This window comes from Botryllus schlosseri, chromosome 8 (genome assembly GCF_051294905.1).
Source record: "Botryllus schlosseri isolate E-star chromosome 8, Bs_hap1, whole genome shotgun sequence".
Taxonomy (NCBI): domain Eukaryota; kingdom Metazoa; phylum Chordata; class Ascidiacea; order Stolidobranchia; family Styelidae; genus Botryllus; species Botryllus schlosseri.
The window spans coordinates 19,298,048-19,370,136 of NC_137243.1; the positions used below are offsets into that span (position 1 = coordinate 19,298,048).

Here is a 72,089-nt window from a genome sequence, read left to right on the forward strand (position 1 = left end):
CTTAGTAGCAATTTGGTCGAGAGGCTGTCGCGGACCCAACGAAATCGTCTCGTGAACGTCGCTTTATCAGGGGGTGTAATATCTACGGAAGGCATTTAAACATATAGCCTACCTAGCTTGAAATCCATCAAAGAAGCATAGAACTAATTTCTACTTTACAGTTCTATACCATACAAATCTAAAAACTTTGTAAACCCAGTCTTCCGATACAATGCCAAAGCCAGATTTCCCATGAAAATATTAAGCCAGATTCCCCCCTAAAAATTTCAAGGGAATTTTCCCCTCCCCGGTTGGGAACCACTGGACTAGGAGGACATTTTCGACAACTTCTCTTAAACGAGGTCATATGGCCACCCTACATAAAAGCCCTGAGAAAGACCGGATCAAGAAAGAGTGACGAAGCTTAAAGAATAGTAAGATAAATGTCGAACAGTTCGAATACTTTTATATCGGGCAGAAGGCTGAGGTGGATGTCAGATGGCATCCTCATATCTGTTCATTACATCACACTGTGTCATATGAGTATGTAATTGTACATGTACATTGTACATCATGTGCCTTGAGTAGATAAATATTATAAAATCGCCGACTGTACCTCTGTACTCAGTGCTCCGTATTGACAACGCTTTGACTTTAGTTCGAGGTCGCTGGACCGTATCATGTCATGGGTTCATTTTCATAATATATTGTGGCTGCAGCAATCGCTATCCCGCGGTATACCGGCCGATATATATATGTCGATCCAGGTCTGTATTATGTGTGTGGGGAGCAGGGGCTTGGGCAATACATGATTACCATTATATCATTGATTTTAATGAATATTTACTGTTGCTGCACGATGTCAGCTAAAAGATTTTTTTGCGGTTTCAATTGTCGTTTTTCATAGGCGATAGGCCTATTGCGGTTATGCGGTAAGCCTTCTTAGCACTCTGGGATCCGCATTCCTAAAATATATAAACCCTAGTGCTTGAAACTTTGAAATAGGGGAAATGGAACATTTGGTAATTGTACTTGATAGACCAGGCGCACAGCAACCACGTATAGCTGTGGCTATTGTCATTGTTATTTATTTTCCGTGAAATATGCCTGGCCTCTGGGCTGTAACCGGCTGTAAGTCGCATGATGAACATACTGGGTATTATCAAACTGCGCATGAATAGGCTACTAATCTAGAAAGCTCCTCTTATATTCAAGTGATAGTGGAAACGGGGCATGATTTCAGCCAGCCAGTTAGATTGTGGTGATGTAATTAATGAATAGCTTATAGCGTTGTAGCTCACCTCACACGTCCGCTTGGTGGGTTGGTTCCATGACTAAGCTCTTATTTTATTTACGTTACTTGTGCTGAGCACATGCCAACTGTCTTTTTTCTTCTTTCGATGGTGTGATCTCATTAACATATATTAATTTACCTGTGCTCATGTCTATCAATAATGTGTCTGTTTTCGCAACACATGTGTAACACCACCGTGATTATATTAGATGTTGTTGTTTTGCTTTCCTTTTGAGAATCCAATGGAGTCTACTATTATTCAGTTGAGCAAACCTATTTTATGCAGACAGAAAGATTTCCTCTATAACCTACAAATTTCTCATTAGTGCGTGTTGTTCCGTGCGTGCGTGTAATTGTTTATTTACAAATTGTGCTGCTACTATAGTACCGTATGTCCGTATACTTCGTAGTTTGTTATTGTTGCCATTGATACGATGCGAATTTCATGGTCTGTGATTTTGATTGTTGCATCATACTTTGCCTTTTGGGTTTTGCTTTTAAATCTGTTTAAATCCCTTTAGTGTGCCGATAACTCTTGAAAAGAGGCACCCGAAAAGTCTTCGAGTTTAATAAATATACTGCTACAATGGATGTTGTATTGAAAGCTATAAAGCTAATTCCACAGTTTCTTCTCAATCGATAGCATCTCTCAATATAAGAGTCACTGTGATTGTGGCTACGTGGGATAACCGTCAAAGCGCTTGCAGGAACGCATAAAACAGCATGTCCCTTGATTTATAAGAACATGCGCATCACGCTCGTTGAACAGCTCGCCTTCGACTCATCCCCTCGAACTTGATTCTGAGCAATCAAAGGTAACAAATTCTGCCATTGGCAAACACCTGTTGGATAATCCCGCTTGTGCGAAAAATTGTTGAGACTACAGATTTCGCATCGTTGGGAGGGGCCCGTTCACACTTTAATTTGTGTGGCTTGGAGTGGACTTTTATCAAAATACACCAGGCACGGCGGTTTCAACAACATGAGTTTGTGTACCATCTAAAAATAGTACATTGAACGCTCTGTTATTCAAAATTTAATGCTGGTGACGTCATATTTTGTGATATTATTGGTTATATACAATGTTCTTTCCAATTCTCTACTAGTTGTTGACGATTACCCCTGACGAGTATCAGCACAAAATATTCGTGTTCATTTCAAGATGAATATACTATTCAATTTCTCAGTCTGTGAGGCAAATCATTTAAAAATTACTATGACCGCAAGCTATCAACTATCACCCACTATACTATGCATTGTTCCAATAGACTTTTTTTGTTTTTATATTATTATTACATCCTTATACCGATTAATTTGTGTGCTGGTCTCAAATCAATATTTACCGATTACTGTAACCATGATAATATGGATGTGCCGGCTTGAATTGGCAACGAGATGATTGTGCCAAGTATATTGCATTGTTTTTACAGTGTTCTACACTCAACGGCACTTATGCCAGAGTAGGTGCTATCTGCTGATAACTGAAAGAAGTTACTATTTGCAATGAATAGTTTAATGGTACCCATTGTTTTGTGGGGCCAAACTCCGCCGACTCACAAGATTCGTTCAATCGCCTACACAGAAGATGGAAAGAATATTATAACAGGGTGCGCCGATGGCCAAGTATGCATCTGGGATGTTGATACAGATGGATTCAACGTTAAACCAAGAGCTCTATTATTCGGACATACCAGTTCAGTTGTTAGTATTGCCACGGTTTTGGAAGATTCTGGGGACTCTAAATACTTCTTGACGGCATCATCTAGCAATGAGCTGTTTTTATGGGACTTATCTGATTGTCATTGTGTAGAGCATACTAAAATCTCGGGTTCGCCAACTAAGTTGATTCCATTGCAGTTGAATGTGAATGGAAAATTGACTTCTTGTGTTGCTTGTATCGGTCTTTTTGCTGAAGTCTTCATAATCTCGTGTATGACTCTGAACAATGTCACTACCTTGATTTCACGGATTTACCCAGACTGGATAAGCTCATGCACTGTGACGTATGACGAAACTGAGGCAAATCTCATCGGACTAACATTATCCGGGACTATTAAGGTGTGGCAACTTCCGAACACCTTGAATTCGACAACCCCGATTTTGGAAGACGAATCGAAACAGTTGAGATGTGTGAATGCGGTTGATTTATCGCACGACCCGTCAGACGGTAATATTCTACTCGCTGTTTCTCCGTATGAATGGCAACTGTATGACGCCCGTGATTTCTCATTGATTTGTAGTCATCAAGCACCCCGTCGTGCGGTTTTGACTGGGGGTGATATTTTGCATGGGTGCGATAAAGTCGCCTTGTGGGATCAATCTGGGAAAGTGTACATTTATAATTTGAACTTGACGTGTGGTGGATCATTACCGGACTCTACTGCGTTGTTGAAGGATAAGAGAATGGAGTTATTATATTCGTTTAGTTCATCAAGGTCAAATATGTTATCGCAACCACCCGTGTTTGTACTGAATTCCACATTTCCAAATGAATTTATGATATATTCTGGGAACAGTAAAGGAATAATTGATATTTGGTCGATCAGCAAAGAGAAATTGGCCAACCTATGTCTCGGTGATTTAGTTTCTTTGAAATGCTCGTATTCGCTGAGCGATCATTGGGATTGTCTGGTACGGCCTCCTTCGGGAATCGTTGACAATTTGAGCAAAAGCTCCCAAGTGTCCGTGACTACCAGTTTGTATTTGGAAAATATAGGTCAACTTGCGTGTGGTAGAGAGGATGGGAGTATTATTATAGTACCTGCAGCAAGAGCCTGCAAGTCTCAGTTGATTCGAGATGGCCCAATGACAAAACGATGCTGGGTCCCGCATAGAACTTTACGCGGTCACATTGACAGAATCACCTGTCTCTTGTACCCGCATCAGGAATCAGACCGTTACTCGTCTGAGATATTTGTGTCGGGCAGTGCCGATTTCTCAGTGATAATGTGGGAACTTTTCACGGGCACGCAGTTGCACGTTTTTAATGTTCACGGCGGTGAAATTACAGAATTGATTGTACCACCGGAAGAATGCAGCTCGCGAATACAACAGTCTGTGTGCAGCGTTGCTACTGACCATTCAGTGGCTTTGCTCAGTCTTCGCGAACGAAAATGTGTGATGCTCGCGGCCAGTCATACTTCAATGGTGATAACGATCAAGTGGAGACCGTTGGATGACTTCCTTTTGGTTTCTTGTGCCGATGGTGGGCTCTTTGTGTGGCAGATGGAGACCGGACATCTAGACCGGCATCTTACTGGCGTGACTGCCGCTGAGATTTTACACTTGTGCGATGAATCTCAAGGCGACACGATGGTTGACGTATCTCAAAACAATGTGAACATTTCACAAATGATAAGGCGTAAAAATCTCTCCGGATTCAAAGCAGCTGCTCAGCAAGGACTCAGAACCATCATTGAGAGTATCGAAGAAAAGGTACAAGACGATGAGGTGGATTCAGAAAATAGAACTAAGGTATCCTGCCCGAGAGCAATGGTAGTACAACCGATACGTGCAAGCGTGACTCACGACGATGACTCTCATGTATTCTTCTTCAACACCGAGGCGATAATCGGGACTCTATTACAAGAACAAGCAATAAGAAAGAAGATGGCCAAAACGAAACGGGTTTCAGAAAACGGTGGACATCCGAGTTCCGCTAAAAAAGTCATCAACGCGATTATTTATCAAGTTAAAAACCAATTGCTCGATTCAAGTGACCCTGGTTCGTCCGCTGGGAGCACGCCAAATCCAGCAAGGAAACGTAAGGATAAAAAAATGGAAATAGACTCGATTATTGATATTGCGCAGTTATTACTGTCTTGTCTTCACGGATGGGGGTTGGATAAAAATTTGGACGTTATTTGTAAGTCAAAATTAGGCATTTTTGAACCTGTTGCCCCGGTATCATTTGGGCTGCTGTCTAGAGACGGCCAAGTTTCGTTATTGCTTCCAACGTGGGCGAATCCAAGACAGTTGTCGGTTTCACATTCGAGCAACGAGAATCAATCTAATCACACGCTGTTTCATGTAAGCTATCAGGAAGCTGCTAATGGTCACGTGGGGAAGTGTTCGCACAGAAGCCATTGGGAGATATCTAGTGCCGTCACGACGAATCATCTTCTTAGTGTAATCGCAGTTTCCAACACACTGATGGAGCTTTCAAACGTTAAATTCACAGATAACAAAGCGCCCAGACGCACTGACAGCAACGGCAATGAAGACTCGACTTCAGAAGCAGTTTCTGAATCGTATTTTCCTGACCCGGTTGACAATTCCCAAATTAAACAAGGTTGGGCATTGTTAGCTACTCTCCACTGCGTTTTGCTGCAAGAATTGCTGGCGTCCGAGCATTACAAGCCGCCTCAATTGGAGCTGCTCGCGAGACGATGGCAAGATCGTTGCTTGGAAGTGCGCGAGGCTGCCCAGGCGTTGCTGCTCGCGAAATTACGACACATCGAATCGAACGGGCGACGTGAAATAGTGAAGGAATGGTCCAGATACATGCCAGATTACATACACCAACAACATATCGATCTAGTACCAAACACAAGGTCCGACGAGTCAACGCCGTCCAACAGTAACTCCATGATAGAGGATAGAATGGATAGGTCAAGTGTATCAAGTGTGGAGCTTGTTTCAGAGGTATCGCCTTCCTCTGCGAGGTCTAATCTTCAAAAAATGTCATACGAAGCTAGGCGGCGTCAAGCTACTGCTGTTATTATCTTGGGTGTCATTGGAGCTGAGTTTGGTCAGGAAATGGGAACTCCGCAATCGAATCCGTCTAGCCCCATTAAGCCAGCAATGAAAGACGATGTGCCTGATGGATTCAAGCTCACCAATTATTCTCTCGCCAGGAATACGTGCAAAGCTCTCGTTTACCTATTACTGCACCCTGCTTCTACGAGATTGCCAGCCCATGCGCCGATACGGCGTGCGGCCATTGATCTGTTAGGACGTGGATTCACGGTTTGGGAACCGTACATCGAAGTGTCTGCGGTTTTGCTGGGACTTTTGGAGCTTTGCGCCGACTATGAGGCTCACAAGGCTAGCATACACAGCGGTTTGCCTCTTTCGGCAAGAGCAGATTCGTGTCGTTCGTCCCATCATGCTCTGTGTCTCATTGCGACTGCCAGACCGCAGACTTTCATTACGACGATAGCGCGGGAAGTGGCACGACATAACGCGGCCTCCGCAAATCCTCAGCATCAAGCCCTTCTCGCGACTTCGATCATTTTGCGATCGAGAGGCGAAATACTGCGGATAATTGAACTTTTGGCTGAAAAATCGACTCACGACGTGTCTGGATTGTTGGTGGAAGTGATGGATATCGTAATATTCTGTATCGACACTAATAATCTTCGAACGTCAAACAGTCTTGTAGAAGCAGTGCCAGCGTTGTCACGGTTCCATTGTATATCGTACGACCCTCGTTCTCGACGAATTGCTGTAGGAACCAAACAAGGAGCAATATATTTATACGATTTGCGATCCAATAAGAATCAAAGGGTATTCAAGGGCCGTCACACTATCACTACAGTGGCGTTTTCTCCCGATGGCAAATATCTCTCTGCGTATAGCGTTCAAGACAATCACTTGAGCTTCTGGACAACATCATCTTCATTGTTCGGCATGTTGCAATCCCAAGTGAAATGTGTCAAAACGTTACGTCTGTTACCCGCCACAGTCAGTCAGCGGCTCGCTGCTGCGCCAGACTTGAATAGAGATTCGATGAAGAACTTTATGAAACTCGCTTGGGTTAGTAATCGCACTACTGTTCTTTTGCTGTCTGACGGGAATGAATATCGTTCTCACGTGTAACCTTGGATTAACATTGTTCGTTGTGGCTGGTGCAATATTGTAACTGCTTGTCAAAACCACCATGTTATATTTAAAGCTGTTAACGATCATACTTTATCTCTGGGCGAAGGCTTGCGTGCATATTTCATTTCCAAAGTTTATGGACTATTATTATATTTCTCGTTAACGTCTTGTCTTCATATTGCTCATCTTGGCATGTCACGGTGTTTTCTTGCGTCTTCTCATCCCATGAAATTTTGACCATCCAACTCTTTTGTCATGACAACGGCCTGCCCGAGGACAGGTGATTTGTTCCAGATAAGTCTTCATATTTTGGTTTGACTTATGCAAGATATCCGGTGTCCTATTCAGCGTTCAGTCTCTCGAAATGAATTACTGTCGTGTTGTGAACTTTCTGCATATTATTATGTGCATTATTGTGCAATTATAGTATACATTTCGTCGAATGCTATCAATTTGGTATGTTGTTTCACTGAGTGTATTGAAATATGGTGAAAGATGTAGAATGGAATTACCAGGTCAGACAGTGAGGACATGCGAAAACTGACAGGTTTTTAATAGTTAAGACACTCTATCTATTCTTGAAGAAGTAGCCTACTTCTATCCATTTCTTGTATTCAAGCACACTACTAGCAACATTGACTTTCAATCTACTGCTGCAATTGCTTTTAAGTCAGTGTCCAACCTTAGAAACTTATCATGCGCTTGAGTATAAATGAAACAACGGACAATAAAGCGGATCAAAGTAACGATGGCCACAACTGAAGATAGTAGATGCGAAATATAGTCAAACTAATAGGTTTGGGTTCATTTTTGTCGTTTTAACATTGAAGTTCATAAGGCATTGAGCAAGAAGATGATCCTCCAGGCAATATCAAAAGCCATCTGCGCGAGTTGCAGGAGACCGTCGCACAAGAGGCTTCGTCTCCAACATCATTTTTCGGCATTGCTACTTCGAGTAGCAGCCTATCTGCGATCGTCTCTGTACCTCTGACAGAAGTGACTAAAGTATTCATCGTTGTTACACAGGTAGAAGTAACAACGTAAATTCCTACTTAATTACAAGCAGAAGTAGTAAGTAAAATGTAACGTTGTGACGTTGAAGTAGAGGCACTCTAAAATCCTAACCGACTTGAGTAGCCTACTCCAAAAAATTAGAAGAACTTCGTTACTGACCGCCTACTTCTGAGATCGACTGGAAAATACGTCAAGGACTAGCTGTTGACCACTAGAGCGAAGGGTCTGGGAAGTAGGCTACTCAAGTAAGTAAATGGAAGAAGTGTAGGTAGGTGTAACAAGACGGAGCAGTCTTTCGTCAATCAATCACTGGTTGTTCTTCAAATAGCATAAGCATGTATTTTGAAAATTTCATATGAGCGCAATACTTCGTGGCAATGGAAGCAACAATCGGCGTGAGCTTCATTTTATATAGGCTGTGACGAGAATGATGATCACTGTGGTACGACGACCAAACAAGACTGTTTACAATACAATCGTTGAGTTATATTTTTCATCTGAACAAGTCACACACAAATGTACAATGCGATAAGACACAGTGCGATGTAATGGACGGATAGGAGGATGTTGTAGAGAACGTAGCGTTGTCGGATAACCTGCTAGAGCCGTAAGCCTGAGTCCAACGTAGGTTGTGACTTACGTACTTAACTAGCAGTGGCGAACGCCTGGCCCTGCGTTAGTCCTTGATCTGACAGCTCAACGATGCATGCGACGACAATTGCCTCAGATAGATGTATTGGTCGAATGAATATGAACAGTAGTAGCGTATGAGTCCCATGTGGGATATCTGAATGTGCGCGTTTATATATGGCGCGATACAAGAAGAAGGGCGTGGTCACGTGATATACAGCGTGGTACAATGTGATATAATGGCGTGTTTTATATTACAGGCAGGGCCGTAACAGCACTTCGTCAGGCCCCCCCCCAAAACGTTGGTCTTGGGCCCCCCATACGGTGATAACCGAACTTCTGGGAGGCTTCGCCCCCCAGACTTCCCTTTGGCAATCCGATCTTTGCCGCTACTTGTCATCTACATTGGATGTCCGTTTAGTAAGTCGGATATTCCCGTCTGGACGCGCGAGGCGCGAAAAATTTATATAATTCATGATTGAACCGGTCAATATTATCGGGCGTACACCCGTTGGCAGGAATGAAACAGCACTTCGTCAGCCCCCCCCCAAAAAAATTGGGTCTTTGGCTCCGGTAGGGTGATAACCCGCCCTCTCCCCCATCACGTTGTTCGCTTTTGTCACGAAATTAGTCGTACTGTCTACTGAGCCAGCGCTAAGCGCGAAAATTTTCGAAAATTCATGATTAGGGCTGGGCAAAATCGAGTACCTGAGTGATTCGATTCTGAATCACGTAATATGCTTCGAGTCGAGTCGAGCAATCGAGTATCACCCATTATGACGCCATGACATAATATAATACGTCAAAGTTCAAATATTTAAATCTTATGTCACCACAAATAATTTAATGCCTGTTATCCGTCTCATAAATGATACTTTGGTATTTTTTTCGACCATACGGATTTCATTTCACTTGGTGATGATGTTGTGGGATAATCATGACTTCGAAAATGTGCTACATCCAGTAACCTTCGTAGCTTTGTAGCCTACCATATGTTTCGTATGCTACGATACAGCCAATCAAGGTTCCAAGGCTTCTACAGTGAGAATGAGTATCGAAACTATTATTCTCGTTGATAAATTAACATTCAGTGGCGAGAAGAGTACAATTTCAGTACTCGAAAAAATCGTGCTTTACTACTCAACTCGAATCATTAAAATTAATACTTGATTCTGATTCGAGTACTCGAATCATTGTGCCCAGCCCTATTCATGATAAAGGCAGCCAATAAGATCTGGAATTGCATATATATTGCTATCAATTTCTTGTCCTCTCTGCTCACGTTATCAGATTTACCGGAAACTGTAGGGTCCGTAAATAATAATTAAACATCTTCGGACGGGCGGACCCGTTGGTATGACTTCGTTACATGATGTGACGTGACGTGACCTCCTGTCTGCTATATCAAAAAATATAGAATAGCCCAAACGTACTAAACTAAAAGACGCAGACGATTTCAAATTGATATTTCTTCACTGGCATATAATTTTTCCCTGCGGGATGGTATTTGTCTTCTGAGGTTCAGATTGCCAAGACAGGAACATTTGGCGCCAGTCATTTAGGCGCCTATTGACAATTAAACCTATATGTATTTTGCATATATAACGAAGTTTTCGGACTGCGTAAGGGCGGTCCTTTTCGGCCAAAGTTTTCGCACTGCCGATCGTTCTGGAACACTTCCTGAAGTCGCATATAATATGTCCTAAATCGTTCTATGTCTTGGTGCGGTAATGGCCAACGCCGATATGTCTATTTCTATAAATCTTGCGTGTTTTTTCTTGGAGGAAGAGTAGGCTACAAATATTGAACATGTTTGGTAGCTTGACATCGCGCGCAGCGCGAAAAATTTTTTAAAAAGTTGCATAAATTTAAAAAAAATGCTCTTTAATTTATGCTAATTCACGAAATAATTTTGGGCCCCCTTCGAGCTCGGCCCCCCCCCCCAATTGGGGGGTTTGGGGTGCGGCAGTTACGGTGCTGATTACAGGGTGTATGAACCGTAAGAGGGCGCAGGGCGTTCCACAATGTCGAACGACACGCAGTTACGATCCTTTTAATCTAACATCAACCCGGCCTCGGCATTGAGTGCCCGATGTCACAGTTCTTTTCGATGTTGATCTTTATTGAAGCGGCGGCCCTTTCTACTAGTTCTTTCCATTCCTTGTGAGTGCTTTCTTTCGTCGGGTCTTTTTCTGAACTTTTTGTCACCGTAAGAACGGCGACGGCGGGGGAAGAGGGGCCCAGATACATCCGTGAAGCCCGCTCGATTGGGGATGGGGAAGAATAATCGGCGGTTCTATCATTTTTATCCGGTCACACAACGTACAATGCAATGTAATGAACAGATAAAAGGGCTGATAATATTTTTCGCCCGCATCATCGAGATGCTTTGACGACAGAGATGCGATACGACCGTAAGGTCATCCAGTCTGCACCCCGTTTTTTTTTCTTTTCCATGCGCCTAGCAGCATAACCGCGGATACCAGTTTTCGAGACTTTGGTCTGACCCGGCCGGGGATCGAACCCACGACATGCCGATCAAGAAGCCGGACGTATCATCATTAGGCCTACGCTATCTCGCTGGTAAAACCACAATAGGTACGGCCTCTTAAGCATCCTTTTCGGCCTAATGTTCGATGTAACAGTGTTCGACCTTTTGATCTCTTCGGCCGGTCTGTTTCCTTCACGGCGTTTTTCTGGACGCTTTTGTTACGTCGCGGTAAGGATTCCGACGTAGGGAGGAGGAGCGCAGGGAGCATACCTCCAAGACTCGCAAAACCCTTCGCTGCGTCTTAACTTGTGTTTTGCGAATAGGTCTGGGTCTGATGACGAGACCCTGCAACTTCCAGGAAACTAGTGTATCAATTGACAATGCTAGCACAAGCTTAGGTCATTCTCGATGGATCGCTACAATAATTAGAATCCGGCCCTCATTTCCGTAACAGCTAGTGACCGATAATGACGATTATGCCATTGCTCTGAGGTGGCAGTTACAATATAAGATTAGTATATTTTAATAAATACCGCTTTACAGCCTTGTTGTTTAGTGTTCATATAAGTAGCTGACGAAATATTTATCTCAGTTCCGTAATTTTTTCGTTTGTAATTCAGCGCTTCAGTGGATCGTGTTTGCGTAGCCCAGGCATCTGCTGTCAGCTGATCCATTTCTCAGGACGACTCGGTGGTAGCCGTAGTGGTCGTTCTTGGGCGCAACTTGGTGGTTGATAGGAGATTTGGAATTCACCAATTTGGGTTGTGTATTCGCTGCATTTATATACAATGAAGAAGTTATTTGCACAGACAGCCGGCAGCGATTATGTCGGAAAAGTCATTAAGGTCAATAGATTCCAGGTGACTGTAGAAGAAATTATTGCAGAAGGTGGGATATATATACTTTCGTTGATTCCTTTGAGCGTTATGGTGGAACTTGAGAAAGTAGCTTATATATTTCAGCTATCTAATCAGTATTCAAGCTGGAAATGCGATGATGACTCATGAACAACAATCATTCAATAGTTTTTTATATTAACAATTGTACCCCATAATCTGGGTTGAAATCCCGGTCGAGGTACGTTCCAGACTGGAATCGGTGGTTGTTTTCGACAACATGTTGTGCGTGACAGACAGATTTTTCGCGTGATTGGAAAATTTAATCCGCGTGACGGAAATATTTTTCGCTCTGATTCAATACTGAATTACTTATTAAACGACACAATGTGCTAAAATAGACCTGGTATACGCCGGACTAGGGCTACGCCGTGTATTCGCTGTTACGCAAATGCCACGCTTGCTTGAGTTCATTGTAAAGCGCAACCGCCTTATTCTGGATCTGGACTCTGTTATCGCTTTGTGACGTCATGATAATTGATTAGTCGGCGTGATCAGATATAAATGCTCGCGTGACGTTGCGCGTGCCGTTGCCACCGATTCCACTCTGGGGTACGTTTAGCGTAATATATTTGACTTGCCAATACGGTTCTCAGCGTCTGCGTCACACCTGTGTGTAGTCAGTAGAATCTTTGGTGTGCACGAGACACCGATGCCATATTGGCCTATAACTATAACAATTACAATTACTTTATCTAACAGTGATTCACATGAAAATCAATCGATCCGCTTCGCTATGGTGTTTGGGCAGCGATGTCCAACTCAGGGTCGAACCAGTAAAATGATGCTGAAATGTGACCTCCAAATGTCAAATCCATAAAAGTAAATTTGTTTGTAAGTGGAGTGCTTCATTCTAAACCCCATAAATGATATTATTTCGGAATATAGGGACTATTCCAGCCCAGAGTGGAATCGGTGGCAATGGCACGCGCAACGTCACGCGAGCATTTATATCTGATCACGCTGATTAATGAATTATGATGACGTCACAAAGCGATACCAGAGTCCTGATCCAGAATAAGGCGCTTGCGCTTCACAATAATCGCAAGCAAGCGTGGCATTTGCGCAGCAGCGAATATTCGGCGTAACCCTAGTCCGGCGTATACCAGGTCTATTTTAGCACATTGTGTCGTTTGATAAGTAATTCAGTATCGAATCAGAACGAAAAAATTTCCGAAATTTTCCAATCATGCGAGAAATCCGTCTGTCACGCACAACATGTTGTCGAAAACAGCCACCGATTCCAGTCTGGATTCCAGCAACCTCTTTATTTGCAAACAAGACAATATTTGCTGATAGAATACAGTAATAAGTGGGTCGTAATAAAATAAGTCGTCGTATTTCTATGATCCCTTGATTTTCGTCGTGATGCGGTGTAGTACGTATTGTGGTTAAAGAAGTTACAACTGTAAACATGGACCGGCAGACACATCGAATTCGCTTCATTATTATAAAATCACAATCCACTTCTGCTCTGCCGGATCCCTCGAGAAAGAAGCGAGAAGCGGTCACGGCATTATCTGCTCCTAATTTCTTCCTCACCAATATTTCTTTCCATTTTTTTATGATGGAAATACTATGAATATTAAAAGCAACGTAGGGAATGATCTATATTCTATAATTCCTTTACGATCACGCTGAAACTAACATCGTACATGTGGTAAACGATTTTTTACTGAATGAAACGGCAAATGCTTAAATTACGTCTGAGATACGATGTGAAAGCAACCAAGATCTGAAATATAGTAAGAGGTTTAATGTGAGACACTTCGTACGGAAGTTAGACGTCATCAAGTTTAATTGGCAAAAATTGATAATAAATCACCTGTAAGTCTAATTTATTTCGTGACAAAATGAATGCAAACATCTATGCCGTTGAATGCTTTTATAAAATAATGTCGCGGGCTACATGAAAATGGGAAGCTAATCTTCCCCACCCCTGCTTTATGAACTTGCTATAAACTTCAAGGTCACAGCTGTGAATTTCCCATGACCTACTGTTCACTGCTTTTGTTGTTATATCAGTCATGCACCTGTTCAGAGATGTGTGCACTTAAGTAGCCTACTTGGAAACAATTGTTATAACTCCGTAATCAATACATCAAACACTGCACATATTTGTTGTAACATTTTATGAAACAGGTACACTACTCCCAAACGTTGGTTGAAGCCATATTTTTGATTACTGAATCCCATAATGCAGATGTGTGTTATGAATGGATGATTATGGCTACACTTATATTATACTAATATGGCATTGATGGCAAGATAATCGCATGAGAATGAAAATCTTGGTAAAAGCTTAGTGAATGCATTTGTTCGTGATTCTGTTATTCTCTATCAATAAGTTCAGTGAAGACACAAATACTGGTATTGGAAATTCCAGTATTAACCCTAACAAGATACATGAACAATCGGTCGGTTAAAATATATTAATGTAATGTAATAGCACATCAACAGTAACTTGTATCAAGCTCATGGAAATGTTGATAGATTTATTAATCATAAAATGATGTGAAAAATTGTGCGATGAAGAATGAATAAATGCAATGATTTGCATAAACACCTCACTTGTGTGAGGATAGCCTATATGTCACTGAACTGATAGACAGTGTGTGACTATGTTATTTTTAGTAGGAAAAACTGGAATATGTGTGTGTGGTAAATGTAGCTTGTCTCATACATTAGCCTATAACAGTACTTTCATGCAACACTGACATAGTTGAAATGACAATCAAGTAAATTAGACAAAGAATCGTAGACATCTGGTAATATTATGATATTTATTATAAAATTGTGTTGAGCCCTGTATTTTTTTTATCTAGGTTGACTAATATATCGCTGTTTGGTTTCTTTGAATTTTATTTGTACGTTTCTTCTAAAAATGAAATTTTTCAGGTGGGTTTTCCATGGTATTTTTATGCAAGCTGCCGTCCGGTCAGAAGGTAGCTTTGAAGCGCATGTTCGTTAACAGCGACGCAAATTTGGAAGTTTGCAAGCAGGAAATAAGGATATGGGTATGTAGGATTACGGCTTGTGTAGGTGTGTAACATGTCTGGATTTTGATGTAATGAATCATTCAAGGAGGGCAATGTATTTCAAGAATGAAGGGAGGTGTCTATCTTATTTTACAACACTTCCTAATACACTTACAGGAACTTTCATTTTCGAAGTATATTCCCTAAGTAGATAGGCTTATCGGTTTTCATTTTACTGTAGAAGCGATATCGTTTGAAATGCATATTGGCTTATTGATTACAATTACCCCATGTCCATATACGGTTCTCTCTCCTCACTCTATTGTCAAGTATACTTAAATTATATTGATTTCTACTGTTGCAGTCATGATAAATCAGGCTTAAAGCACTTAGAGCAGTTCCATCACGGTCTGTTCCTAGGCCACAACACTAATCTTATGAGGATACTGCTTTGCTACAGGGCAGTCGTCTTGTGACAGTATGTCTCGTTATATTCTTTGATATTTGATTCCGTCACTATCATGAATTCATCATTTTGATTCAAGGTCCAGTGAATCTTATATATTTACGAGTACTGAGTCCATTGTATGGAACATACATTTAAATGAAGCTATCGTGATCCCCCATGCAGATTCACATTTCAATTTATGCCTCTTTACCCTAAACCAGCCTGATATTGCCCTACTTTCGAAGATTTAACTAGGCCCTGAATAAAGTAGCCTACATACCGTATTTAAGTAGTTCTGTTTGGTGTGGTGTTTTTCGGTCTTGCTTGAGGTTATCTCAAACTAAGCTTAATTGAGAACCTATTTTGCAGGCATCGTATCATTCAAAATTGGCATTACTTCGCAGGCAGCAGAATTTTTATCTATGGGCTGTTGTTAAAACACCCCCGATATATGTACAACAGTGTAACGGCTACATATCATAAAAACAAAATTCGTTCTCTATTTCGAAGTTGACTCATCATATTTACCGACGTTTGCTCAGGATTTGATTCTGTCGAAATCGAAACACTTCAAGTGGAACAATTCTGGCAATGTGAACAGTCTGAACGCATTCCTGTTGGAATAATAAGACAGACAAACAAACTATACTTTTCAGCAACTTGATGTTGATGACTGTCTAAATAGCATGCGGTGGCCCAATGTTATTCTGTGGCCCACCGGGTAGAACTACTGTCCAACGTTAATTGAACCTGCAATAATAAAAGTACTAGAGAACTCTTTCCAATATACTATCAATTTGAAAATTTTTCAAAAACTACTTCTTTGAGTGTATTTCAGCTGTTTTCTCCTTCCCTTTTTACTTGTACCTGATCATAGATGTACTACGTTTTAATACTATTTGAGTAGTTTCAATGACTATTTGCACCACCACTGATGGTAATCAATAAATCATACCTTGCTAATTATTAGGCTAGGTGCAGTATTTTTATTTTGACTTCTGGTTCATTCAAACCAAGCAACTTCCTACATCATTTTGTTTCAAGGCTGGGCTCGGCAGTAACGCGAATGTTGTGCATTTGATCGATTCCAATATATCGAGGTCCGGCAATAATGACGGAGTCTATGAGGTTCTTATGCTGATGGAATATTGCAAAGGTTGGTTTGTGGTATGTTCTAAGATTTTGCATACAAATTGCAACTGCTCTGTCATTTGGTATGCTGACTGGTAACTAGGTCGCTAACTACTGGTGCAAAACTTAAAAGACTCTGTAAGTAATACCGGTTGTGAAAGGGGTGTGGTCCTAGTTTTGTGTCACACTTTGTGATGTTAGATCTTCATCAAGATATTCTGCTTTCCTTTTGCCTTGTGCAAACAACTCGTGGAAGTCTTGTGATTGATTAAATAGCCTATATCTGCAAAGAACAAATAGCATACTGAACAGAATATAGTTTTGACAGCAGTTGGTCATCTAAAAGCTCACCTATAAGTCACATATTATTATGTAAATTAAAGAGACTAGTGATGAGTACTACAATTCCATTTTTCAGTATTCGGCAATAGATTCAGAAACCGAAGCATGTCATATACCAATGTGGTGATTGGTAAATCTGATTTGTAAACTTTTCAGTTGTGAAGTCTGGTAAATAAATAGTCCTATTGATTCTCATTGCGGGTAATTCTGAGATTCAATAATTAGATCATCGATTTTCAACTGTCGTCACGTGTACCCGGAAAGGTCACATGTTCTTATTCTCCAACATTAGTGACAGGAATTATCACTAATGGTAGTGACTTGCATTGCAAGCACCATGGCTACATAATGTCTTGTAGCTTGTCTTATCTATATGCTATTTGATATATCACTTCGAATGCGTTTAACAATTGAGAACTTTCAGTACGTACCAAGACATTATATGACCATCTGTAAAATGTCAAACGTTATACCTACCTGGTATTGAAATTAGTAAAGTTTTCAAGGCTTCAATTTCCATCAGTGATCATTCTCAAATATAGCCCATCCAAATCAGTTAACCTGTAACGTGTTCATGTCAAATATGTGACTTACTCAAATCTTAATAGCTTATTACTTTGTTAGAGTTCCCAATGGACAAAAACATAGAATTTTATCAAGAATTTTATCTATTAGCCTTACAGATTTCATGATTGTTATCCTTGCGGTTGCAGCCGGACATATTGTTCATTTGATGAATCAACGGCTGACCAGTCGGTTCAGAGAGCATGAAATATTGAAGATATTTTGTGACACGTTACTTGCCGTAGCCGCGTTGCATCACCTCAACCCACCTGTTATCCACCGCGATTTAAAAGTGAGCTGTTATGCAATTGAAAGTTTGTTAGGATGCTTGATTGTATTTCATCGATTCTTATTGGACTAGTACTAATGACCTTCACTGAGGCGTGGAGTTTTTGTGGCATGGTATGTTAATAGCAGGTTTGACATTCTGCACTCTGTTGAACCGAATACATTGAAGAAATAGTCATATGACTGACTCACATGATTCTACTTTTCCTGTATTGATGATTGCTGTGTTTTCGTGCTGTAACAAAGTCGTTTATTGTTGTGACAATTAGTGGCTTTGGATCCAAGTATTTCTGGCATGATATGACTTCCTGATAATCCAGGCATTGAATGCTGTATATGCCTTTCTCTGGAATGTGGTCACGCATGGGTATGAAGAAGTTGTGCTTCGTTTTCAAAACAAAGTTCAAATCAGTTACCTTTCAGGTTATAACAAAAATTAGACCCAGCAAAGTAGGCTACTGGGCGAATCAGTTTAAAGTTACCTTGTTACGGACTATTTTTAAAATCGTTGGTCCAATGACTGCAGCTAAATCACCCCCTAAGAGTGTGAAATTCTCCCACCAGGTTGGGATGCATGTCTTAATCTTATGCCTAACTGCTTTGTACTATTCAGAATCCAAATCGTACAAAAATAGCAGTTTTGCTTGAACAAATTGTTTTGAGTAAAATTGGAATTAGTCTAAAAACGTTACCACTTGAGTAAATGGCGTAAGTAGCACAAAACTACTTCAGTACTTTGAGAAAATAGAAGTACTTCTTTACTGATTATGACCACTTCTGCTGCAAACCAGAATTCCATCAGTTTGACATCACCTGCCCCGAATATTCTTGACCTATTCTGTCTGGCTACGCACGAGCCTCGCTGACACAGCTCAGTACTGTATCTAGTTTTCAAATTTGCGGCAGGTTGATATACTGTATGTGATTTCGGTAAATATCTTCGCCGCTCCAAGAGGTCTTTATTGTAACTAAATCCGTCTTAGGTGGAGAATATTCTGCGGCACGACAACGGCCACTATGTACTGTGCGATTTTGGGAGCGCGACTTTGAAGGAACTTAACCCGAAAGTTCACGGGGTTCAGGCTGTCGAGGAAGATATTTCAAAGTAACCGTCTTATAATGCTATTTAAACTACGGCAATGACAGACGTAATGCTGATTTCAGATACACAACTTTATCTTACCGCGCCCCCGAGATGGTGAATCTTTATATGGGAAAACCTATCACAACCAAGGCTGATATTTGGGTATTTGTGTGTTTGTGTCGCACTTGAAATTGATGTTAATGGGTGAAATATTCAGGCTCTTGGCTGCGTGTTGTACAAGCTATGCTTTTTCGAACTGCCGTTTGGGGAGAGCTTGTTGTCGATCCAGAACGGCGCCTTCACCATTCCGGATGATTCTTCGTACAGTAATAATCTACATTGCTTAATAAGTAAGTGCACTGCCGTGCTTGGGGCACTGTCAACATATCATGCTTTGTCTTTTCCGCAGGATATATGCTAGAGCCTGACCCTGACACGCGTCCCGATATATATCAAGTTGCTCACCACGCGTTCAAGTTGGCGCAAAAACAGAATATGGTGCTCAACCGCAATGTGAGTCGGTCATTATTTACTTCTGTAGAAATTTTGGAAAAATATGTAATCATTACCACTGAGTTGTGTCACACATTTGAGATTGCGGTAGGCATTTTTAGCTTCTTTTGCTTTCTGTTAATGGTAAATTTTGATCTATTTTTATTTGGGATTATCATAGAGCTTGGCTTCGAGTCGAGCATTCGAGTGTCACTCATTATGACGTCATAACAGAATGTAATATGTCAAAGTTCAAATATGTAGGCCTACCATTTATGCTACCGCAAAGAAATGCCTGTTATCCATCACATTAAAGATGCTTTGGTATTTTTTCAACCATACCGATTTCATTGCACTCTGTGGCAATGTTGTGGGATGATCATGACTTAGGAAATGTGGTATTTCCGGTAACGTCCGTAGCTTTGTAGGCTACTGTATGTTTCGTATTCTGGAATAAGGCCAATCAAGGTTTCTAGGATCCCGCAGTGGTAAATAGCATTGAAACTGTAATTCTCGTTGATAAATTAACTTTCAGTGGCGAGTGCGTGTAATTTCAGTACTTGAAAAAACCCTCTTTTACTACTCGACTCGAATCATTAAAATTAATACTCGATTTAATGTGCCCAGCCTTGATCATCACGCTTACCAGCTGGTCGATATGTCCATGATGTCTGTTGGCCGTGGTGCTCCTATTCTGACATGAGTCCAACAAGTAATACAATATTTGATAAAATTCGCTTAGTTTGATTAGAATATACAAGGGCTGGGTAAAATCGAGTTCCTGTATTTGAATATTACTCATGATGACGTCACAACAGTATGAACGATGTGGAAAGGTCAAAGTTAACTTTTATGTGGGCACAAAGAAAACGATATCATTTCAACATCACGTTGAAAGTGATTTGGTTATTTTCAACCATACCTATTTCCTTGCACTTTGTTATGATGCTGTGAGTTGTACTCGACTTCACGGAAATGTCATTTCCTCTTACGCGTGTAGCTTTGCACTACATGTTTCGTATGCTGCAACACCGCCAATCAAGGTTTCAAGGCCGCCGCAATGTAAATTAGTATCGAAACTATACTGCCCATTGATGAATTAACTCTTACAGGCTGTCCATCCCTAACTATAATAGACTACGTAGACTATCAAGGCTGCAAATCGACAAAGAAGACTCGGTCCGGGAAATGCCACCAGCTTGAAAGCATATAAATTCATATTTGATATATTATTTGATTTGATTTGCCGTGCAGCTCCGGGTAGCCCCCGCCCAACAATTGTAATGCGACATATGAAGCATGGCATTCATGCACGCTGTTTCACATATTGTAGCGTTGTGTATGTGTCGAAACCACTGTGTTGCGAGCTTGTTCGAAGGTTGCATGAACAATTGAACATACAGTATGAATTGTCAGTTGCACTACCTTCCTCATTGATCCGATAGTATTACTTCCTCCTTTTGATACTTGTGTCTCAAGATTTTAACGACACACAATTCTAGATGATGATATTGATATCTTTGAGATTTCTCAGTTGTGCCGATGCTTGCATTGCGCCGTGCTTTATGATCAATAAAGCGTCTAATTTTGACGCAGGTCGCAGCCTATGTGGCAAATTTTGTTGGAGTTCTTTTGACATATCGTGGCGCTCGTGATGTAATGCTCCTACTTATTTCAGAATGCACAGATTTGTGAATATCTTCCGTCCCCATTAACGCGGACTCAGGCTGAAGAACTCCGAGAGACCGCCAAAAGGTATCGCTACTAATTACACTTGCTGAGGCCATAATGTATTCTTTACTATCTCATTTTACCCGCTAAAATTGAACGAAGAGCCATCAATGTCTCGTGCTAATTATATTGTGTCACAGCAATGCGGCGATACGTAATATTCCTGTGACTTATGGCGAATTTCATAACGCAGAGGCGCTTGGAGCCAGTGTTACACCTGTCATGAATCTCAACGTCACTTTGTTAGATATACAATACACGCACTCAGCGAATCACGAACAAATTTTGGTGCATTATTGATGACTAAATGTGTGTGAGCACAATCTGCTATGATGAATGTTTAATTATCAAGATTCAGGTCGTTAAGACAATGTACAACAATGGCGTGAGTAACAATATGAACAATATGCAAATGCATTCAGAATAAGGGATAGGCAGATTACTTTCTCCTAGAGAACAATTAGGCATTTTAAAAGTGGTAGAGTTGCATAGGGGGCAGAGATCTCTCTTGTCTACTACATACCTAACTGTTTAAAGCTGAAAACAAGAATATGCCACAGTATCAATATTATTATCCATCGACCATTTCGAATGGCACCCAGTTTCAGAAACACCTTACAGAGTTACGACAATATTTCTGCTGCTACTATGCATCACTTGCAACAGCAGATTTTAGTTTTGGAGATTTCATTCATTTGTACTGTCCATTAACCATCCCCGAAGTTGTCAAGAGGATGTATCTATATGAACGGTGTTGCTGGTTGTCAGGCAATTAAGATTTAGGCATTTGGTCTTGAACTACTTTCAAGCTACATCCTTAAACACTTTTTTAAAGCTTCACTTTTCTACCGAAGTCTGCCTGCAATGGACACTTGGACAGCGTTCCGACATAGTCTACCCTAATCCAGCGATGCGGAAAAATACATTTACGCCACAAAATCTTTAATCGTTCAACAGGGAAGCGGCTGAGAGGAGTCGACTGGAAGACCAATCCGGATTGACCGAAACAAGTATAGCCCCCAGGAAAAGACCCCAGGGCATGGGGGCTGCCGGAAATCGACTACGTTATCAATCGACACCCGCTGCCTCGGCTGGTCCTACTCCTCTGGCCGTTAGGAACGTGTCACAGGTACATATGAGGTCCAATCTTAGAGAACCTTCCAACAAGAATGTCTTATATGGCATGTACTTAATGAATGTCATGGTGGCGGTTACAGCTCGGTGTTAATCATTTATCACCGAGTCGAAATTGAGCGCCTGAGAATTTTGTGACAAGTTTTGTCGATCTCACGGTCAAAGATTGACCCATGCAGTGAGGAAAATCAGCTATTAGTTCAATTTGGTAAATTTTGCTTGCATGCAAATCTGATTACCAACAGACTTCATGAAAAAAACCTATGTTTTCGAACCAACAAGTGGGATGTGCTGACATGGGTATTGTTGTATTGTTGGGTAGACTATGTATCTTGTACATTGAGCTGTTGTCGTTGTAAGGAAAACTCAACTCCCACTAAAAAAGAGCCATATGGTTAACTGCTTAAATGGTTATTTTGCTTGTATGTGTTACTTAGACCGATCAGAAAATGTGTTTGCTGCAAGTGAATTTGAATTATTTCAACCCCTACTTGTATCTAAGTTTTAAGAATCGGTAGCCCAACTGAAATCTAAAACTACTCATTTTTTGCTTCGTTTACATACTGGTATATTTGGTAATGATGATTTGATGATGCATGCAGAGAGTGCAAATTACCATTATTTTATCTGTGAGTTTAATCATCATTCACTGGAAATATTACAGTTCTTGGTGCTATCCGGTCTATACCGTACGAATAGGTGACAAATCACAGACTCACCTTGCAGATGAAGGGACTTTGTGTGTGGTGCAAAATGTGCTGATTTAGACGTATGTGATCCTAGCTCAGTCTTGAATTCTTGTGAACACGTGATCTTGAAAGTCTGTAGTCAGACTTCCGATTTAATTTCAAGTCAAGCCATTCCACAATATGATGTCGTTCTCTTCTCACTGGCACTCTGGTAGAGTATTAATCGACCAGTTTCAAATAGAATGGTAATAATTTGAGCCGCCTCTGTCTTCTATTTGTATAAACTCATATCTGATCAAGCACTCAACTGTTGGTTGTTTAACCGATTTCGCATCTCACGTCATTCAACGATGTCTGCTACAGTGGAAAGTTTGTGGGAATGCGTTTGTGATAAGGTTACATCAAAGTATCCCACAAACATGTATAGGTCAATTCGGGATAAGTGCAAGGATATTTCTTGCTTTGAATTGTTTCATTGTGGGCTGTTTTGTATTGGTGCCAAGTGTTTCCTGTGCCGAGTGTTGGCTTTTAGGAGATTGCCAGCTCTGCACACACTTTCTGCTTTTACTGGAACGAGTATGTCTACAACCTATATTTGCGTTTGATCATCTCATGTAGTTCAAGAATATATTGAGATTGTGGTTGGCGTTGTTCGATGACAATATTTGTTTCCTTCTATGCACTGTAACATGTACATGTACAGTGTAAATAAGCTGGCATTTTGCGACGGATTATGATTTACATGGTGTACACTGATAATTTTCGATAGAAACCCTGTCCTTGATGAATAATCTTCCTTTTTTTTTGTATTTCGACCTATTTTCCGTGAATGATGATGCAATGGGAGTGTTAATGTGTCATATAAACCTACCTGCATTTAACCTAGGTTGGACATTCAATTAAAGAACCAGGACCCTTGTCTGTATTTTTCAAGCCCATGTCAAAAACTGGGTTTTGTGCCGCAAGGCTTTCACTTGGCTATACAGAAATGTATTTGGCCTCACTAATTCACAGTCATTGCGTTGCAAAATGCCTTTATATGCAGAAATTTGAGATAGGTTTCAGCTTCAGTCTCATTACTAATAATTTCCGTTTCCTTTTCCTCATAATTATTCAGTAACAAGCACTGTTTATTTGACTTTCCGTGTTTGCTTTCACTAACTCTAGTAATAGTTTTCCTAAAATATAACCAACTTACTAGGACTGTATTATTACATAAATTCATTGCGAAGAATCTCCTGGTGCAGGCTAGGACGTCAGCTCTATAGTGGGCTGCCTATTATTATGTCAGCATTACACACAGATTTTATGAATGGGGCCACAGTGACTTAACTTGGCTATGATTGTGTTTCTGTCAGTCGTTGATAGATTTCTTGTCATATGAGCTACTAAGCATTTACATACCGTAGCTTACAAGATTGATTTGGAATCAACCACAGCGTCTGTTACTCAGTTTCTTAACTCCTTGGTATATTTACGGTTTCTAGAAGGTAGAAAAATGTCACTCATTGTTGTAAAATTCCTCAAAATTTGTCATTCGTGAACTTCCAGCGAAATAGCTTACCTTTGTACCGTTCAATTTGCCGTAAAATCAAAAGAGGGCCTAATTCTTGGCAAAAATTTCTTCTCGCCCTCCCACATTATGCGACCATGAATGAATTGGTTGATTCAATGTGCACTATAATATTATCATTATGAACCGTGCATTGCTACATTGCACTAGACCCTGTGCTTTGATGATTTCATTGCTCTATGCACTATTACCTGCTTGAGTGCTTGTTGATGTGTAAATATTGTGGTTTACCCTACAGGGTATTTTCAGGACATACCAGTGATCTGACTTCTCTTTCTTCCCCATTTCAAGGTCTTTTAAAATGTCTGAATGTCTCAGATGTATGTTTTGTGCTGATATTATAATATTTCCCCATATAAAGTCTCTTTTGTGTTCTCTTTTTAGACTCCGAACATTCAGAAGACTGCTCATCAGCAAGTCCCTGCACCAAGAGTTCAAACCGCTCCTGTTGTGAGGACAACTGCAAGTGAGTGATGTTTCCATCAATTGATAATGAAATATCTCGCCACCAAATATTCCGGGTCGAACATATTGTAACATAAAGAATGTTCGTTCATGAAGTATTTTCATTGTGACTTGTTAGTTCAAGTGTCGTGCATTTATATCTTGATTTCTTTGCAGTTACCATGGCAGCTGCTAACTCTAATGGGCAACAGCAACCTCAATCTAATTGGCAGCCTCCAAGACCTCCAGCAATGGTATGCTGTCTTTGTCCTGTCTTTCAACATTCATGTTTTTACCCTTACATATTGCAACTATATTCATCTGACGGTAGAATGTAATTACGTATGGAATAGGAGAATGGTTCTCTGCCGCTCAACTGCCAGATCCATTAGAATTTTATATCTTGTTTCCAAAATGCAAGTTGTTGAGCGCTTGTCCATGAATTATAGTTTTTTTTAGAAGAGTTGAACGTATTTGTGTATGGTGTTGCAATGGAGGTTGTCATATATAGGCTATAGGCTGCCATGAAATTGAGGCACCTTGAGGCTCATTAAGAATTTTTAACTGTCATGGTATGATTACCATTGTTGGACCAAGTTTGAATACCCGGCGGCAAATCATCAGGTCCTCTCTATAATTTTGTCAAAATATCTGCATAATGACAGGACATGCATCTTTTTATGTTGTAATCACCCTTTTTTAGCTCAGCTTACACATATCAACTACCAGTACCAGACCAAGCTAACTCTTTAATGTTGTTAACTGTTAAGTGCATAGCCACGTGATCATTTTATTGATTCACATGACTGACTTGATTGTCTTGTGATGTCTTGTAATATGGTCTTTGTATTGCAATAAGAACGTAGTCTTGGAGATGTCCTGATTTGTAGCGACAAAGCTCTTTGCGGCGAATGTATGCCTACCGTAATCAACAATAAGGGCGGAACTTGACCCTTCTGTAAATGGCAAACTACAGTAGAGATGGTCTTAACATGGTAACAAATCCAAGTGTCAAAACGAGTGGGTTTGTAAATGTTGTGATTGAACATAGGTCTGGCAATCAAATAGAGTAGGATTGTGGCTCCATGCTTTTACAAGTGTGACTCCAGTGTTACCATTATCGAATGTAGACATCGAACGTTCACATTCACACTGGCCAGGCTGCTGAATACTTAATGCTTAACAGTTTTTCTTCATCAATAGCATCACTCTGGTTCCGATGTGACTCAAGTCGTATAAAAAAAATGTATTAATCTAACGATCCATAAAATTTTCTTGGACTCTGCATCCATGCAACCACCCCGAAACAGTTAAGTAGCCCAGCTTAATATCCCTGCTTTAACCTCTTGTTGTGGCTCCAGCTCTAGAGCCGATTTTACAAACATTTCACTTCGCGATATTCGAGCCCTCCACTTTGTTTTGTTATGAGAGATTCATCACTCAGGAGAGATTCATTCACTCATGAGAGACCTTGGCTTATCAAATATGTAATTATATACCGTCCATCAAGACACCCTTGCCGATTATGGATTAGTTGTATGTGACTTACAGAAAGTTGACCATGGGTCAGCAATTAGAAATCGATCAATATCGTCGTGAGATATCAGTATTTGCAGAATCACCTCGGCTTCGTTTCAAAATCAACCGTAGCATCCTGCAGTCGATAACTGGCGAGATATTGATCGATATTTTTTGACCCCTACTTTTTCAATTCCTCTGAAATCTCGTGAGGAGGTTCACCCAGTGTTTCTCAATGCAATAAATGTGATAAATTGTGCGCTTCTCCATTGATTAGAGAAATGAAACGGGCAAATTTTAAATTGATGTAGAAATTTATGAAGTATATATATTTCTGCATGGTGTCGTAAGATATTGTTTACGTTGGGCTTGGCGTACGTCACAATACTATAAGTGTTGTAAAAAAATGCCTAAAAGCTAAGAACCCCTAGAATTGAGTTTAAGACTTTTGAAACGAAATTGGTTAATTTCCGACAGTACATTTGGCAGTGTAATAGCGGGTGCCAAGCAACAGTTGCATTTCTGTCAAAGAATCTGAACAATCAATATTAAGTTAGTGGTTTTTAACATAGCCTCGCTCACAGAACCTTCAATGGAGCTACATATAGCGTGTGTAGTGTGAAAAAAACAGCATTATATGAAGTCTTTAATATTTATTTTTGCGTTTCATACATTTTGAGTTGATTTTGAAGTGTCTAAAGTTCCTCAGTCAGGAACATTTGTTGGTTGAGAACCACTGAGCTAACCAATGTTATCCTGATGTGCATATGTTTGCAGGCTGCTTCACGTCCGCAAGTCCCGGCACCGCGACAGCAAGCTCCCGTCGCCGCCGTCGATCCCGCTCTTGTTTTGAAGCAGACGCAGGTCATTCAGCAGGCCACGCAACTGCAACAGCAAGCGCAGGTGTTGCAACAACGGATGGCGATGGTGCAGCACAGCATAGCGGCGCTCAACAACCAAGCTGCGCAACAGCCCGCTTTGGTCAGCCTGATTAAGGTATGGTTGTTTGGGGATAGCGGTCGAACTTGGACAACTAAAAAATTTTCAACTTTTTTAAATTAAATTATAATTTGAGCCAGTTTTTTTTTCAAAATTAGACTAGAATTAGAATTATAGCGACACACACTTCTTTTCAAATTAGATCGGAATGAGATTTACTGAATTCGCGAACACTTGGACATTGAATGAAGTTCACATCAAACCAGGGTTCACTCTCATAAGCAGGTCAAGTTTTTGCAACATTTTTTTACAGCTTGCGGCAGCTTCCTAAATACTCAGAAGTTATGTAGTATGGTGTTTTAAGCTGTTTGGGGGATTCTTATATTGCAGCGTTTTGCAACTTTTCTCCATTTTTTTCATGCAACTTTTTCGATTTTTCATGAAACTTGTGGCCACTTTTTTTGATTTTTCGTGCAAAATTTTGCAAGTTTTATTGATTTTTCATGCAACCAACTTTTTACTGGAAATATTTGGCACTATTTGTAAAATGATCGCATGAATATTTCACTTTCGTTTAAATTTGAGGTTCTTTTCTGATTTGACGTACATTCAGGCTAGACCGCCGAAAATTATATTGTCACTGGGTCAATCGCCGAAAATTTGTGTCGAGTTTGATAAGGTAGCGACGAGTCGAAAAAGGTTGGGGTACCACCGCTTCAAGAGAACTGTATAGTTAGACACCAGCCAAGCTTGGTTTACAGACATTAGTCGGCCATTTTCATGGCTTTCAGAATGACCTCCAGTTTGATATTGACTAAACTAGATTTTTGTCGTATTTCTTACTAGTTAGGAATTTGATTAGGTTCCCAAGTTTTTGCAAATGTTTCAAGTCTAATTTTAATCTAATTTGAAAAAGACTATTTAGCTATAATTGCAATTATGTAATCTAATTTGGAAACAACTCTTTCGTAGTGCTCAAGAGGTGTTGCCTACTTGCACTACCTGCTCAAGGGGTGACAATTTTAGACAACACCTACTGAACCGTTCTCATTATTTTTGGTGAGATCAGGCCTGGTGTTTATTGATAGGATATCACTGATTCTACTTGAGAAGAAATTCACTGCGTTACTTCACCATCTCATTTCAGCCCAAGATTCAACACATGCAACAGGAAGGCCAAGCCATACAGCAGCAGTACATGCAGATCATGCAACAATTGCAACACCTGCAACAATTGAACAACCAGCTGACCATGGTATGACTCGCGCTCAACTACACAGAATACTGTAGAATTTGTAGCCTAGGCTAGCGTTAACGGTGCAGTTTGCTATAACACAGGGATGGGTAAACTATTTAGCTATCAAGGACCACATTCATTTACATTTCATTTTCTGTGATGTTTAGAAATTGAAACCTTCTAAAATACATGAGCCTCGAGGCGAAATGAAAATTACTGTCTTGAGGATATAACTTATCGTTATCATATTGCAATATATCAAGAAAAAGTTTAATCAAGCACCTGTAGTAATTTGATTTTTTGTACGCATTTTATCAACTTTTTTACAACGTTTCTCGAGGTTTCCGCGCGCCGTAATTTGCCCACCTCTATAACATATCATAAACCATTACAAATATTGTGATAGCTGATGACAGATGCAGCTGTTTGCTCTGCTAGGTTACAACATTGACTGATATTATGATATGATGTTGAGGCTGGTCAGGTTAGTGTAAACTGAACAGCAGATTGCTGAGGACATTATTTGAGTAGCATTATTTTCTTGCTTTCTGAAGAAGATTTCTCATTGGAATGTGACGATTTTTGCCGAAACCAACTTCAGGGAGGCTGTTTGATATTTGCTATGCGGCAAAGCTGAAGGGAGTCTGAAATTGAATGAACTGGAAACGAAACCGTCTCTGCGTTACAAAATCTCAGACCTGACACCAATATATGTGTGTTTCCGCTCGCATTCCACTGAAAATATACTTTATCAACTCACCTATAGGCGTACGTATGCTATTTTGGTAAAATGGAATGAAAATCAATCTTACTTGCGGATTGAAACATTTTGATGTCGAGCAATTCTGTTTAGACCGAATTCACATGGGTTGCGCTAGGCACAATCGGCTGTTAATTGCAATGATTCGAGATGTGTATTGATTTAATCCGAGTACCATACGGAAATTATACCCATCTTTTCAGTAATAATTATTGTATTAGCAAGAATTATAGTTTTGATACATTTTGCCCACTTTGGATTGTGGAAGCCTTGAAACCTGGATTGGTCAAATCATCATGTCCTAAATATGCACGACAAAGCTACCCAATGCGCGTCAGCGGAAATTATATTTCTGTGATCAACCTGCAGCAGTGTCACAAAATGCTATGAAATAGGTTTGGCCGAAATAATACCAAATTATCTTTATGTGATGTAGAATATATATTTTATTGGTGGCCACATAAAAGTCACATATTGGAACTTTCTGCGTTGTCCAGTCTCTTTTGACATTATAATGAGTGATTCTCACATACTCCGTTCCAACGGTTTACCCTGGCTTGTTATCATGAACCTTGTAACGTACTTGAAAGCGTACCGCCTTTTTTTCTCAGGCTTCGCAAGGCTCGCAGGGTCAAATGCAGGCTCAGGCTCAAATGATGCAACAACAGGCTCAAATGCAAGCCCATCTGCAACTGCAAGCTCAGCAAGCGCAAGCCATGCACGTTCAACTGCACCAGTCCATGGCCCCGCAGGCTAAACCGGTGCAGAGATCGGAAAGCGCTGATGCTTTAACCGGCATCGCGGATAATGCGCCAGTGTTGGAGATCACCCCAGTGTCTCCTAACTCAGGTAAATCACCGCCCATCAACAGGTTAGGCTAGTGGGTCTACACCTTTTCTTGGTTGCGGCCCAGTTTACATTTTGAAAGTATAACCTGTTTGAACTATAAGGGGATCTATGTCTATTTGTCTTCATGACAAGAAGTAAGCAAACAGTGAAAAGTGCCCGTTAATTGAGACACAATGATTTTAAGTCGATGTTTTCATACGAAAATTGGGAAATATGGTCATGTATATAATTGCAGCAATAAAAGAGACTCTTGGTAAACTTCAATAGGCTACTATTAAAAAATGTGATCATAGTAAAATAAACCCCAATATTTTCGTCATGGGGTTTCGTCAGCTAACTAGTAATGATTTCATAAGACCTTTGGATATACAACTAGTAATGATTTCATAAGACCTTTGGATATACAACTATTGATATTAACATACTAGTGGCTGACGATTACCCCTGACGAGTGTCAGCCAAAAAAATTCGGATTTATTACAATATGAACAAATTATTCACTAGCAATAAAAGATGTAAACTTTTTACCAACTTTTTTCAATTAGTCGCCTACCTGTGGCCCATCAGCGGATTCAGATTCAAGATTCAGCGCCCCCAAATTAGGTAGAAATGCCCCGGACAGACACAGCATGAGCAAATATTGTGTGGACCAGTGTTAGTCACTGCATAACTGGCCTTTGCAAGTTACAATAGTGGGTTTAGCATGACGCCTATGAAAACTGTTCACGACGTCACATATCTCTTGCGGTAAATGACCAAGAATACTGAATTTTGATTATGAATAATGATTGTCACATTTTTCTATTCAGGTGATATGTTGGACTCAGGGATAAGGAAGCACAGAAGGGCACAGAGCGATATTACAAGTAAGTGGTTTGCTCGCGTTGCATCATAACCATTCTGGCAATTCTACTGTTTTCAAGGTATTTCAAGATCCGTACGGCAGAACGAATTCAGTACCTCAGCGGACACTAACTTTTTAGGAGCTACGGATACCCGTCATAAAAGTATGATATAGGGAGACCTTTGCTGTAGATGTAGAATACTCTGTCCGGCCATTGATAGTACGGATGACTTGGTTTGGCACACGTGAATGTTTAGTTTTATACTGCTATACGCAGTGGGCTGTATTTCAGAAACGAAGAACTTGGTGAGCACGCCAATTTCGGTTCAATTCCAGCCCGTAGAAGCATTGCTGCGTTTCTATAGGCTGGAATTAAGACAGAATTGGTGCGCAGCATTTCTTTTTAGGCAACCTAACAGTTTTATCAAGCACTGTAGCCAGTGAAATCTGAAAGCAAATATTATCTTTGAAACTATACTTGAGAGTATTTTTTAAACCTTGACATTTTCTCCTTCCATTAAAATTTTGAATGTAGAAAGTGAGCAAAATCTCAACTACTACTCGATTTGCATTAGGCACCAGCAACAACAGCCTGACCCCGGACATGGAAGTTTGGAATCCGTTCAACGGCGATGTTTTCATGAAATCCAAACCAGAGCCAGACGCCGACAAGGAATTCGACGAGTTTTTATCCACTAGGAATACAGAGCAAAGTAATTTTCATCGCCTGATTTCATTGTTCCTGGATTTTTCGCATTTTTCAACCAATGTCTCATCACAGATACCGAAGGATTCGATGACATTCAAAAGGATTTATTCGGAGCAAAGCCCTTTCAGGCAGGTGGGCTCTTAATTCTTTTGCAGGCTTTTTATCGTTTTCTCATATCCAAGGCTCTCAAAAGCTGCTGCTGATTTTCTCCGACGTCGGAACTGTAATTATTTGCGTAAAAGCTGCCCAATATAAATATATGTATAAAAGAATTTCAATTTTCCCTACCAATTTAACGTGAAGCTATAAGTAGAGACGTTTGTCTTTTTCTGTATACTTATTGACAATGACATCATCACTCCTACAACTATACCAAGTGAGAGGGCATGAGGTACTGTGGCGTTAAATTTTGACGACCATGAGAGTTCACTTACCAGTGACAATACTGGAATGCTGTTAACTAGTTTTTTGCTCAGCTTGAGTTTGGACGCAATTAAATGAGATTTATGTGGGATATCTATTTTTAGATTATCTAGTTGAGAAAACGTCCTATTTTAATGCTTGCTGAAAATATCAGCTATATTGGTAAACATACGTTTATGAGCAATATGAGCATGGGCTCGAAATTGAGATATCAGTCATGCTCTAGTTGAAATACCTCGAAGAAAACACAGTACAAGACATACTAGAAGCAGGATTCTTCTTGTACGGAAGCAGTCATTGATGATACTTGAATGCAAGTAGCAGTGAAATTAGTTAGAAACCTTTGAGAACTATTTCGTGACAAAACTTAATGGGAAGTCTGAAAAAGTACAAGGGTACAAGCTCCTTGTTGCTGACAACCTCCTGTTTTTTTCAAGATAATCGTTGACTTCATTACAAGTAGAAGTTGCAATTTTGCAGGATTTTGTTGGGTATTCCAAAGAATTTTCAAGAAAATGTCAGTGTTTAGCCGAGCATCACACACTTTTAGTACTAAATCGGAGGTTTACTTTTCAAAATGGCAATATGAATCTTCGCGTGTGATGCAAAATGACTGAAGGAAATCACTGAAAAACGATACTTTCCAGTTAGGAAATTCAAATGTTGCTTTTTTGGTCAAAATATCAGTTTTTTGGGTAAAATATCGCTTTAGTGACAACCCCACCAATTGGGTTATCTCAAAAAGTAAAACTGCATTATTACTGACCGCCTATGCAAACAACAACATTGGCGTGATCTTGTGCGCGAGTGTCTCCGGCAAAATACAGGTCACGGTTGTCCTATTTTTAGATGTGCAGACCCTTCTTCCGGAGGAACGCGGTGCGCAGACCAAAGTCTTCCCCTCAAAAACGCTTTTGGCAGGGTTTCGGAGGTGTGAATCACGCACGGGCCCGTTTTCTTTTGAACCGATTTCAGTTGTGATGCGTTACCTTGCCGCTTGTTATTTGCTAATAATCATAACCAGCGCTACTATTTTTTTCATTTGCTCAAAACACACAGTGTACAATGTTAAGCGCCAGATATGATGCAATGCAATTAACAAATAGTCTGAGGTTGTGAAAAAATCCGAGCAAGGTTCATCAACCTACTATCCATCTCGGACCACCGGTGTTACTAGCATTTTTGCTCGATGTGACAGTGTTACAACCAAGACTCCAACCATGGTCTAACGAGCCTGTGAGGGAGCCTACTGCTACTTCAAGCAGTAGTAATAGGACTTGCGAGGTTTTTGAAGATTGCGGACGATACCATATGGGATTCAATTTGTCATGTTACCATCACTCATAGCTACTGGCGCTGAAGATAGGTGCTACTTTTTTACTTTCTTCATTAATTTCGATGCAGTAGTATGTCGGTGGTTAGTTTTTAAGACTCCACTCCTGAAAATAATGCAAATCTATTGAAAAACTACGTACCACCAGACAAATTGGCTGACAAATCTGAAGTACAGGTAAATTGACAACAAAAGCACGATATTAGTGTAATAAAATGAAGCTACATTACTTGAGTGGTTGAGCACTTGCATGGCTACCTGTCGCATGTCATTTGCAGAAGGCAAGAGCTGACTGGCGCATTTGTCATGGATTGGATAGGAATCTGTGCAGCTATCTTGGGGTTGAATAAGGGCTTGGCTGAAGCGACTTCTGACAGTATTTTCCAACAATTCTCTGCGTTCCCTTATAGAAGGGTCATTGAAAGTGTGGAATAATGTGACAAAAGTCCAGTCAGGTGGATCTGGCTCGTAAAAACGCCACCTATGTTCCCCGGTTAGGACAAATAAAAGTGAAATCGAACCGTAGTCCTCCCTGGCTCCAAGTGTGGCACTATTGCATAATAATTATTGTATAACCATGGTTTCAAGGAATTCCCAATTCCTGCACTACGACTTGCTGGGAAAACTTTCAACTATTTTTTGTTTGCATCTTCAGTTATGTTGTTTTGTATGCATTCAGCTTTGTCGGTCACTTATTGCCTTGTGAGTTGATATTTTTTACTCGTATCGGGACATGAGAATTCATTGCAATGTTATTTGGCGACTCAAAATGTTGTCGATGCATGTGTCAACATACAGAATGAAGTGTGGTCATTCAAAAAGGAGTTTGAAGAAACACTAATTGAATTTATTCTGTCTTAATTTTAGTCCTAAATCCCTTCCGTCTTTTCAGGTAGCGAACAACTGCCAACACACGTCGAAGAACCACCATTAACCGGCGACGCGTGTCATTTAGAGACTAATTTTGAGCGTGATAATCATATTGTAGAAGCCACTGTGTCCGTGCGTGACGTAGAAGATGTAAATATTACCAACGAAGAAGCATTTAACCGCGTGTCGATAGAAAAAGGAACTGTAGTGCCGCAAAATAGCTTTCGCGCCGACGCGTTCGCCAGCGAGTCTGGCTTTGTCGACAATGTAGCAGAGGAAAAGTCAATACCCGTCATGTCTTCAGTTAATTCCAAGGGGTATCGGGTGTTTGGGGTGATCGGATACTCAGACGATCAAGCTTCAAGTGCAGATGGTTCGGAAAGTAAGTATGGATTGATTTCCGTGACTTAATTTGTGTTTTTACTTTCTAATAGTGATTCCAGTAATGATGTAACAGTGATGTCCCATTGCCAGAGACACTTTAGACTTCATTGATTCAATGTCAGCTTCTTTCACTGATTAGAAGGAGATGTGGTCAAATTAGTAAGCATTGGTACTTGTTGAAGTAGAATTAATGCCATAAATTTGTACTCAATATTCAAATATTTGAATTTTCATGCCTGTAATGTTATAGTTGTTGATAAGATTGTTGATATGCAATGTTCTTCTCCATTCTCTACTAGTTGCTGACGATTACCCCTTACGAGTGTCATGAAAATAGTCAGGTTTATTTCTATATGAGTACATTTTTCAATCGTATATTCAAGTTCTGTACCGCCAAGAGTGTCTTCCTAAAAACCTATGTCCCGTATTCCATATATTTGCGACAATATAAGGAATGATATCTCTCTATCCTACCTCTGCAACTCTCATCTTGTCATCGTATCTTAACGGCATTTGTCTTGTATCATTTAGAGAGAGTGCCTATCCAGGATTCCGAGTCGTCGTTTTCATCTTCCGACGAAGACACGGAACAGATGAGATTGGAGGAAAATGCCATCGGAAGCAAGCCTCTCATTATGGAGGAGGATGATGCTGTCGATACAACACTAGATGCCGCCTGTGAAGATCCAACCGGTAAAGCCTGTCTTGCCATTATATATAAAGTAGTAGGCATTGCTACTCCAATAAAAGTGACTACATTGCAAGGAGTAGGAATTTCCAAGACACATGCAAGTAGAAGTGGGAGCAAAACCTACATGAGCATTCAGAAAAAGGCAGAAGTGTTTTTCCATTGAGCACCACACCTGTGTTTAGGATTCACTTGTCATGGTTGTCAGAAATCGCGCTCCTCTGAACTGCGGAAAGTATGTGCCCCCTTAATCACATCTACTTTTTGTGACTGTCGACGTACTTCAGACCATCGTTTTCTACTACCGGTATTTTCTTCAGCTGACACTCATCAGGGGTAATCTTTGGAAACTTGTAGAGAATTCAAAACAACTTTGTATTTCGTGGTACGATTGTTGATATTTGAACAGCTTCTTGGAGGTTCAGAACTTCAACATACAATTGAATAGTATGTTCAGATTGAAATGATCCCGAATATATTTCCGGCTGACACTCGTCTGGGGTCATCGTCAGCAACTAGTAGAGAATTAAAAATATCATCGTATAGCCTATCAACAATCACAAAATATGTACCATTTAAAAGTTTTTGAATTCTCTACTAGCTGCTGACGATTACCCCTGGCGAGTGTCAGCCGAAAATATTCGGATTCATTTCAATATGAATACACTATTCGATTGTTGATATGCAAAAGTCTTTCCAATCCTCTACTAGTTGCTGATGATTACCCCCTGTCTAGTGTCAGACGAAAATATTTGTGTTTATTTCAATGTGATATATTATCCGACTTTGTACTACTCGAGTCTCATGGTGGCTACCGACCACCTCTGGTGACTATCCGGGGCTTGTTCCCTGCGAAATCTCACTTAAACCCTCTCCCTGCCTACAGACGAGTTTGGACTCACCCCGTTTAGCAAAACCCCGGTGGCCACGAGGGAATCTCGAGCCAGCTCTGCCGGGTCGGGGGTGTTTGCCAACGCGCCGTTCAGCCGCGTTGCTCAGTCGGACCCCTTTGGGGCGTCGCCTTTCAACGTGGCAGCTGTCCCGCCTGCCAACTTGACCGCAGATTTACCGGAAGAAGCGGCCCGGCAGGATAACCCGTTTGATGACGCGCCGTTTGGGGATGCTGCGATGACCGCCCCTGCTGCTGGGACAGACCCGTTTGGTGCAACACCGTTTACTGTAAGTATAAGTCTGCGCTTTCAGAATATTCATAATGTGCCTTCCAATTTACAATTTCACTCGTGTAAACAATCCAGTGGTTCCCGAGGGGATCTGACTGGGGTCGCCAGAGCTCTATCTAAACTTGAGCAATTTAGGGTCTGATGCAGTTCACCGCGGGGGTCCCTTCAAGTTTGTAGGAGGTTGCGAGTTCCGAGTACCCCTAAATATCAGAAGCCAACGACTGGAAGGGCATCACATAAAGCTCAACTCTATTTCGGCTGTTTCGCGCCTAATATAAGCTAGCTAACAAACTTGATCGGTGGATAATCCAAGAATTATCATCGAAAAACTCAAATAACTCCGCTTCTACGGGCTGGAATTGGGTCAAATTTGTTTTGCATGGTTTTTCAATACAGCGCAACAATTTCATGGGGTTGACTGAAAAATTTGGTGTGCGTCGTTTTTTAAGGCAACCTAACGATTTAATAACCTAGCCAGCAAGATTCAGGTAGAAGAGTTTTTTTGAACAGCCCTAATGTAGTACATTATCATGCAAGAGAAAGTTCCGTAACCAGCCAATCAATCAACCAACAGTATTTTTGGCCAGCGAGGTCTATTGACCTCAAGTCCTAAATACACTTTCGAAAGACTCTGTCAGGATGATGTATTTCAAGTGTGTAATGCGCTACAACGAATTACGCGGCCTTTGTAATTGTTATTTTGTTAAGCACGGTTTTATTCCTTTGTGTGTGTCTGTCCTGAAAATTGTGACTCTGACAACATTTATCGTAGTGCCTATGAAGTGGATCTCTCTAAAAAGGTTATAAGTTCCATTGCACCATACTAAATTTCCGTGGTTAGGGGGGCATTTGGTACCTGGTTTGTTTCCTATAGAGGATTTCTGTAAAAGGAGTAGAAAATATGTGCCACACACTTTAGTATTTTAGTTTGCGTACCATGGCAGCTGGTTCAAACACCCTGCCAACTAACTATCACATGTATCAACATTGAAATATCAACATTTTTTGCAGCCCGACGCCAACAACGTGCTTCGGGAATCGCAGTCCGCTCTAACCACCCCAAAACTCAATCTTCATTTCACCCATTTGCAAGAAAACCGCAAGAGCGCAGCTAAAGAAGCGGCTGCCCGGAAAAGGCTGTCACTATCCAAAGATAGTACTACTCGGGGTGAGTAACTATTTTCTTACAAACAGCCATGCGTGTCAGGTGAGGGGTTTAGTCGCAACACACAGTATTGACTTTTCGCTGCAATTTCTACTGCAAAAGCTACTTGAATATTCTGAAAAAGCAGGTGTACCTCTCAACTTACCTGACCACCTCTATCATGACTATACCTCTGTGGGCAGACTTGGACAACTAGATAATGCTAGTTAGACAAATTGGAACGAAATAATTCTTTCTATGCTCTAACATTAATTCTAAACTAATTTCCACTTTTCATGGAAATGCTACAGCCATGCGGAAACGCATGAAGCATAGTGCACAGACTGTTGCTATTACCGTGCTTACAAGAATGAACTGAAATTGTCTTTGTTGTATGTCTTTTTAATTCGGAATCTAAATCAATTTCCTACTTTTTCGATTATGATCGAATTTGGAAAATCTGAGAATTCTGTCTGTGTGCGGCCCCTGAAAGTTCACCGATTTTGCGATCACTTCCGTTAACTCGTTTCTTATTGAGTGAGGCATTTTTTTCTGAAAATGCGTTCCCGCACAGATTCCAACACAAAGTCCAGAAACCGACTGTCGCGAAGTAGCAGCAACAGCAGCAGCGGGGGGGGCACGAGAGGAACGCATCCGTACCATACCAACAGCAGCGCGAGTCCCGGTAACAGTCCAGCCGATTGCGCCGGCGATCGGAAGAAGAAATTTGTGAAAAAGCCTCTGAAGTAAGTAAACGCAAAGTCAAATGACGGAAGCGACAAGCGCGGCAATGTCACGCCTTGAAAGGCGCTGGGTTTGATTTTAGGGGGTACTTATCGCGTGAAACGGTCCTTAAAATGCAACCGTCCGACTAGAACAGGTCCGCGCAGCCGCTTTCGGTCATGTTTTTCTAGTACGGAAATTATATACTCCTTGGTACCAAGAGCTTAATTCGCGACGTGAATTATAGTGGCGAAGTTTTTTATCCGCTGTGGAATCTTTGAAACCTCGATTGGTCATATCAGACCATACCAAACATAGTTTAAAGCCACGCACGTTAGTGAAAATGACATTTTTGAGAAGCCGTGATCAACCCAAAGCATTGTCACAAACTCCAATCGAATAGGTATGGTCATAAAAATTCCAGATTACCTTTAATTGGGAAGGTACAGTTTTGTTTGGTAAAATTTGTAGTTGCTATAATTCATGAAGTAATGAAGTATAGAGTCTAGCTTTTTAAAATTTGGTCCGAAATTTTTGTCTCACAATAATTCCTTACACCCAAATTCAGGGTTGTATTGACTCGAGTCGCGATTTTTTGATGACTCGACTTGACTTGAGTCATTTTCTCAAAATACGGAAATAACTCGACTCGACTCGAGTCAATTTGTGTATTGACTCGACTTGGACTCGAGTCATTGCGCATGACTCGAACCAAGTCATATGACTCGGGATTCAGCCGGCCAAGACCGACATTTCATTGTAATTTCGAAGAACAGTAAAGTAACAACTCTATTGGGATTACGTCTATTGGTACTGGTACTTGAAAATGCGACCAGAAACTGTTAAAAGTGAGGAAAATTAGTATATTATAAATGCGAACCATTCGATATCACCAAACAGAGTTATAAGAGTGGCTTTAACAAGACTTTAACAGGAAACTGAGCCGTCAACGCAACGACTTGGACTCGGACTCGAGTCATAATACCATGACTCGGACTCGATCCTCTGCTCGATGACTTGGACTCGGACTTGACTCGGTGGTGAATTGAAAATGACTCGACTTGACTCGAGTCAAAACCGTATAAGTGAGAATGACTTGTGACTCGGAGCTTTGTGACTTAGTTACAACCCTGCCCAAATTGGGGGGTGGAGTATTTCAATCTGACGGTTGGCATGGTTGGAAACATGTCTCTTCCAGAAATTCTTGAAAATTCAAAATAACGCATCATGAAGTATCCAGAGGGCTTCTAAGCACATGGTAGACTGCTAGAAATTTACTATTATGCAGAAAAAAATCTGCTAAGATCGGGTTCGACACTAATACGATGCTGAGTTTTCGAAATTCGTTAAAATTTTATCACAGCTCGGATCATAACCAGCAAACTAAAACTTTTATTCTAAAAGCTAGAAGTCTACCAAATAGATCTGGTCTACTTCTGGAGTTACCAGTTTGCAGAGGTGGTCAAAGTAGTCACCGTCGCTACTCAAGTAGAAGTAGAAGTAACGCCGGGATTTCTACTCAAGTAGAAGAAGGAGTGCTGGTTCACAAGTAAGTAAGTAAGTAGGCATTCTACGCTTATTTTTGCCTACAAAACTGAAAACTGTCAAGTAGAAGTAGAAGTAGTCTAAAATCATAACTACTTAAAAAGTAGTTCGAGTAGGCAAAATCTACTTCAAGTACTTCAAAAAGTAGAAGTACTTCGTTACTGACCACCTCTGCCAGTTTGATCAAGATTGGTGCTCTTCTCATACCAAAATTGTCTACCGCAGTGAAACCATATTAGCGAAAACTAAATAGCTGAAAAAATGACCTTTTAATGCAATGTAGATCTTTCGGTTTTTTGATTGCTGAACTTTATCAGGTCAGGCAACCTGCAATCCAGCGCTTCCGTGGACGCCTTTGGCGACGCCCCATTCGCCCAAGCCACAACATGCCTCGCTTCCGATAACTCACAGAACACTGAAAATCTGGACCCCTTCGGAGCAGCGCCGTTTATTAATTCTGCTACTTGACGAGATTGGGACGGCTTGTTGTTCCAGACATGGTTTTCGTGGGGCCAATTTCCGCATATATACTTTCGAGAGTCGACAGTCTCTTCCTGCGCGTGACTCTACTATATTGTTCAGAATTAACTGTTATATTTTTATCATAATGTACTACTCGTGATCATTTTTCAGTATGGTGCTATTTCCGATGAAGAACGATTGTCGCGTTTTTCCTGCGATTTTTCTCGAATTTCTTGTCAAGTTTTTCTCGTTTCCGCATTTTCAAGGAGTTCTGAATGCAAGCTCGTCTTAACATTGTTAGTTCGATATACTTACGCACCGATTTCATGTTTTTGACAATACCTGTACCGAATTTTGCTATATTTTTCAGCAAATGTAATCGAGGCCCTTCAGAACGTGTCATACTCAGTGACGAATAATTTTAGCCGATTGCATACTTTAGCTAACTTCTTCAGTTATAAAAGCGGCAAAAATTCATCTTATGACTGGTTGATAGACAGAAGGAAATTCTAATATTCTTCGAATGTGCAGAAAAATCGCAATTCAAGTGAACTGCTAAAATTCCAGAAGTTGGGTTTGTTCCAATTTCGATCGCATTCTGCCTCATATTATGGAAATTGATCGTTCTTACTCTCCAGTGTTCAGTTACTGCATATAATAAACGCATCTTAATCAGAATGACGACGCTATCTTGAACGATGTACATGTTGGCACAGTGATATGATACAAGTTGAGGTCCGTCCAGTTGTTTGAAGTGATAGGTGTACCTAGTGTGGTGGAATATTGGTTGATATACCCTCGTAGAAATCGTTGCGTGGGGTGTGATATTCAGGTGTGTGGTTGTGCACGTATTCGCAAGCGAACCTTCGTAGGTTCTTCCCTGTGAACCTTTTTCATATTATAACAATTTTTCACAGCACTGCTAAACGAAAATGCACCTCGTCCTCTGCTCGAAATATTCAGCTTTCCGTTATAGGATCGCTCAAAGTGTAGGCCTATATATTTTGATATTACGAGACCTATAATTTTTGGAAGACGCTTGCTTGATTGCAATTGCGTGAGGATAGCAACTGTTTTGCATGCCCATATGGTGAGCGTCTAAAGATATCAGTTTGATATCACGCTGTCGGTGGTGCAATCACTCGGAATCTGTTGTAAAACTGACATCTTGTGTCGTTTTGATTTTCGAATTACGATCAGTGTTGGAGCCTTGAGTCATAAGTAAATTCAAGTCATTGTATATTTTGATTCGAGTCAAGTCAAGTCGGGCAAGTCACGAGTGAAGTCATAAAGTCAAGTCAAATTTCGGAAGTTCGGATCATGATTCAAGCCATTGCATTTCGCAGAATGATTGAAGTACAGTTTGATTCAATATTAATTGATAGGCGAGTCCCGAATATTAATGCGGCTCACTATGGGCCACGTCGACAACGGTCGTTCAAATAGATGATGGAATATAAAGCCTGAGAAAGTTGAAAAAATGATATAATGCAATGCACAATACGCCTGCACATCTATACGATACAGTTAAAGCCTGTGCCGATTGCTGACGAGTAAAATAAATGCATAAATATATCAGCCCGTTTCGAATTCTGAAAGAGTTGCGTTAACATTACCACTAAACAGTAAGACACTGCTACCCAGCAAACACGGTGATATATTTAGGACATGTTCGGATATCCTTCTGTCCTAATTATCTCAGAATTATGTTTGTGCGTATCTTGTGCCGAAACGTATCTTGAATACATCCACATAACTCACGCAGGTCGAAGTTTTTTGCATGCGCTGAAAGATTCTGCCAGCATGTCATTGTAGACAGATTCGCGTACTGTAATCATGCTGGGATTATCGCGTACTGTAATCATGCTGGTATCATGTCTCCCATCGCCTACGACCGTAGCAGGAAGCAAATCCGATCTCGGGCGATTATGAAAGTTAAAACGTTCGGCTCGCATGGCGCAAACGTGGGTGACTGACCAAGTGATTACACTAAGAGTTGCGGGCGCTCAAAGATTTGCTACCTATTCCTGCGCTCATAAGAATATGGCTACTTTGCTATATCTATTCCTGTGCTCATAAGAATTTGGCTGATACGTTTCGTGTATGACTTCACATCACAACGAGATCAATAAACAGGTGACGGAATCGTTTGTTCGAGTCTTGATATTCATTTATTTGCCAACGACAATCGGTTGCAAAATATTAGACGTCACAGTGAGAGCCACGAAGTATTGTCATTGATCCACCACAAAGCAGACCGAATTATCTGCATCCACATGATGACGCCCGGAATCGTTTGAAAACTTTTTGTCCCATCGTACTTGGTTCCGAATTGTCCCGCGATTCAAAAGTGGTAACAAACAACGGCTTGTGATATTTCGTCACAGCGCAGCAAAGGGGGCGGCGATCCTGTAAACACGAAAGAAGTTTATCCTGATCCTCCCTGACATCAATAGGAAGCTATGTTGCAGTCGTGATTTACTGTGACATTAGGGACTTGGTTAATGAACAAATCTAAATAACGGCTTACCTGAGCTGCAACTATGGCGTGATTTGTTGGGTCAGCCGACGACGGAATCGGTGTAGCACAAATACCACTGCATAATCCTATCTCGAAAACTTCGTCATCGTGATACGGGTGTACAATATTCATCCTCTTTTTAAAAAGAATACATTCGCTGATTTACATCGATTCGCGAGTACGACGATGCAACCGTGCACGTACCAAATACTGAGCCCTGCTCATACGGTGAGGAATTCGTCTGCAAGTAGTTGTTGTGGCGGTTTCACTGTTGATCCGAGGACTCCTGCGGTTTCGATCTGAAAGAAAACACGACTATTTACATTTGTGACAAACGGATCATTCAACCGACTACGACCAATAGCGTTTCAAGTAGGCTATCCAATGAACCACCCACCAATATCACAGTAATTGTGAAATGAGATTCTCGTACTAACAATAGCGTTCGTTGCAGTTCGTAAGAAGTATTCCTAGATACAATCGAGCGCGGTAGCCACAGCGAGCCATCGCAGATTGGAAAATGACGAGACGATATCATATTCAGGTCCGGAATCGACTATCATTTCAGGCGAGACTCCATGTTACACCAGATTGCATCGATAATGATCGAACATACTTGGGATACTCTCGACATCGGCTATTTCCGGGACCTCAACCTGCGATTCAGAGTTTTCCGAATATGCAGGGGCGTTCGCAATGTTCGCAGAGTTGACGATATGCGCCGAAACTTCGTCTTCGTTTCTCCAGTGAAGGATTAATCCGATTGATTGCCTCACAACGCTAAGACGCGACGGTCTCTGTAGCGACGACTTGGATCGGTAGATGTATTGACGTCGGGCTTGGACGTCAACTCTTAATTTGATGGACTCGTCCGCATTGAACATCGCCTCTCGTAGAAGATCCGCATTCAAATCCAGGAACATGATCTCTCCGTGGCGAGACGAACACGATGTCTGTAACGATCATCGAAAGATGTCACACTACTACAATTATGATGATTGATATTCATACCTGGACGCCGGAGTGTAATTTAGCATCGCTCACATTGGCGGCTTTCAACTGAACAGACGTGTGATACCTTCCGAAAGTTTCCCCAACGTCTGACGGGGGGCTTCTTTGCAACAATAGTTCCGCTGCTTCGAGATTGTCCAGGTTAACGCTGTGAATTAGGTCACATGAGGAAGGAATATTTTGCACGAAGTTGACTACAGCTAACGAAATATATCTAATACTGCGACGTAATCTGTCTAACCATATTTTCAGTCCAGATACTTCAGTTCCCTGAACCGTCGCTCATGAGTAATGATAATGATAACGAGATCGTGAAATTGCTTACACGAAATATCATCGAAATATTATACCATCGCCAAGATGCTCGAAACTGAAGCAGATAATAGGACGTCTTTTTATTTGCATATTTTCGAATTATCAAAGTAGAAATCGTCGTAGATCAGGTAGGAAACCTATTTTTCAATGAAGCAATTCATCGGTTCCCCGGCCACAGCATTTTTTAGTGAAAGTCTCGTTGAAAGTATAAGCGAGTAACAAAATGTGAAAAATATGATATTTTAGCGTTCACAAGACCATTCACTTCGAGGAAAGAAAAAATCCTCCTAAAAGAGTACATGTGACACTCCTACGTAACTGCTCCCTGGTAACATAATGTCAGTGAAATGAACATACTGACACAAAATTTGCAACGGCTTGATCTTTATGCAGAACAAAATACGCTAGACGTCTGTACATCTATTCTCTGGTACCCAAATCCTATCGAAAAGGGCTTTACTTACTGTTCCAGCATTGCGTTAAACTCTAGAGCGCCGACATCTGAACCCCAGCTTTGAACCGACGGCCGCACCATCGTCACCTCGTGTTGGTTCCTTCGTTCGAAAAGTTCCTTCCAAGATGAAACGAGATCATCCGACCACTGGGAGCATGGAACAATTTGACGCAAAAGAGCGACGGGCAGGGTTTTCTTTTCGTTCTTCCATTCTCCAAGACCTATGCAAATAGTGGAGTAGTTTTCGAAATGCCTTTAATCCAGAAATCTGACCGCACAACTCACCTATGAAATAGCCCCGTGCCAGTCGGTCAGCGTCCCCAGACTTTTTTGCCTCATCGGTACAGTAAGCAATGTCGGCGGAGCTGTACATGTTGTTCACGCTGAAATTATGCATCGATTAAAAATTCAACTAGCTAATCGAAATGACGTTTCAACTAACCCGGTTCTGCGCTCTTGCAGGCATCTTCGGTACACCAGCTTCTCAATGGTAGAGTTGGATGAGGCAACAGTCAAGTAAGCCAGTAAAGCAACTATCAAGCGCGGCATAGCGTCCAGTAACTGAGGCAACTCTTCAACTAAATCAAAAATGTATACAGACTGGATCCGACTCGCGTGTACCTGGTTGCTTCAAGAACGCAAAACTAATCGACTCTCATGCCGTTCCGCACAGGATTTGTAACATGGAGGCTCATAGAAAAAAGGGGCGATATGTCACGCTCAAACCATTAATTACTATCATTAGAGTGTGCGAAATCTCAATTAACGGCCGACGTCGCTTGGACTGGCGACGCTTATCGCTGGTTTGGCACCAACCGCTTGCACACGGTAAATACGATCGTTTGCCGTTCCTCACATTTTGGCGCCCTTAAACAAACGGATTACTCGCATAGTCAAGTTTGAAGTGACTGCATCGATGCTTATGCACTGCGCATATTTGCTCAGTCGGCAGCAAATTCAAGAAATTATTCATGTCTGATATTATCACGCGATATGCGGGACGGCAAACAGTTGGTAGACTCGGCGATGTCAACGCTAGCCATAAAATTGGGGTGGGGATATTTGAAGAGTTCAAGAAACCCCGCCTAGAAATAGCAATTATAACACTGATGTCAAATACAGAATGTGCCACAGCCATAATGTAACTGTACCACATCTCATGTCCGGCGATGGCGCACTTGCACCCACCGAATACACATGGAGACACAAAAGGATCGGTCAGTACATTTATATAGAGATTCTAGAACTATGCAAACAATTCAACGTCATCACGTCAACAAATAATTGGTATGATTACAGGCAGGATCTAAACAGCACTTCTTCAGCGTGCCCAAAAAAACGTTAGTCGTGGGCCCCCACGGGGTGATAAACCAAACATCTGGAGGCAAACCCCCACCACGTTGTACGTTTCGCCGTTACTTATCAACGAGATACGCCGGACTGTTTAGTTAGTCAGCTTACGCGGGATGCGCAAAATTTTTCGATAATTCATGATTCAATCGGTCAATGATCGTAACTTGCATATATATTGCTATCAATTTGTATCCTCTCTCTTCTCCCGTAATCAGATTTACCGATAGAGTTGAGTGAAAATGTAGGGCCCGTAAATTATAATCAAACATATTCGGGCGGACCCATTGGTATAATGCAGTGGTCGGGAACCTATGGCTCTTTTGAGCATAAGATATATGGCTGTTTGCAAAATTTTTGTGCTCATAATTTATCAATTTTGCAACAACTTGTTATTAAATCGAAAGCAGTATAAGCAGTATAATTATTCTTGTGGCAGTATAAACATATCTTTGAGAGGTTAATATAATGACGTATTCAGGGTTAGGTTTGGTGGCCCTTTTCAAAATCGATCAATATCACTTGCAAATTCGATGTACCCCGTACGAAATCTTGAATTGCACGATGCATTCATTGTTCAAAGAGACTAGGAGACATGGCGGCGCCTGTATCACAATACAGTTTTCATATATACATTGTCTTTCTGATCTCCGGCGAGAAATAAACTGCTGTAGAAATGAGATTCACAATTACAAATTCAAATCACAATTAACGCCATAGCTATCTATGTTCTTTATTGATAACGTAGCTTTGTAGACGCTGTTAAAATGCAGGCGTGTTGCGCAAATGTTACCGCCAAATATAGGCCTACTTTGAGAATTGAGAAGCCGAATCGGAATCAGTGCGACAATTACATTCAAATAACATCTGTTATTATACATTCCATGATATTTACCATGAATTGCGTTATGCCTAAGCCTCTGTTTCGAACTTTATTTTCTAACAATGACTAGGCAAGTTGCGTGATTTTGGGAGTAAAAATGTTCAAAATCTAGTAGACAGGTGAGGCATTGCCTCACTTGCCTCCCCTGGCCCCACGTCACTGGCGCATTACAAATGGTTGCAGTATTGGGATCAGGTCACTACCTTCGAGTCACGAGTCATTTCGAGTCATTGCACATTTTGACTGGAGTCAAGTCAAGTCAATCGATTTTTGAAGGTGACTCGAGTCAAGTCAAGTCACTAGATTTTTGGAGGTGACTCGAGTCAAGTCGAGTCAAGTCACGAGTCAAGTCACATTTCAAGTCAAATTGACTTTGCGGACTATGGGGCATGCTTACGCCACTGCATTTTGCTAGCTCACAAATCGCTCACAAATAAGTAGAAATGATGAACTACGCCCTAGCCTCAGTCTATAGTTACCAGCCAAATTAGTGAATAGAGAAACGAATTGATAAGATGCAATACATCACCCATTTATAAATTAATATGATATAATTCCAGTTTGGTTCAGGTAATAACAGAGAACAGTAATAGACATTAAATTATTTTACTATGCTAGTTTACAACAGCGTAAGCTATAAGCTTCGATCACTTCGTTAGCGGTCAATTTGTTTGTGAGAGAACAATGGAGACTCAGTTAAACGCACGATCACTGAATGATTGGTTACTCTCACAGGTTACACCAGCGTTTCGCGAACAATCCGATAGCAAGATACAGATATTTTTATCGACATCGATTGCTTGATGACTTGAAATTGACTCGTGAATTTTGCTTCGAGTCACGAGTCAATCCACATTTCTGATACGCCGAGTCAAGTCAAGTCATGTCATTTTAGCAAAGTGACTCGAGTCAAGTCAAATCATACGAAAAAGGTGACTCGTGTCGGACTCGAATCAAGTTGTGACTCGAGTCATCCAACACTGATAGGCCTATAGTGACAATACCATGTTTGGCTCCACCTATACGTATGCCATCCTCAGAGGTGGTCAAAGTAGTCAAGAAAGCTACTCAAGTAGAAGTAGAAGTAGCGAAGAAAAAATCTGCTCAAGTACAAGTAGAAGTACTTCATTCATAAGCAACCCAAAACTACTTGAAGTAGAAGTAGAATTGACGGACTTTAAATCTACTCAAGTAAGTAAGTAAGTAAGTAGTTGTGAAAACGATCTTAATTCGTTGACATGGATTATCAAAAGGTGCAAATTGAGCTATGCGAAAGGTGCAGAGCTTCATTCTTATGGATGCATAGATTGCATACCAGGAGGTATCCAATTTTTGAAAGCATAAGCATTCGTCCGCATCATGGGATGGAAACGATAGTATTGATAAGGAAATGCGATACTAATCCTCTTTTTAATCGAACATCACGTCTTAGAAAATATCATGGCATGGCACCCTCCCATGTTATTAGGCCTGTAGTTTAGACGAAGATCAATGCGGAGAAGTTGTATAGGATACGGTGTAAACACTTTGCGCGGTAAGTAAACATTAATACAAAATATGGTGGATCGTAAAAATGTAATATGTGTGGTTTTATTTGCGAAAATTAAAGGCATTACCACACTTGCGTTTATACTTCAACCTCTATGTTATCAAAAAAAGAACTGATATTAATTAGAACTCAAAGTATATGATACTGGGAATTGTAATTGAAATATAAATACTACTTCTAAAAGCGGAACATTCATTTCGCGTCTTTAGTGCAGAAAGTTTCGAAGGTTGGTATGCTACAGCAGCTCTATAACTAAAAATAGTCAGAGTCCACTTTGCCAGATTAGGGCACGCCATGGACTGCTAGATAACGATATGATAAGTAAATGTTAGATTGCGAAACATCACTTTCAGACGTTATGATGAAGTGGCGAGATTGCGCGGTGGTATAATCCGCGGCTGCAACACCAGTGGGTTGCGGGTTCGAATCCGACCGAGGTCGACTTCAGAATTCCTATGCCTAAGTGATGGTGGTTTATCCAGGCCCCTCCTCATCCCCTCATCCGCGTAAGCGGTATCTTACAAAAAGCTTAGAAGTGAGCCGTGCTATAAGTCGGCAGTTATGGAATAAAAAAATAGGAATATCGACCATAGTAGTCGACAAACACCATGAATAATACAAAAAATATCGTTATGATGAGCCATAATATTATATGCTGTGATGACATATTCGACATGGCAACGGGCGACAATGCGGTGTGAACGGAACCACGCCAACCCGCTATACCTAAATTCAGTGGCGGCTCGTGACAATATCGGGTGGTGGGGCAAGGGCTGCAAGCGACTTTTTATCAAGATGACGTCACAATGGCGTTTTCCAACGTAAACAAGTAACTTAATGATGGTACGGTAACATGAATTTCCCGGCAACAGTGATTTTAACGTATGTGCCACGAGAGGTCCGCTGGTGAGCTGTGACTTGAAGTGTGGTAACTGCGTAAACGGCGTACGGAACAAAGATTCAACACGGTTCATGTTCGCATTAGACCTGACTAATTATCTGCAGAAATGGAAATAACTATAACTCGAGAGATAGCGTAAGCCTAATTGGAAAGGTCAACGAATTCGGACAGATACGCAATTGTTATCTCATAGATTGGGCCTGTCCTATTGAATCCAAAACATCATTGTAAAGGACTAAGAATAGCAGCCTCGGAAATTTGGTCTCGGTACAGCATAAGAGATTTTGGCCTTGAAACTGGAGACTGTAACACGACACATACGTTTTTATTACTGTCTTATAGGTCTGCTGCGAAATCGCCTTTGAAAAATATATTACCGAATAAATACGTGGATGAAAGCCTTAAACTTGGTACACTGTTACATGACATTATCGAGAAGTGGCCTCATGGCCCTTTTCGGTATGGTACGCTGTCAAAATTAATGCGAACAGACCAACACCGAATTTTGCGTAAAATTTACTGAGGAATAGGCTGATCAAGTGACGAGGGGTTGTACGCAAATGGCTTGAAGGCCACAATTTCACGGTGAAATTGACATTGGAGAATATACGATCAAAGTAAATATTTGAATGCAAACTGAGAATGATATCATCATCTCACTTAACGTTACCGCAGATACACCGGCTTTTGCGTGAAATCCGCAATGTGTCGTAGGCTAAAGTGTCAGATCGGAGCACATCTTTACCATACTCGACATTGATAACGAAATTACTGCCCTAATCATTGAGTGTCAACCTTGAGACTTGGCACAGCGTTCGATACTAAAATCAAGACATACCGTGCAAAAGCTTATGACGGATCTAGGTAAGGAGCATCGTTAAAATCAATAGAGACCAATACCGGCTTTGCGTATAATCTGTTAGCGATAAATGACGAGTCAGCTCTCACTCGAATTAGGAAACGAAAATACCACTAACACAGTTCAGTGACAAACTTAAAACTTGGTACAGCGTTCGATACTAACATTAAGACTTGCCGTGCCAAATGTCATAACCGATCTCAGTATTGAACACCGTCAAAACCAATGGATACCAATACCGGCTTTTGAGTAAAATCTGTTTGCGATACATGACGGATCAGCACACACTCAACTTCGGAAACGGAATTACTACCCTAAACTTTAAGTAGAAACCCTGAAACTTGGGGCAGTGTTAAATACCACCATCACGACATGACATAACAAGTTTCAAGAGTTTTCATGGTGTGAAACCCCATTAAAATCGACCTATACCAACAAAGGTCGACTAAACGCATATGACGGTAACAGAGTTCAGCTATAGATACGATTGTTACATCACACCTTAAGGGCACAGAGCTATCGTGCCCCGGTTGCTCGGTAATTTTATGAATAGGAGAGAGTAAATCACCGTTTCTTTATTATGCGCGGTTTTGAGAGAATAGACAGTGAAAGCTTGTTATGAGCGCTACCGGGGCAAGCCCCGGCTAGGCATTCGCAAAGCGAAAACACAGAAGAGAATTTGATTTTCGCATAGACTTCGCTATATATGGGCATTTACAAGCGAAAGGACAAGAAGTATACGATTTTCGCTGTGATTTCGGTTTATATAGATAGGTGTGCGTCTATAAATGGTAAAGAATTGTTATTGAACAGAATTTTAGGTGGGGCAATGCCCCAGTTGCCCTATAGGACGAGCCGCCACTGCCTAAATTATATTCACCGATACTATAGTGATATCATACGGGTTGCGACGAAAATTCTGGGCTTTAAACAAATTTTATGAAAATTAAATGTTGATGCTCCGTGAAAACAGCCCCGAAACTCCTCCATCTTCCGGCTATCTTCCCGTTTGGAGGATTAAACTACTTCTACTTGACAAACTGAAAATAGCGAAAAGTAAGTAAGTAGATCACAAAATATTATGAAGTAGAAGTAGCGAAAATCAGATCTACTTGAGTAAGTACCAGAAGTAGAGGAAAACTACTTGAGTACGTCGAAAAAGTAGAAGTACTTCGTTACTGACCACCTCTGGCCATCATGCGTCCTCGCATTTAAGAATAGCATCTAAGACTAGGGTTACCATATTTTGGTGAAACAAATTCCGGACGCGCAAAGTGTTAACACCGTATCCGATGCCACTTACATCCGTGTTGCTCTTCGACCAAACTACTGTCGCGATACCGATATGTTTTCTGTAGTGGCGCCACTATGGTGTGACGACATCGCAGGTGCTTCGGTGCTTGGTCGTCACTGAATACATGGCTGCTTGAGAACTCACGTCTCGTATATTAGACAGACCGTCAGTCACGTTACTACATGGTGGCAGCGGTGGGATTCGAACCCACGCCATCGAAATGACTGGTGCCTAAAACCAGTCAGCATCCTTCCCAGAGAGACCCTAGTCCCGTGTTGGTGCCGACTTCTTTCAATACCAGAATTCCATGTACCTGCTAGCCGTTGACTACTACTCCAGGGGCATTGAGATTTGCATTGTCTCCAAAACAGTGAACGCAGCAGAGACGAATCCGAAATTCAAGAACATTTTCAGTAGGCACGGCATCTGCGAGACTTTGGTCACAGATGGCGCACTTATGTTCTCTTCTCGTGACTTTGCGTCATTATGCGAAAGCTGGAAAATTGAACATATCATGTTCTCACCTAGATATCCACAGGAGAACTCGGAGGCTGAGCGTGCCGTTCAGACCATCAAAAACCTTCTGCGAAAATGTGTCGATGAATATCTGGCGCTACTCACATACCGCAACACGCCATTGGCTATCGGCTACTCGCCGGCAGAATTGAGCATGGGCCGCAAACTAAGAACAAGAGTACCGTGTCATCCAGACGATCTTCTGCCCAAGTCTGTCGACTGAACCGCTGTGAAGAAAGCCGAAGCAGATTACCGACGCAGAGTTACTCGTGATTACAACAAAAGACACAGAGTAGTACCTGGAGATGAGTTCAAGGTGGGAGATCGCGTCTGGATTCCGTAGGCTATACTGCAAATCGCAGGGTGTTGTGGAAAAACCTGATACTGACACTCAACCCAGATCCTTGGTTATCAGAACTGGGCGTGGCACCTTCAGAAAAAATCGCCGAATGGTGCGGAGATACCAGACGGAGAATGCCCCGCAAGAAGGCGTTGACATTACCTCCGGGGAGGCAGATGAATTCTTCAAATTTCCCGATCAGGGAGGAGATAGCAGTTCGAGCGCTACTAGTGTTGATCGCGATGACCATCATGAGGCGGCGATAGTCCGACGGTCGGATCGGAACAGAACCGCATCTCGCAGATACATCGAGGAGTACTGATGTAGTTATAGGAGTAGTGTGTGTAAATATGTCGGTTCTTCATTCACCTCTTGCCTTCCAATTGCTTCACACCTTTGTACCGCTAACTGCCTCAATTCGGATTGTTTATTGTCTTCATTCTGTGCTTGCGTTGTATTTGTTTGTGCTGCTTGTAAGCCTTTGTGCTTGTCTCGAGAAGGCAGATGTAGTGGTAGCTCTATGGCGCCACTAGGGTGTGACGACATCGCAGGTGCTTCGGTATCTGGTCGTCACTGAAAGACATGGGGTGATTACTTCATGAATGCAATCGATTGCGATTACGATTACTTCTGAATGACGCGATTACGATTACGATTACGATTACAGCAAAATCAGAAAGTACTCGATTACGATTACGATTACATTGGAAAAGTAATCACGATTACTCACGATTACATGTATTTCGCATTTTAGAAGTTATATTGCAAGACAATATATGGATTGCGCTAAGGCCGAATGAGATTTGTCAAAAGAACCATATTTATCCTATAATTCTAATTGTCAATGTCAATCCATATTCGTGACGTCATGGCTTTAAAAAAAACAAAAAACCCGATAAAAACATGTTTTAAACAAGGGCCTTGTTTCAAACATGTTTGCTTTAAATTGATTTTTGTTTTAAATGTAACCCTAATTTATAGTAACAGGCATTTAGCTTCCAGTCAATATCATGCAACGACACACCCAGAGACATATGCAGTTTCGACCAACACGCGACTTCACGAAGTGTCCTACTAAAGAAAGACCTCGGCCGAAACTTGAAGTATGTGTCGATTGTCAATAGCCGCGCGGGTGGGCTTGACTAATAGCCCGGTCCTTCCAATTTGAACCCACAATGCGAATGCCACCGGGGCACCCACAGAGCATTACTCACGAATGCCTTTCTTTCAGTCTGCTACGTTTGGGATACAACAATATCTTTTGGTTATATATATAGCAAACCGGAGGTCACGAATTAACAACATACACTAAAACTAATTATAACAAGATATCAGACGTTATAATTAGGAATTACGTGCCCCCAGCTCTACAGGTAAATCTGACCATCGTGGGCAGAGAGAGGATTAAAAATTAATAATAATATCATGCAATTACCAACATTATTGGCGAAATTCATTCTTCAACTAGAAAATATCACCATATGGGAATCAAGAGGAAGGTTTGGACTGGGGGACGAAATGTTGTTTTGGTGCTGATTCTAGCTACAACCCACCCTGACATTATATATAAGCCCATGGCTATGGCGGCAGGTCCTAATGTTGAGTAAAGAATTGTGAAATAACGATTGGTGTCCGTTTCAAGTAGAGTCATATGAGAATAAGATGAAGAGAACATAAAATTCTCCCTTCAACTTGATACAGATAATGTACTGCAAACTGCCGGTACGAGAAACGGCAAAACGGCTAGGTTATGATATATATCAGCAGCTCTTGATTTTTAAATGCTTCGTTGTGGAAGCCGTAATGTTTTGTTTGACGAGTACAAAATTTCAAATCTTTGTCCGGTGTACGTACGTTAGGGTTACCATATTTTTGTTTCACAAATTCCGAACGGTCCTTAGCGCCCACTAGCGGATTTCAAAATGAGGTGTGAGCATAGCGTAGTCAATATGACGTCGCACCAGCAAAGCATTCTCTATCGACTAGAGGTGGTCAAGGACGTAATTGTACATCGTTAAGTCATGTTCATGTCACATCGATAAGGTTGTTTATCAGCGTAATGACGGTGCGCACCGCACCACTGAGCTATATAAAAACACCGCACATCCGGTGGTTTCCAAACTTTTATGGTCGTGACTCTATTTCCAATTTTAAAATGTTCCGTGGCCCAGCTCAAAATTTGATGAGCTGACTACTAATTAAATGTCGGCACATTTGCCCAGACTTTCTCACGGCCGATTTTGGAAGCTGATTATGTTCAACATATTCGCGAACCCCAAAATAAAGGCAAAGTACCCCCAGGTTTAGAACCACTACCTTTGAATAAAGCATCCAAACGGACTAAACCGACTATGAATATACCGTTATATTGTAATAGCGATTACAATAGACTTATTTTTTAACCCTTTTAATGGGGGGTCCGATTTTGCAGAACTGACCATCACTTTTCAAATTCATACCGTGACCTCACCAAGACCTTAATCTGAGTTATTCCAGTTTAAAAGTGGCCGGAGTATAGCCGTCTACCGTTTCCACCCTCGATCGACACCCCATGCCATGTCTAGGGTTCTTTATACGACTAAATATACAAACTTTTTCTCTGAAAAATCTCTTTCTCTCTCTCATTTCTCCCCTCTGGCCCCCAGGATGGCGTCAGAGAGTCAAAAATGATGCCTCAGTGCGTAGCCACCGTTGCCTGGTTTCAAACAAGCCGTCAACCATGACCGTAAACCGCGCGGCTCGCCAGACATCGAAAAATCAATATTACATGAAAAATTTACATATGGGCGTGGTCAGTGAGTGGTCATAATGGTCAAGTTCAAGATCAATACCGAATCGGACCCCTACCACCCGGTTAATGGCATAAAACAACGTGGTATACTTTCTCTTGTCATATCCCACTATTTGCAGGCATAGTAAACCAGTTTATGACTCATTTTCCGTCTTGAACTTGGCTATGTTCTTGAAAATCACCGAAGCGTGACCACAATTACCAAACCCTCTCAGAAAACGCCCCAGAACAAGGTTTGATGTTCCAAACGGTGATAAATCACACAGAATACCGTACAAGTCGACTTCCTATGTTCTGGCAGAATTTCTGACTATATTTTCCACTCGGAAAATATCTGGAAATTTTAGGTATGGGTATTTTCAGCCGAACTCTTCATGTAAGATCGTCGGTATTCGAAAATTTTCATGCCCTGTACCTTCAAATTAGGTATCATATTAATCAGAAGATAGCAGGCTTTTCATAGAAACCAAAAGCAGTCCGCTACGACATATATCTCTGGAGAAATTGCGGGATGAACTTGAACTTGGGTCACCAGTGACCCCCCCCATTAAAAGGGTTAAATGAATGTTATTTTTATTTATTTTTAGTCGCAGTTTTTGCGAGGGTGGTAGTCCCCATGTTAAAACCAATATATGTGGTACTAAATCGCGCGCGGCGCGAAGAAGAATTTAATGTAGCATAAATCCGCCTGAAAAGAATACTGTTTATGTTAATTTACGAAAAAATTGTGAGCTTATACTTGAAGCCTTTAAAATTCCGGACATTTAGGCATATTTTAGAAATTCCTCCCGGACGCAGGTTAAGCAGTGAAATTCCGGACATGTCCGGGAAATTCCGGACGTATGGCAACCCTAACGTACGTAGGCCTACTACATAGGCCTACTGCTCGCCAAGCAGCTACGGTCAAACTGCGTTTAACTAAGGACAACCAAACATCAATACATAAGTTACTATTTTAAACCATGCAGAGTGGTGATTGATTATCCTGCAGCGAGGTACTGGCGTGTGGAACGTGTTGATAACCTGATATACAGCACGGCGGGTGTTCTTGCAATCACGCTAATGTACGTCGGGTACGTACTACGTACAGCGAATATATATTTAATGTGGATACTTCTTACGCAATCACTAGCAAAGCTAATAGGCTACTTCTTACGTAATAATGAGCAATGGCATTTGAAAATCAGACGTTTGTGCTATCACGAACTTGGTATAATATCTCTTCCTTGTTCACGAATGTTCAGTTTACGTCAGGGGTCGGCCACCTTTTGCTAGTCACGGGCCAAATTTCGAGTGCACAACATTTTGGCGGGCCGGAATACTATATTTATCGCTCACGTCGGTATTATTACCCTATAATGCTGCAATCTCAATCATACAAATCACAAAAAGAGCAAAACACATGTATTTACACTTCAACAACGCAGGATAAATGTGACACTTGGCGCAGCTTGCTTTGTGATAGGTTTTCAACTTCTGGTAACAAGTCAGATAAAGCAAGAATCAGACCATATTCTAAATGGGCGTTGGAATACGTGATCTTAGCTTGCTCTTCGTGAATTTCATAGTTGAAAACAAAAGTCGATGCCATTTCTTTTGCATTGTTGGTCAAGCTAGGATGAAGACCCATTTCAAGAACGTAAGTAGTGTAGTCGATCGCTCGTGACTTGGTGTTTTTTGCATGGGGTAGTATAGGGCCCGCTGGTGAGGTGCCGCGAAACTCGTGTTGGTGATGGCACCCTTTTGACCCCCCCTTCCGCTGGTGAGGTGCCATGTGTTCTTATGGGATCTCTGGTGATGGTACCCTTTCGGGTATAGGCTTCGTCGGTGATGTGCCGTGAAAACTCGTGTTGGTGATGGAACCCTTTCAGACCCCCTATCGCTCGTGATGTGCCATTGTTTCTTACGGGATCTCTGGTGGTGTACCATTGGTTCTTATGGGATCTCTGGTGAGGTGTCATGTGTTCTTATGGGTGCGGTCGTGATTCGCCTTTTCGGGTATAGGCCGCGGTCGTGATTCGCCGTGAAAACTCGGAGTCGTGACTCGCCTTTTTTGCTATAGACGGTGGCAGTGATTCGCCTGTCGTGTATTCTTACGGGATCTCTGGTGATTTACCATGCGTTCTTACGGGTGTGGCGGTGATTCGCACTTTCGAGTATAGGCATCTCTCGCGCGGTGTTGAATATGTACGAGTCACCAACAATAACCGCACCAACGGAAACGCGGCTTGCAATAGGATTACGCGTGCGACCTATATTTCGAATGACCTGCGCGCTGAATTATTTCTCGTCCAGTCGCTACTATCGATTATTACACTATTCCATTCAGTGCGAAATAGTTTGCTAAATCTAGGAGTCACTTCCGAGGTAATATTTTGGTAATTAGTTTACCACAGAGCCGGCGTAGACGGCGATTCGAATATCAACAATAACCGCGTTCACAAACTAACACTTCAAAAATGTGTGAAATAGTTTGCAAAACCCCGCAATCGCTGACAAGATAATGTCTCGGACATAACCATCTTTCGCGACTTGGTGTTACAGGCATATCGATCGCTCACGCGGTGAAATATTCGTAAGCATCACTCGCAGAATTATATTTTGGTAATTATTTTGTCACAGAGCCGGCGTAGACGACGATTCCAACACCAACAATAACCGTGCACACAAACTAACACTTCAAAAAAGGTGTGAAATATTTGTAAAATGCTACGATCACTCACAAGATAATGTCCCAGACATAACCATCATTCGCGACTTGATGTTACATACATACCAATCGCTCACAAGGTAATATTTTGATAGTTTGGTACGGAACTTGATTTCACTCATAAGATTTAATAAGTAACGAATAACAGACCGCCAGTGTCGGTAACTTGAATAGCGACAAATTGTCACTAATTTCCGCTCTAACCCTAATCCTTTGTGAAGTGAACGCTTATTCAAAAGGGTGTGATATAATTTTAAAATCCAACGACCACTCACCGGGTAATGTTTCAGACATAGCAATCCCTCATACCCGCTCACAAGGTAATATTTCGGTAATTAGTTTGTCACAGAACCGTCGCAGGCGGTGATTCGAAAACCAACAATTTGTCACTCACCCGCGATCGCTATATGTTTCACGCCTCCAGAATAGTGGCTGACTTTAGTTGCGTGATAAGAACCATGAAAATATTCAATCAATGTGTTAGTTTATCAACTTGAAATGAAACTCACTACACAAATCAAGTCGATTCGTATCTGAATGTTTTAAATCGGTACAACTCTAATCCTTTGACAAATCCCTTAACGCGTTTTTGTTGAATCGAACGTAACCCGAATATTACTGACGCCGACTTTCAGCCGCATCGAATTATTCGCACATTCCGCGCCACTGTTTTCACACTTATAGAATCAATACCAACTATAACTCTACAAGAATCAAGAATCACAAGTATGTGCATTACACAGTTATTGTCTTTATTAACTTGAAATCAAACACTTAACAAAAACACGCAACTAATCATTTGGCAACTCTAGCATTACCAAAAAATTCCAGTATTGTTGATTGAAAATCCTTGAGTCATTATTATCAAAAATGTTATAGTACCGCATCGGAATCCATTCGCGGGATGTACTAAAGGTAAATCCAGATAATCCAAAATGAAATATTTGGACTTTGACAAACATGACTACCAACTTTGATCCAGTCACATTTCAAGATCATACTTTGAAACAATCCTTGAAACTTACAACTCTATTCACGACTGAGTTTTCCGTTTATCAAATAGAGTTTCAGCAAATACTATCGCGATATTTTAATGTGTTACTACACACAATAGAATCAATCAATGAAATAGCACCTGCTGTAAATATTTCTAACTTGACAACCACTTGTGCATACCGCGATCGACTTGTGACGCGATGAGTTAAATCGGAATATTTCAATCTATTTGTCGAAACCTTGAACAAACTATCAGGTTATTTTTTTTTTGTTGTAATCGAGTGAACGGAAATAGTATTACGTCTCAACATTTTAACATCTTCCCATACACAAAAGAGTAAAATACAAAAAAGCCTTGTCAAGTCAATCCGTTTGTAACTTACCCAACCAAAGGAAAAAGTATCCTTATGAAAAGTAGATAAGACTACGCGAGTAATCACCACAATCCAAAATCCATAGCAAGTTCGGTTGTAGTCATATACCACCAAATCGTCTTTTTATTTGTTCAACTGTAAAAGTCGTTACTATTCTGTAAGATAAAGTAATTACTACTCGGTATATTTTATAAACCAAAGTAAATACTACTCGGTGTGTGGTTTGAGATTAACATATTACATTTGAGTATACCGGATTTGAATGTCTAACCAACGTAGTTGAGAATTCATTTCTTACAATCAAACGCCGGTGTTACATTGAAAGGTATCATACTGTAAACATAAGGATTGACACATTGATTTGATATATGAGATTTTGTAATGTTCGACCACGACTTGATTATTAAATTATTCACGATAATTAGACCCGGTGTTGTGGTAAAGGTTATTAGAAAATATCACTTTTGGCATCGAGTACCAGTCGAAGTGGGTGAACAATACTTAATCCTTTCAGTGACTCGCTGTTGTACGTGCTAAATGTAAAACATTACGAGGTTAAACTCTAAGACTTTGATCAGCACAAGAACAATTTGGAATATCTTTACTGGCTGCAACCTATTCTACTAGACAAAACTCGCAGCATTAATAAAATCAAAATATGTGCTACACTGAAATCTACAAAATGTGTTTGTATTGTTACTAGTAGTGATCATGCATTATCATTTGAATCTTCTAAAGTAATTGTAATGATAAAACCAAACTACTCAAAGTCATTACCAACACAAAAAACGATTTCTATGATATTCGTCAAACGCATCATACCTCAGCATGCAGAAATTATTTGTAGAGTGCATACCAACAAAGAAATCAGGAACACAACCAACACCGAAAATGATAAATGCGTTTCGTGCTACTATTGATACAAGTTCATTTCTATCAGGTGAAATAAACGCCATCACAAAACTCAGAGCATGCAAAGGTCTTGATTGATATGAATTTCGATTTGTGTCTTATGATACCAGCAAGCATTTTAGAAATATTATGATTCGTTAAACCAAAGTCGTATGTCCGATTATTAATTGATTGGAAACTTGATCACGTACCTCGATCATTACAGAAGATTATAACACCATTGTCCGACAATCTTTTACAAAAGGATCGAGACCAAGTAACCCAAAGTCGTTGCCGTCGCATAAACAATTTGTACGACGTTTGATAAATGTACCCTATACTTTGGTGTACTAGAAATATTTGTAAAACACACTCTGGTAAAGAAATCGAAAAGATATCCTACACCTAAATCTGATAAAACCATTTTGCAATTTTTGTTCGTCAGTAGTATCCATTTGAATTTTTCCATTTCCTCTCGTCAAAGTAGATGTAATCATAGTCGCTAAAGAACTTACTTGGATGTGTTTGAATTCTAGACATAGTTATGATTTACTCGACGCAAGACCCAAGAACAACCGTAGTTTACAACCGTGCACACATATCCAAAATATCGCACACTCCGCTATTCCTAAAGTACAAACCCCCGATACAAAATATTACTTGTTGTGTTGTTGCGGTATCATCTTCACAATATCACCATTTTGTTTGTGTCAATTAGTTACTTTGTATGTTACCCCACAACTCTTACAAAAGTACGAAGGATATTAACATCGCACTAAGTAATTAACTTTACTCGATATTCTCACATTACGAAACTAAAGAATGGTTAATTAGACTATACAAACTGTTTCGATATCACAAGACCTTTATTCTCTGAATGGGTGTTCATGTATCCTAATAATCAAATAGTTCAACACAGAACTAGTACTAACAGAAACATCACAGAGTTGTTTACACAAAAGTTTGTATATGTGCACAGTATGCGAATACCATGTGTAAGTCCAGCACAATTGCGGTATCCATCCGAGTTTAGTTAACACAAATTTATTACAACGGAGCCACGTAAAAGGCTGTGACATTGCATGCAATGTGTTGGTATACAAACATCGATCCACAGACATTATCATAGCCGGTAGTTTTGATGTAGATCGAATGTCACCCGATAACAATACCAATAAGCCACATTGCAATGACTCTGAGTCAATCTGAAGCAGGACATACAGACACACAAACATGGAACCGTAACATGGGTTATTCGCACGACAGTGAAAGTGAACTGTACAGTACATACCAATATTGTGATCACAGTCAAATATGCGAACCGTGCACAATCATATACCCAGGTTTTTGTTGGATATGTACGAAACCGATAAATCGATACATTTCTTTTCCTTGGACATCAATAATACAATCACCATTCAAATGCATCGCTCGAATGTGAGGTTCGTCTGGTGTAAAATCCATATCAAATATCACCAAAGTGTGCCTTCCGTGTTTTATCATTTCCACCGACGCTTCTTGTCTGTGTCGTAACAGTATGGTGCGGGGAGTTGAAAAACGGTAAATTGTAAAACGGATTGACATGACCAACCGAAACGACGTCAATAGCCTTGTGGTGATGACAGTTTCAAAATGCTACCGATACGACGAGACCAACCCGATCTCTTGTGGCGATGACCGTTTCGAAATGTTGCCGGACGAACTGGACCCTTGCGATGATGTGTTTTATGATTGCGTGTGAAATCGCGAGGTAGTGTTCTATTGTGGTGTACGATTGCAGTCTTCATTCCACAGAAACATACCTTATTGGATCGCAGTATCAGTCCGAGATTTTCAGAATCACTGTTCACGATATTTATCTGGAGTCGTTATGTGGGAGTAGCGACATCCTTGCATCGTGACTGAAAGACTGATCACAATCATTTCGAGCACCGTACTTCGATAGTTCACATTGGTGAAACGCTGCAGTCTCAGCAGAAAACTTCGGTCTCGACAACACGATGGATATTGACCAATGTATCCAATTGATCTGGGACGTCTGTCCGGAGATAGGGTCATGACTATCTTGTAATGTTACAACGCGATAAAACCATCGAGTAAATCAGTGAACGGTGTCTGTATGTCCTGCTTCAGATTGACTCAGAGTCATTGCAATGTGGCTTATTGGTATTGTTATCGGGTGACATTCGATCTACATCAAAACTACCGGCTATGATAATGTCTGTGGATCGATGTTTGTATACCAACACATTGCATGCAATGTCACACACCTCCATTTACGCGTATACTGGTGCGGGCAAACAAGCGCGACGTATGTCTGGATGGTATTTTTTCGTGGAAACACAAGGTGTAACATGTTTACTTTGAATATTGTTCATTGGTTTATCGATTCAGAGTTGATATCCGGATCCGGTTACATACTTTATCAGGGTTTCCGATTTCAAACTGAATGTCGAGACATACATTGACCAATAAGACACAATATAGTAAACATGCAGGGGGGGAAACTCGACCTCGAATTGTTATCGCGATGGGTGACATAAATCCAACCGTTTTCCGAACACCGTTATCCACATACCAACCATCGTCGAGGAGGTGTTTTATTCAGACATTTTGACTCTGGAAAATCCAAACCACGAACCCGGACATCACAGAACTATCGAAGGCTGTTGTCCAATTTTCCAAAACATGCATTTCGGTGTACAAGAGCATATTGTATGTGGTTAACCAATGATATTGATGTGATACGACTGATGGAGGTATACTCTGTAACCGGTAGTCTGTGTATATTTCCGTCACTGTTCGTTGTAATCTATTTCAAACTATCGTCAATACAACAAATACCAAATTGTCAGGTGTGTTTGTCAGATTTCAAAATGAAAATGGTTTTGTTACTCTAGGAAAAGCTAGATGACCAAGAGAAAATTTATTGTTACACTAGGTAAACGCCGGATCTCCAAAGGAAAATGATATTTTTACTAAGGTAAAAGACGACCCGCCCAGTGAAAATGGTTTGTTGCTCAGGGACAAAATATATTTCCGAGTGAAAAAGGTTTGTTACCCAGAGAAAAAATATATTTCCGAGTGAAAAAGGTTTGTTACCAAGAGGGAAAATATATCTCCAAGTGAAAAGGGGATTGTTACACTGGGTAAACGATAAATCTCCAAAGGACAATGGTATTTTAGTTAGGTGACGGTGGATCTCCAAGTGAAAATGATAATTTTACACAGGTAAACGTCAGTTGTCCAAACCAGAATGATATTTTTACTTGGGTAGGTATCTTGTGTTCAACGCTGGTAGTGTGATTGGTCTTGTTAAACGTAGTTACCGAGTTGTACAATTATGAAGGGGCGGAAAATGAAATTGCTATTATGATCGTCAGAAGATTGTTGTATGTAGATTTGACAGTAACCCTATCATTCGCATATGACAAACACAATCATGGCCATTAACTAACTTGCTCGGTCTAGATCAATGCAAAAGAGATGATTCGTTTTTTTGAAACCGTAGCGAAGACCACATGTAAATCTATGCGATAGACTTCTATCTCCTTACAGTCAGTCGTGTCGTGTCCATTTTAATACGGGCCCACATGTATGACATGCACACACTAACACCGTAAACAGATGTCGATGATTTTGACTATTAAAAATATTTCTTGACTACACCGGAATGTCTATGTTGTGGAAAGTAAATACTATTATGGTGTTGTGTGTTTAATGAAAGCGATTGGTTACAAGTATGTGTTGGGAAATTAAATTTATTTTTCTGTATGTGACAGTTTGCGAGGAAATGAAAATAGATTCGTGGTTTTAATTTGATTGTGACTGTGTTGTTTTAATGTACGTTTCAACAGGTAGACTTGACACTGAACAACAATTCGACCCACAAAACATATTCGTTGTATGATTTGTTACTGGTGTGTAAAGGGTTAGGAATATTTTGAATGATAATATCTACTAGCTGTTTTGTTGTGAGAGCGATCATGTGATGACTCAGCACTTTTCGTTAGCAAAGTAGATTGATCTATGTGAAAGATGGACCGTGACTAGAAACATACGTACTTTGTTGTTGGGGTGCTGCTATGGCATTGACATAACCCTCTGGGAGTGAGTATGCTTTTCTTTCACGAAAGTTTACGTGGCTCCGTTGTAATAAATTTGTGTTAACTAAACTCGGATGGATACCGCAATTGTGCTGGACTTACACATGGTATTCGCATACTGTGCACATATACAAACTTTTGTGTAAACAACTCTGTGATGTTTCTGTTAGTACTAGTTCTGTGTTGAACTATTTGATTATTAGGATACATGAACACCCATTCAGAGAATAAAGGTCTTGTGATATCGAAACAGTTTGTAGAGTCTAATTAACCATTCTTTAGTTTCGTAATGTGAGAATATCGAGTAAAGTTAATTACTTAGTGCAGTGGTTCCCAACCTTTTTCATCTCGTGCCTCCCTTGGCCGAAATTTAAGCCAAAATTCCCCCCTTAGGATAAATCTGCCCGATGATTAAAAAAGATCATTTTAACCGCGCAAACACCTGTTGACTGAGAGAATAAGACGGGCTGTATGTATCGAGTGTTTTTTTCTAGCAGTGCTCTAATAACACTTTGCAGACCTCCAAAAACAATGGTCTTGGTTCCAATAAAACAAATTCTGGAACGCTTGACTCAATAGACCCCCACACTTCCATTTGTGTTTTCGGCTTACCATGCACCAATCGCTAATACAACTGCTGTGAAAAATCAGTATGCATAAGTTTACTGGTCTCGCGATTTTTTTCTCAAGCTTGCGTATGCATTTGGCCAATAATATTGGTACTTTCACATATAGCAGGGTTGACCCGACTCGATTCTGACTCGAGTCACCATTTTCTGTTGACTTGACTTGACTCGAGTCATTTTCTCAAAATACGGAAACGACTCGACTCGAGACAGTCTGGGTATTGACTCGACTTGGACTCGAGTCATTGTGCATGACTCGAACCAAGCCACATGACTCGAGACTATAAGGCGGCCAAGACCGACATTTCATTGTAATTTCGAAGAACAGTAAAGTGACTACCATATCGGAATTTCGTCTAGTGATCTTGGTACTTGACAATGCGACAAGAAACTGCTCAAAGTGAGGAAAATTAGTATATCACAAATCCATATCATTCAATATCACCAAACAGTGTTGACTTGAGTGTGACTTTGACTCGAGTCATAATACCATGACTCGAACTCTACCCTGTGCTCGGTGACTTGGACTCGGACTTGACTCAATGGTGAATGGGAAGTGATTCGAATTGATTCGAGTCATAATTATGAAAGTGAGATTGACTTGTGACTCGGAGCCTTGATACATAACGTACACGTGATCAGATTCCCTGCTGGAGCTCATTGAAATTTAGGACATCCATTAAGTTTCGGCAACATTGCACCGAGTTTAACATGTCTTTTTTCGATCAGGTTCACTAAAAATAAAGCAAGGCTAGCGATCTCTTTGACTTGAATCGATGACGTTGGAATATTTTGTCACTGTCTGAAAATGTTGACTTGAAAATATAAGATATATATTTTCACTAGAGGCCTTGTTGTGATAGATTCGGCACGACATTTGCTCGCTTAGGATACATTTGATTGAGAGGCCGTCACTGGACTACAAAATTTCAGAAAATCTGAACTGGTTCAAAAAAGGGGGGATTTGTATGTGAAAAAGAGATTTCAAATAGTATTTGAACATACTTTCAGCAAACAAAAAACAGGCAGAAGGAGCATACGTTCGGATATAACTGGTTGACTACATAACAGTTCGGACATGAACAATTTGGGAAATCCGTTAATATTCTTAAGTGAAATTCCTCCCTAAAAATTGCAAAATTCCCCCCAAGGGGGGAATTCCTCCCCCGTTGGGAACCACTGACTTAGTGCGATGTTAATATCCTTCGTACTTTTGTAAGAGTTGTGGGGTAACATACAAAGTAACTAATTGACACAAACAAAATGGTGATATTGTGAAGATGATACCGCAACAACACAACAAGTAATATTTTGTATCGGGGGTTTGTACTTTAGGAATAGCGGAGTGTGCGATATTTTGGATATGTGTGCACGGTTGTAAACTACGGTTGTTCTTGGGTCTTGCGTCGAGTAAATCATAACTATGTCTAGAATTCAAACACATCCAAGTAAGTTCTTTAGCGACTATGATTACATCTACTTTGACGAGAGGAAATGGAAAAATTCAAATGGATACTACTGACGAACAAAAATTGCAAAATGGTTTTATCAGATTTAGGTGTAGGATATCTTTTCGATTTCTTTACCAGAGTGTGTTTTACAAATATTTCTAGTACACCAAAGTATAGGGTACATTTATCAAACGTCGTACAAATTGTTTATGCGACGGCAACGACTTTGGGTTACTTGGTCTCGATCCTTTTGTAAAAGATTGTCGGACAATGGTGTTATAATCTTCTGTAATGATCGAGGTACGTGATCAAGTTTCCAATCAATTAATAATCGGACATACGACTTTGGTTTAACGAATCATAATATTTCTAAAATGCTTGCTGGTATCATAAGACACAAATCGAAATTCATATCAATCAAGACCTTTGCATGCTCTGAGTTTTGTGATGGCGTTTATTTCACCTGATAGAAATGAACTTGTATCAATAGTAGCACGAAACGCATTTATCATTTTCGGTGTTGGTTGTGTTCCTGATTTCTTTGTTGGTATGCACTCTACAAATAATTTCTGCATGCTGAGGTATGATGCGTTTGACGAATATCATAGAAATCGTTTTTTGTGTTGGTAATGACTTTGAGTAGTTTGGTTTTATCATTACAATTACTTTAGAAGATTCAAATGATAATGCATGATCACTACTAGTAACAATACAAACACATTTTGTAGATTTCAGTGTAGCACATATTTTGATTTTATTAATGCTGCGAGTTTTGTCTAGTAGAATAGGTTGCAGCCAGTAAAGATATTCCAAATTGTTCTTGTGCTGATCAAAGTCTTAGAGTTTAACCTCGTAATGTTTTACATTTAGCACGTACAACAGCGAGTCACTGAAAGGATTAAGTATTGTTCACCCACTTCGACTGGTACTCGATGCCAAAAGTGATATTTTCTAATAACCTTTACCACAACACCGGGTCTAATTATCGTGAATAATTTAATAATCAAGTCGTGGTCGAACATTACAAAATCTCATATATCAAATCAATGTGTCAATCCTTATGTTTACAGTATGATACCTTTCAATGTAACACCGGCGTTTGATTGTAAGAAATGAATTCTCAACTACGTTGGTTAGACATTCAAATCCGGTATACTAAAATGTAATATGTTAATCTCAAACCACACACCGAGTAGTATTTACTTTGGTTTATAACATATACCGAGTAGTAATTACTTTATCTTACAGAATAGTAACGACTTTTACAGTTGAACAAATAAAAAGACGATTTGGTGGTATATGACTACAACCGAACTTGCTATGGATTTTGGATTGTGGTGATTACTCGCGTAGTCTTATCTACTTTTCATAAGGATACTTTTTCCTTTGGTTGGGTAAGTTACAAACGGATTGACTTGACAAGGCTTTTTTGTATTTTACTCTTTTGTGTATGGGAAGATGTTAAAATGTTGAGACGTAATACTATTTCCGTTCACTCGATTACAACAAAAAAAAATAACCTGATAGTTTGTTCAAGGTTTCGACAAATAGATTGAAATATTCCGATTTAACTCATCGCGTCACAAGTCGATCGCGGTATGCACAAGTGGTTGTCAAGTTAGAAATATTTACAGCAGGTGCTATTTCATTGATTGATTCTATTGTGTGTAGTAACACATTAAAATATCGCGATAGTATTTGCTGAAACTCTATTTGATAAACGGAAAACTCAGTCGTGAATAGAGTTGTAAGTTTCAAGGATTGTTTCAAAGTATGATCTTGAAATGTGACTGGATCAAAGTTGGTAGTCATGTTTGTCAAAGTCCAAATATTTCATTTTGGATTATCTGGATTTACCTTTAGTACATCCCGCGAATGGATTCCGATGCGGTACTATAACATTTTTGATAATAATGACTCAAGGATTTTCAATCAACAATACTGGAATTTTTTGGTAATGCTAGAGTTGCCAAATGATTAGTTGCGTGTTTTTGTTAAGTGTTTGATTTCAAGTTAATAAAGACAATAACTGTGTAATGCACATACTTGTGATTCTTGATTCTTGTAGAGTTATAGTTGGTATTGATTCTATAAGTGTGAAAACAGTGGCGCGGAATGTGCGAATAATTCGATGCGGCTGAAAGTCGGCGTCAGTAATATTCGGGTTACGTTCGATTCAACAAAAACGCGTTAAGGGATTTGTCAAAGGATTAGAGTTGTACCGATTTAAAACATTCAGATACGAATCGACTTGATTTGTGTAGTGAGTTTCATTTCAAGTTGATAAACTAACACATTGATTGAATATTTTCATGGTTCTTATCACGCAACTAAAGTCAGCCACTATTCTGGAGGCGTGAAACATATAGCGATCGCGGGTGAGTGACAAATTGTTGGTTTTCGAATCACCGCCTGCGACGGTTCTGTGACAAACTAATTACCGAAATATTACCTTGTGAGCGGGTATGAGGGATTGCTATGTCTGAAACATTACCCGGTGAGTGGTCGTTGGATTTTAAAATTATATCACACCCTTTTGAATAAGCGTTCACTTCACAAAGGATTAGGGTTAGAGCGGAAATTAGTGACAATTTGTCGCTATTCAAGTTACCGACACTGGCGGTCTGTTATTCGTTACTTATTAAATCTTATGAGTGAAATCAAGTTCCGTACCAAACTATCAAAATATTACCTTGTGAGCGATTGGTATGTATGTAACATCAAGTCGCGAATGATGGTTATGTCTGGGACATTATCTTGTGAGTGATCGTAGCATTTTACAAATATTTCACACCTTTTTTGAAGTGTTAGTTTGTGTGCACGGTTATTGTTGGTGTTGGAATCGTCGTCTACGCCGGCTCTGTGACAAAATAATTACCAAAATATAATTCTGCGAGTGATGCTTACGAATATTTCACCGCGTGAGCGATCGATATGCCTGTAACACCAAGTCGCGAAAGATGGTTATGTCCGAGACATTATCTTGTCAGCGATTGCGGGGTTTTGCAAACTATTTCACACATTTTTGAAGTGTTAGTTTGTGAACGCGGTTATTGTTGATATTCGAATCGCCGTCTACGCCGGCTCTGTGGTAAACTAATTACCAAAATATTACCTCGGAAGTGACTCCTACATTTAGCAAACTATTTCGCACTGAATGGAATAGTGTAATAATCGATAGTAGCGACTGGACGAGAAATAATTCAGCGCGCAGGTCATTCGAAATATAGGTCGCACGCGTAATCCTATTGCAAGCCGCGTTTCCGTTGGTGCGGTTATTGTTGGTGACTCGTACATATTCAACACCGCGCGAGAGATGCCTATACTCGAAAGTGCGAATCACCGCCACGCCCGTAAGAACGCATGGTAAATCACCAGAGATCCCGTAAGAATACACGACAGGCGAATCACTGCCACCGTCTATAGCAAAAAAGGCGAGTCACGACTCCGAGTTTTCACGGCGAATCACGACCGCGGCCTATACCCGAAAAGGCGAATCACGACCGCACCCATAAGAACACATGACACCTCACCAGAGATCCCATAAGAACCAATGGTACACCCCCAGAGATCCCGTAAGAAACAATGGCACATCACGAGCGATAGGGGGTCTGAAAGGGTTCCATCACCAACACGAGTTTTCACGGCACATCACCGACGAAGCCTATACCCGAAAGGGTACCATCACCAGAGATCCCATAAGAACACATGGCACCTCACCAGCGGAAGGGGGGGTCAAAAGGGTGCCATCACCAACACGAGTTTCGCGGCACCTCACCAGCGGGCCCTATACTACCCCATGCAAAAAACACCAAGTCACGAGCGATCGACTACACTACTAACGTACTCTTTGTCAAAGTCATTCAGCGATATGCTTTTTGTATGAAATTTGTCATTCAATTCAACTGCATCGCATTTCAAATGGGCCCATTTGCAATTTTCTGGCAATGGTTTTGGCGTCCACATTAAACGGAGTACTGAGTAGTCAGAATTTATTTTGTACAGACCGAATATCGGAAAAGCGGGTGGAAATTCAGTAATTAAATTTCGTATATCACCGCAGTTACAAATGTATAGTGCTGGTACTAGGTTTACTCTACTCCAGTATAGGAAAGTGAGCATAATTTTCTTTGTACTGTTGACATCCCATAGTCGCAGTTCTGTTTCGAATGCGTCTCAGCGTCTCATGTATTTAGTTGTTCTCCTCCCCTGAAGTTACAAATTCAATTTGTTTAGATGTGACGTTAAATGTACTACGAAAGCTACATTTGATACCCATTATCGATGACAAGATTACGAGTAGGCGATGTTTATATTTTCAAGGAAAGTTGCTATTTCATTTCTCAGTTCATACCCTCGTCCAAGCATAGCTCCTCGACTTAATGCGCGAACATGGCAGATATACAAGACATCGCCACATTGATGCTCTGCTTCTAGTAATATCTGAGATAGGATAACTGTCGGTGATTCAGTTTGTGAGACAAAATCAGCTTTCACCATTGTGTCCAAAACACTATTCAGGTTTGTTGTCTTGGCGTAAAATGTCTTCTGGTGAATTAAACTACAGATGACTAACCTACGGATGCTAGTTATCTATAATGAAACAGGGAAAGTTTGAGATTTTGTTATTGCTTCTGAGCAGAGGAACGGCACCTTTATTGTCGCACCCTATCTGAGTGGCAAACCCTTAAAAAGTATGGTATACCCTCGGTTGCGCGATACACCCGCTTGATAAGCACTGGTATAGTCTACTCCACAGACATTCTCCATCTCCTACTTTTAGTACGAGATAGGCTACCAGTCGATCGCCTTCGCACCAGTTTTATGGCGTAACAATAGACAAATACGCCGTAGGATACTTTATATCGGAGCAAAGTAATGCTGCACTGCAGATTGGAACTCATTACGAAACGGCGGGCCGTATTCTCGTGGTAACTGATTATTTCGTCGCGGGCCGGACGATTTCGCTTGGCGGGCCGGATCCGGCCCGCGGGCCGTAGGTTGCCGACCCTTGGTTTACGTTATAGTCCTTGTACAAATAAAAAGTAATCGTTCTTTCACAAAGAAATCGATTAGATATGGGAAGTAATCGATTACGATTACGATTACTTCGGATTTTTTTCGAATGTCATCGATTTCGATTACGATTAGTTGAAAATGCTGTAATCGTCGTAATCGATAACGATTACCAATCGCGATTACCCCATGTCTGCACTGAATACATGGCTGCTTGAGAACTCACGTCTCGTATATTAGACAGACCGTCAGTCACGTTACTACATTTTCTCTATCGGGGTGTTCCAGTAAACGGAGGATTAGTATCGCATTCCCATATCAATGCTATCATTTTCATCCCATGATGAGGACGAATGCTTGTACTGTCGAAAATGTGTACTTCCTTCGATGCATTGATATGAATCAGGCTATGCCCGCACCTTTCGCATAGCTCAATTTGCAGCTTTTTACAGTCAATGCCAGTGGTTCTTAACCTTGTCTACAGCGCCCCCAGGGGACGAT

General features: G+C 40.7%; 3 protein-coding genes and 1 long non-coding RNA gene across 6 annotated transcripts; 3 read left to right on the forward strand and 1 right to left on the reverse strand.

Annotated features, from left to right (window-relative positions):
- Window positions 1-1,878: 1,878 nt before the first annotated feature.
- Window positions 1,879-7,548, forward strand: LOC145445323 (WD repeat-containing protein 7-like). The gene has a single exon (XM_080323512.1). The coding sequence runs from the start codon at window positions 2,777-2,779 to the stop codon at window positions 7,091-7,093; it is 4,317 nt and encodes a 1,438-aa protein (XP_080179638.1). The 5' UTR covers window positions 1,879-2,776; the 3' UTR covers window positions 7,094-7,548.
- Window positions 7,549-11,865: 4,317 nt separating this feature from the next.
- On the forward strand, window positions 11,866-41,312 carry LOC145445324 (uncharacterized). Of its 2 annotated transcripts, XM_080323513.1 has the most exons (26): window positions 11,866-12,119; window positions 15,026-15,144; window positions 16,598-16,709; window positions 17,740-17,882; window positions 18,862-18,983; window positions 19,043-19,124; window positions 19,180-19,312; window positions 19,372-19,475; window positions 21,133-21,209; window positions 22,143-22,314; window positions 24,966-25,047; window positions 25,203-25,279; window positions 27,321-27,539; window positions 28,630-28,737; window positions 30,091-30,328; window positions 31,138-31,194; window positions 31,252-31,335; window positions 31,748-31,885; window positions 31,954-32,009; window positions 33,154-33,235; window positions 34,530-34,889; window positions 35,423-35,584; window positions 36,466-36,758; window positions 37,772-37,928; window positions 38,479-38,650; window positions 40,490-41,312. In XM_080323513.1, the coding sequence occupies exons 1-26, from the start codon at window positions 12,020-12,022 to the stop codon at window positions 40,638-40,640; spliced, it is 3,600 nt and encodes a 1,199-aa protein (XP_080179639.1). In that variant the 5' UTR covers window positions 11,866-12,019; the 3' UTR covers window positions 40,641-41,312. The 2 variants fall into 2 exon arrangements, with proteins under 2 accessions (XP_080179639.1, XP_080179640.1); XM_080323514.1 differs by lacking the exon at window positions 33,154-33,235 and having other exon boundaries at window positions 11,867-12,119; window positions 31,954-32,013.
- Window positions 41,313-42,782: 1,470 nt separating this feature from the next.
- On the reverse strand, window positions 42,783-45,597 carry LOC145445386 (uncharacterized). Of its 2 annotated transcripts, none has more exons than XM_080323576.1 (8): window positions 45,378-45,597; window positions 45,221-45,300; window positions 44,946-45,156; window positions 44,167-44,314; window positions 43,772-44,108; window positions 43,360-43,454; window positions 43,165-43,290; window positions 42,783-43,043 (listed from the first exon to the last, which is right to left on the reverse strand). In XM_080323576.1, exons 1-8 carry the CDS (start codon window positions 45,482-45,484, stop codon window positions 42,897-42,899), a joined length of 1,251 nt encoding a protein of 416 aa, XP_080179702.1. In that variant the 5' UTR covers window positions 45,485-45,597; the 3' UTR covers window positions 42,783-42,896. The 2 variants fall into 2 exon arrangements, with proteins under 2 accessions (XP_080179702.1, XP_080179701.1); XM_080323575.1 differs by having other exon boundaries at window positions 45,221-45,318; window positions 45,378-45,596.
- Window positions 45,598-63,589: 17,992 nt separating this feature from the next.
- LOC145445303 (uncharacterized) lies at window positions 63,590-66,596 on the forward strand. Its single transcript, XR_013916949.1, has 2 exons — window positions 63,590-64,824; window positions 66,310-66,596. It is a non-coding gene; the product is annotated as an uncharacterized LOC145445303 (long non-coding RNA).
- Window positions 66,597-72,089: the final 5,493 nt, after the last annotated feature.

Bases quoted from the DNA above. Each gene is read 5' to 3' on its own strand.
- LOC145445323 (XM_080323512.1), top strand. From the start codon at position 2,777: ATGAATAGTTTAATGGTACCCATTGTTTTGTGGGGCCAAACTCCGCCG.
- LOC145445324 (XM_080323513.1), top strand. From the start codon at position 12,020: ATGAAGAAGTTATTTGCACAGACAGCCGGCAGCGATTATGTCGGAAAA. The intron at 28,738-30,090 runs GTATGACTCGCG...TTTTTTTCTCAG, and splicing joins TGAACAACCAGCTGACCATG to GCTTCGCAAGGCTCGCAGGG. The intron at 33,236-34,529 runs GTGTGAATCACG...CCGTCTTTTCAG, and splicing joins CTTTTGGCAGGGTTTCGGAG to GTAGCGAACAACTGCCAACA.
- LOC145445386 (XM_080323575.1), bottom strand. From the start codon at position 45,484: ATGCCGCGCTTGATAGTTGCTTTACTGGCTTACTTGACTGTTGCCTCA. The intron at 44,109-44,166 runs GTATGAATATCA...TGATCGTTACAG, and splicing joins AATTACACTCCGGCGTCCAG to ACATCGTGTTCGTCTCGCCA. The intron at 43,044-43,164 runs GTAAGCCGTTAT...TCGTGTTTACAG, and splicing joins ACGCCATAGTTGCAGCTCAG to GATCGCCGCCCCCTTTGCTG.